We start from the raw sequence: 72,089 nt of genomic DNA, 5'->3' as shown, positions 1-72,089 counted from the left end.
ATTTCGACTAACAGGGTGAGTTCCAGATAGGTATTCATGACACCGATACAATGTGTGAACATGAAAGCGACACGTCTTACGGTTAAGGCTGCTAACTTCGTCAAAGTTTGGCGGAAGAATAATAATAATAATAATTAAACTGTCAATTGTTCTTGAACAATTGAGAGGTCTTTCCTTTTATAATGTAAAATACATGTTCTAATAGACGTAGAATGTATTGAAAAGGTCAAGGTCAACCGTACAAAGCTTGAAAACACACTAAAAATCCATTATATGAGGTTAAAAACACTAAATTCGCTATCAGGGACATGACCTTGACCTTTGACCTTTTGACCTTTTTCAAGGTCATTAGTCCCCAATGTCATTGCTGAAGACCCCATGGGTCTAGGACCTTTGGTTATATAGTAAAAGATGATTTTGTCTTTCCAGAAACCTAAAACAGGGGTTATGCCCCTTATTAAAAGGTCAAATCTCTTTGTTCAAAATGTAACAAAGTTGCGCCGTAATGACCCAAACATTTTCCACTATTTAAAACTTCTGTAAGTATAATGGTTTCTGAGATTATCCCATAACAAGGTGTTAGGTCAAAGGTCAAGGTCAAAATACAAATTTGACCTTGAGGTTTTTTTCAAAGATACATGAATTGATGATGATTGGTGAAGATCCTAGGTGTCTACAACTTACGGTTTCTGAGTTTTGGTGGCCAACCGACACCGGTTAATTTTCATAGGGGCATAACCCTACCAATGAGTCGTTGAATCTTTTCGATCCAAATGTAACGAAGAACCAGGGTCTGGTCCTGAACAAATTTCACCCTTTGTTTTTTTTCTACCTATTACGGTTACGGTGTTGGAACGATAACAAGGTTTTTGGGTTTCGGAGGGATTACTCCGAACCGACAAAATATTTCGACTCACAGGGTGAGTTCTGGATAGGTATTCATGACACCGATACAAAGTGTGAACATGAAAGCGACACGTCTTACGGTTACGGAGGCTAACTTCGTCAAAGTTTGGCGGAACAAAAAGAATAATAATTAAACTGTCAATTGTTCTTGAACAATTGAGAGGTCTTTCCTTTTTTAATGTAAAATACATGTTCCAACAGACGTAGAATGTATTGAAAAGGTCAAGGTCAACCTTAAAAAGCTCGAAAACACACTAAAAATCCTTTAAATAAGGTTAAAAACACTAAATTCGCTATCTGGGACATGACCTTGACCTTTGACCTTTTGATCTTTGTCAAGGTCATTGGTCCCCAATGCCATTACTGAAGACCTTAAGGGTCTAGGACCTTTGGTTATATAGTAAAAGCTGATTTTGTCTTTTCAAAAACCTAAAACAGGGGTTATGCCCCTTATAGAAAGGTCAAATCTCTTTGGTCAAAATGTAACAAAGTTGCGCCATAATGACCCAAACATTTTCCACCATTTAAAACTTCTGTAAGTATAATGGTTTCTGAGATTATCCCATAACAAGGTGTTAGGTCAAAGGTCAAGGTCAACATACAAATTTGACCTTGAGGTATTTTTTAAAGATACATGAAATGATGATGATTGGTGAAGATCCTATGTGTCTACGACTTACGGTTTCTGAGTTTTGGTGGCCAACCGACACCGGTTAATTTTCATAGGGGCATAACCCTACCAATGAGTCGTTGAATCTTTTCACTCCAAATGTAACGAAGAACCGGGGTCTGGTCCTGAACAAATTTCACCCTTCATTTTTTTTCTACCTATTACGGTTACGGTGTTGGAACGATAACAAGGTTTTTGGGTTTCGGAGGGATTACTCCGAACCGACAAAATATTTCGACTTACAGGGTGAGTTCCGGATAGGTATTCGTGACACCGATACAAAGTGTGAACATGAAAGCGACACGTCTTACGGTTACGGAGGGAAATTTTGTCAAAGTTTGGCGGAACAAGAAGAATAATAATAATAATCAGAAGAAATACAGTAAGGTCTTTCCCTTTAGTAAAAGGAAAGACCTTAATAATAATAATAAACAGAAGAAATACAGTAAGGTCTTTCCCTTTTGTAAAAGGAAAGACCTTAATAATCAGAAGAAATACAGTAAGGTCTTTCCCTTTAGTAAAAGGAAAGACCTTAATAATAATCAGAAGAAATACAGTAAGGTCTTTCCCTTTAGTAAAAGGAAAGACCTTAATAATAATAATAAACAGAAGAAATACAGTAAGGTCTTTCCCTTTTGTAAAAGGAAAGACCTTAATAATAATAATTAAAAACCAATTGTTCAAAGAACAATTGAAGGTCTTTCCACAAGTAAAGATCTATTTTATTATCAAAATATTAAAAAAATTATCTAAAATGTCAGTTCCTATGTCTTTATAATGTATAAATATGAATTTAAAGCAAAGGTCAAAATCTAGAACGTCCTATTAACCTTTGACCTTGACCTCAATTTCAAGGTCACCAACCAAGGACCTCAAATAAAAAGACCCTAGGTCTGTAATATGTATGGTTAATGAGTTATATCACTTTAGGCATGATTTTAAATATAAGATGAGCGAAAACTCTCATTTATTGTTTATGCACCCTTCCAACCAAAATTTATAAGTTACAACATGTCGCAACTCACAATTTAGTAAAAAGAATTTGTCAATATCTTTCACGGTTGTTGAAAATAAGAGAAAATAAGCCAAAATCAAAATTTAGAATATGACCTTGACCTTATTTTCATTTTTTTGGACCAAGGAACCAAAATTCAAAGACCCTAGGCCTATATCACTGATGGTTTACCAGTTAGAAACGCATATCACTTATATCAAATGCATAAGGGGAAATAACTCTCATATGGAGTCTCCTGATAGCTTCGGTCCAAATGAAAATCCTGATCCTGAAGAAGTAACGAGCAATTTGGTAAAATAAATTTGTCGTAATCTTCTACGGTTGCGAAGGAGTAGTGGCCACAAGAAAAACAGTGTTTGGGGAGATAACTCTTACAACGTAAAGTATTTTGTTACGTAGTTGTAAATTTTTAAAGCGTATAAACTATACAACATCTTTTTCCAAATATCTAAGCGACATCTTTTGAAATATCAATACTACGCAAGAAAAAAATTTAGGCGGAAGAAAAAAAAATAAAAAAATAATAATAATAATAATAATTAAAAACCAATTGTTCAGAGAACAATTGAAGGTCTTTCCACAAGTCAAGATCTATTTTTTTCTTCAAAATATTCAAAATCAATCTAAAATGTCAGTTCCTATGACTTTATAATGTATAAATATGAATTTAAACAAAGGTCAAAATCTAGAACGTCCAATTAACCTTTGACCTTGACCTCAATTTCAAGGTCACCAACCAAGGACCTCAAATAAAAAGATCCTAGGTCTGTAATATGTATGGTTAATGAGTTATATCACTTTAGGCATGATTTTAAATATAAGATGGGCGAAAACTCTCATTTATTGTTTACGCACCCTTCCAACCAAAATTTATAAGTTACAACATGTCGCAACTCACAATTTAGTTAAAATAATTTGTCAATATCTTTCACGGTTGTTGAAAATAGAGAAAATAGGCCAAAATCAAAATTTAGAATATGACCTTGACCTTTGACCTTGACCTTATTTTCATTTTTTTGAAACAAGGAACTTTAATCCAAAAACCCTAGGCCTATATCACTGATGGTTTACCAATTAGAAACGCATATCACTTATATCAAATGCATAAGGGGAAATAACTCTCATATGGAGTCTCTGGATAACTTCGGTCCAAATGAATGTCCTAATCCTGAAGTAGTAAAGAGCAATTTGGTAAAATAAATTTGTCGTAATCTTTTACGGTTGCGAAGGAGTAGTGGCCACAAGAAAAACAGTGTTTGGGAAGATAACTCTTACAACGTAAAGTATTTTGTGACGCAGTTGTAAATTTTTAAAGCGTATAAACTATACGACATCATATTCCAAATATCTAAGCGACATCTTTTGAAACATCAATACTACGCAAGAATAAAATTTAGGCGGAAGAAAAAAAAAAAAAAAAATAATAATAATTAAAAACCAATTGTTCAGAGAACAATTGTAGGTCTTTACACTAGTAAAGATCTATTTTGATATTGAAATATGAAAAATCAGTTTAAAATGTTAGTTCCTATGGCTTTATGATGTATTTATATGAATTTAAAGCAAAGGTCAAAATCTAGAACGTCCTATTAACCTATGACCTTGACCTCAATTTCAAGTTCACAAACCAAGGACCTTAAATCAAAAGACCCTAGGTCTTTTATATGTTTGGTTTATTAGTAATATCACTTTACGCGTAATTCTAAATGTAAGATGGGCAAAAACTCCAATTTATTGTCTGCGCACCCTTTCAACCAAAATATACAAGTAAGGACATTTCGCAACTAACAATTTATGAAAAATTATTTGCTGATATGTCATAAGATATTTGAAAATAAATGAAAATAAGCCAAAATCAAAATTTAGAATACGACCTTGACCTTTGACCTTGACCTCATTTTTATTTTTTTGGACCAAGGACCTCAAATCTAAAGACCCTATGTCTTTATCACTTATGGTTTACCATTTAGAAATGCATATCACTTAATTAAATGGAAAAGGGGGAATAACTCTCATATGGAGTCTCCGTAAAGCTTCTGTTCAAATGAATATCCTAATCCTGAAAATGTAACGAGCAATTTGGTAAAATAAATTTGTCGTAATCTTTTACAGTTGCAAAGAAGTAGTGGCCACAAGAAAAACAGTGTTCGGGGAGATAACTCTTACAACATAAAGTATTTTGTTACGCAGTTGTAAATTTTTAAAGCGTATAAACTATACGATACCATATTCCAAATATCTAAGCGACATCTTTGGAAACATCAATATTATGCAAGAAAAAAAATTAGGCGGAAGAAAAAAAAATAAAATTAAAAACCAATTGTTCAGAGAACAATTGTAGGTCTTTCCACTAGTAAAGATCTATTTTGATATTGAAATATGAAAAATCAGTTTAAAATGTTAGTTCCTATGGCTTTATGATGTATTTATATGAATTTAAAGCAAAGGTCAAAATCTAGAACGTCATATTAACCTATGACCTTGACCTCAATTTCAAGTTCACAAACCGAGGACCTTAAATCAAAAGACCCTAGGTCTTTAATATGTTTGGTTTATTAGTAATATCACTTTACGCGTAATTCTAAATGTAAGATTGGCAACAACTCCCATTTATTGTCTGCGCATCCTTTCACCCAAAATATACAAGTAAGGACATGTCGCAACTAACAATTTATGAAAAATTATTTGTCGATATGTCATAAGGTATTTGAAAATAAATTAAAATAAGCCAAAATCAAAATTTAGAATATGACCTTGACCTTTGACCTTGACCTCATTTTTATCATTTTGGACCAAGGACCTTAAATCTAAAGACCCTATGTCTTTATCACTTATGGTTTACCATTTAGAAATGCATATCACTTAATTAAATGGAAAAGGGGGAATAACTCTCATATGGAGTCTCCGTAAAGCTTCGGTCCAAATGAATATCCTGATCCTGAAGATGTAACGAGCAATTTGGTAAAATAAATTTGTCTTAATCTTTAACGGTTGCGAAGGAGTAGTGGCCACAAGAAAAACAGTGTTTGGGGAGATAACTCTAACAACGTAAAGTATTTTGTCACGCAGTTGTAAATTTTTAAAGCGTATAAACTATACGAGACCATGTTCCAAATATCTAAGCGACATCTTTTGAAACATCAATAATACGCAAGAAAAAAAATTAGGCGGAAGAAAAAAAAAAAAAATAATAATAATAATAATCAGAACAAATTCAATAGGTCTTTCCACGGAAAGGTGGAAAGACCTAATAATAATAATAATAATCAGAACAAATTCAATAGGTCTTTCCACGGAAAGGTGGAAAGACCTAATAATAATAATAATAATTAGAACAAATACAATAGGTCTTTCCACGGAAAGGTGGAAAGACCTAATAATTATCAGAACAAATTCAATAGGTCTTTCCACGGAAAGGTGGAAAGACCTAATTAAAAACCAATTGTTCAGAGAACAATTGTAGGTCTTTCCACTAGAAAAGATCTATTTTGATATTGAAATATTAAAAACCAGTTTAAAATGTTAGTTCCTATGGCTGTATGATGTATTTATATGAATTTAAAGCAAAAGTCAAAATCTAGAACGTCATATTAACCTATGACCTTGACCTCAATTTCAAGTTCACAAACCAAGGACCTTAAATCAAAAGACCCAAGGTCTTTAATATGTTTGGTTTATTAGTACTATCACTTTACACGTAATTCTAAATGTAAGATGGGCAAAAACTCCTATTTATTGTCTGCGCACCCTTTCAATCAAAATATACAAGTAAGGGCTTGTCGCAACTAACAATTTATGAAAAATTATTTGTCGATATGTCATAAGGTATTTTTAGAAAATAAATGAAAATAAGCCAAAATCAAAATTTAGAATATGACCTTGACCTTTGACCTTTGACCTCATTTTTATTATTTTCGACCAAGGACCACAAATCTAAAGACCCTATGTCTTTATCACTTATGGTTTACCATTTAGAAATGCATATCACTTAATTTAAGGGAAAAGGGGGAATAACTCTCATATGGAGTCTCCGTAAAGCTTCGCTCCAAATGAATATCCTAATCCTGAAGATGTAACGAGCAATTTGGTAAAATAAATTTGTCGTAATCTTTAACGGTTGAGAAGAAGTAGTGGCCACAAGAAAAACAGTGTTTGGGGAGATAACTCTTACAACGTAAAGTATTTTGTTACACAGTTGTAAATTTTTAAAGCGTATAAACTATACGATATCATATTCCAAATATCTAAGCGACAACTTATTAAACAACAAAACAACAATACTACGCAAGAAAAAAAAATAGGCGGAAGAAAAAAAAAAAATAATAATAATAATAATAATTAAAAACCAATTGTTCAAAGAACAATTGAAGGTCTTTCCACAAGTAAAGATCTATTTTATTATCAAAATATTAAAAAAATTATCTAAAATGTCAGTTCCTATGTCTTTATAATGTATAAATATGAATTTAAAGCAAAGGTCAAAATCTAGAACGCCCTATTAACCTTTGACCTTGACCTCAATTTTAAGGTCACCAACCAAGGACCTCAAACAAAAAGACCCTAGGTCTGTAATATGTATGGTTAATGAGTTATATCACTATAGGCATGATTTTAAATATAAGATGGGCGAAAACTCTCATATATTGTTTACGCACCCTTCCAACCAAAATTTATAAGTTACAACATGTTGCAACTCACAATTTAGTAAAAAGAATTTGTCAATATCTTTCACGGTTGTTGAAAATAAGAATAAATAAGCCAAAATCAAAATTTAGAATATGACCTTGACCTTTGACCTTGACCTTATTTTCATTTTTTTGGACCAAGGACCTCAAATCTAATGACCCTAGGCCTATATCACTGATGGTTTACCAGTTAAAAACGCATATCACTTATATCAAATGCATAAGGGGAAATAACCCTCATATGGAGTCTCCGGATAGCTTCCGTCCAAATAAAAATTCTAATCCTGAAGACGTAACGACCAATTTGGTAAAATAAATTTGTCGTAATCTTTTACGGTTGCGAAGGAGAAGTGGCCACAAGAATAACAGTGTTTGGGGAGATAACTCTTACAACGTAAAGTATTTTGTTACACAGTTGTAAATTTTTAAAGCGTATAAACTATACGACATCATATTCCAAATATCTAAGCGACATCTTTTGAAACATCAATATTACGCAAGAAAAAAATTTAGGCGGAAGAAAAAAATAAAAATAATAATAATAATAATTAAAAACCAATTGTTCAGAGAACAATTGAAGGTCTTTCCAATAGTAAAGTTCTATTTTGATATTGAAATATAAAAAAATCAGTTTAAAATGTTAGTTCCTATGGCTTTATGATGTATTAATATGAATTTAAAGCAAAGGTCAAAATCTAGAACGTCCTATTAACCTATGACCTTGACCTCAATTTCAAGGTCACAAACCAAGGACCTTAAATCAAAAGACCCTAGGTCTTTAATATGTTTGGTTAATGAGTAATATCACTTGATGCGTAATTCTAAATGTAAGATGAGCAAAAATTCCCATTTATTGCCTGCGCACCCTTTCAACCAAAATATACAAGTAAGGACATGTCGCAACTAACAATTTATGAAAAATTAGTTGTCGATATGTCATAAGGTATTTGAAAATAAGTGAAAATAAGCCAAAATCAAAATTTAGAATATGACCTTGACCTTTGACCTTGACCTCATTTTCATTTTTATGGACCAAGGACCTCAAATCTGAGGACCCTAGGTCTCTAACACTTATGGTTTACTAGTTAGAAATGCATATCACTTGAATCAAATGAAAAAGGGGGAATAACTCTCATATGGAGTCTCCGTAAAGCTTCGGTCCAAATGAATACCTTAATCGTTAAGAAGTAACGAGCATTTTGATAAAATAATTTTGTCGTAATCTTTTACGGTTGCGAAGGAGTAGTGGCCACAAGAAAAACAGTGTTTGGGGAGATAACTCTTACAACGTAAAGTATTTTGTTATGCCGTTGTCAGTTTTTAAAGCGTATAAAATACATGATATCATAATCCAAATATCTAAGCGACATCTTATGAAACAACAATACTACGCAAGAAAAAAAATTGGGCGGAAGAAAAAAAAAAAAAAAAATAATAATAATAATAATAATAATAATCAGAACAAATACAATAGGTCTTTCCACGGAAAGGTGGAAAGACCTAATAATCAGAACAAATTCAATAGGTCTTTCCACGGAAAGGTGGAAAGACCTAATAATCAGAACAAATTCAATAGGTCTTTCCACGGAAAGGTGGAAAGACCTAATAATCAGAACAAAAACAATAGGTCTTTCATCCGAAAGGTTGAAAGACCTAAATATATTACTTAGTCTCTTTCATATAAATACTGTAGATTTGTATTTGATCATCGATTGTTATCATAACGTCCAGTGAGAAATATTACATGTATTCGTACAAAGAACAAATTAACTTCTTTTATAATACAATTGAATGGTTATTTAAGGTTAATGATTTGCGACAGAATAAGTGAAACTTGGCTAGAAACTTACCTCTAAAATAAAGAAATATAAAAAAGGTAGAGTTATTTTTTAATTCTGTATTTTACTCATACATGGAATTAAGCACTTTTTACAGTAAAATAAAGCAGTTTTAACACAGACAGCAGGAATCACAAGCGACGATGGTTCCATAGATATCTTCAACGAATTTTTATATATCCCCGGCAGTTTTCGGTTTATATCAGACTCTGACATTGAGGAGAACAAATACCATGGATGTGTTGTCTTTTTTTAATACATTTAGATATATAACATGTACTTCATATCAAGCCTCATTTATAGAACATTCTTTATAATTTATTGTGTCAAGGAAATGTTTCGACCAGAGAAATGTTTGGCGGAGGAGAGAGAGAGATATAGAGAGCCTGACTTATATCGCGGTATTTGGTCTCATGTTATTCATGTCAAAATGTGATGGGAGGAAACGTTTCCCGTCCGTTTTATATATATTCCATAATGATATTAGTTACAGATTTAATCCAATCCAAACTAATAATTGTTTTGTTTTTATCCCGCATCTTTTCATATTAAATTATTTTAACTCAAAACTATAATAATTGAAATAACTTTCTGAAATAAAACCCTAACATACGTGTATAAAATGTATCAGACGCTTAACAAAACGATGTACCATACGATTGATGAAACGCTAAACGATATCACATATCATACGATAAACGAAACGCTAAACGCTAAACGATACCATTAACCATACGACAAATAAAACGATTAACGATACCATGAACCATACGTTATACAAAACCCTCAACGGTGACATTTACCATACGATGAACGAAAGATGAACGAACGATAACCGAAAGTTGTACGGACGCTATACGAATGATGTACGAACGATGACCGAACTCTATACGAACGATTACCGAACGCTGTACGTACGATTCCCGAACGAAAAAAGTGTTAACTTTTACGTTACAGGGACTGTAATAGCACACAAATATTAACTACCTTTTCATTCATTAACGGTTATGTAATAGATACTCATATAGCTTTCTCATAATAATTTCGTGAAATATCTAACTTGCCTAAAAAACACTTAACCCAGGTTTTTTTTCTTTATTGTCTATAATTGTTTGTGTTTCATTTGCATCATTACAATCTAGTATGGTATTATATGAACAAAACATTGCCCCTATGTTACAATGATTGCTGGTAAATAGATATAAAACTTATGAAACAAACGTGTAGTCATGTTATTAAAGATCCTTAATTAAATATTGATTCACTTATGTAGGGTTTTTGAATAGGAAATAAAAACATTAAATCAAAAACCAGTTGTTGGCATGCTACGGATTAGGTTATTCTTGTATATTTCATAAAGGAATGATACTAAACCCAAAACAGGAGGAACTGTCCATGATAAGAACACATTTTGTTAAGAGCAAACTGAAATCTGTCTCCGTGTACGGTATTTTCTAACTGAGTTGAAGATCCATTTGTGGCCTTAGTCTGGTTTCTGCTCTTTGATTGGGCTGTTGTCTCTTGAACGCATTTCCTGCTTCTTTTCTCAATGTTATTATAACTTCCTAGTGCATTGCCAGGGAGTTTAACACTGGACTGCATTGTTATCGAACGAATCGTTCATGCAGTATGTTTTTTGTCGAAAATAAAATTTAGATCAGCAAATATATTAACGTAATGTTAATTAATCGAAGAAGGCTCTGTATGGTAAAACACATACATGTAGCCATTGTGTTTTGGAACATATGACCGAGAGGTAATGACTGGTAATTTGTAAAATATCTTGTTACTATAAAATTAATCTTTAATAATCGTATTTCACGTGCAAAAAAATTGCCGCCACTTGCCGTAATGGAAAAGGAAAAACTACAACCAATCCTTACTTAAGGATTCTTTATTTGCTACATCAATCGTGGGAGACGTCCTTACATTGGTAGCATTAAACTAGCACATGTCTTGTTATATGTTTCTGAATAGCCTTTTTTTATAAGTATATCACAGACGACACAAAGATGAACAACCACATAAGATTTCATAACAATTGTATGAGTCCTATCAAATAATTAATAATGTACATTTCATTAGGAACTATCATTTGTTTTGTTTTCTTCATTTTCCTTTTACATGTACCTTCTGTTATGTTTTTTTCTCCCTACATATAAATACTTCTTAGTAACTCAGTCAACCATGTGCGTGAAAGTTTTATATAATTACTCGACAAAACGTAATACTAAAAATGAATTAAGGACTGAAAGTATGTATACATTATATTTATGTTATATGAATTTAAGGCGCAATTACTACATAAGTAAGCCGCCTAACAAAACCAATAACACCAACAACGTGCAAAAACCTTCTGATTTTTGTTCTGATTTTTATTTCTTTTTCATCACTCTAAGACTTTTTTGTATGCTTTTTTTTATATTAAATTTCGATACAAGATATGAAAGTGATTAGATTTCTCCATTGACCTAGCATGTGTTACACTTATTCTTCTTGGAGTTATATCCCCTTGTACTCTTGTTATCATACTTTATTTTTCAAAAACCTAAAAGATATCGACAAAAGAAAAATGTTCCACCTTGTTTGTTTGAGCTTTTTTAAGCTTGTAGCTTTTGTTTCTTAACAGGAAATTGAAAATAATATCAAGGCTTAAGGTCACATATTTAAAAAAAATAAAATTGAGAAAGGCAATGAGGAATGTGTCAAAGCGACAACAACCCGACCATAGAGCAGGCAACAGCCGAAGGCCACAAATGGGTCTTCAATGTAGCGAGAAACTCCCGCACCCGTAGGCGTTCTTCAGCTGGCCCCTTAAAAAATATGTATACTAGTACAGTGACAATGGACATCATACTAAACTCCGAATTATACACAAGAAACTAAAATTAAAAATCATACAAGACTAACAAATGCCAGAGGCTCCTGACTTGGGACAGGCGCAAATTTGTGGCGGGGTTAAACATGTTTATGAGATCTCAACCCTCCCCTACACCTCTAGCCAATGCTGAAGAGTAAATGCATAACAATACGCAAATTAAAATTCAGTTCAAGAGAAGTCCGAGTCCGGTGTCAGGTGATGAAACAAAAGAAAATAAATAAAATTATTATTTTCTCTTGTTCAATAAGGAAAATCACAAAAATACTGAATTCAGAGGAAAATTAAATCGGAAATTCCCTATTCACATGGCAAAATCAATGTAGAAAAAAGTGGATTAAACCTGTTTTATAGCGCTAAACCTCTCACTGTGTTTACAGTCTCATGAAAAATTATGTTATATTTATAATGATGCGTGAACAAAACAGATATAATGAATAAAATAGTCAAAATATGGATACAGCAGTCATCATCGTGTAACAATTTTAAAAGGAACAATTTAACAGAACACAAAAACATATATCTATAAACACATTCATTGCTTCGCGTGTTTGACGTCAGAAATTACTTTCAGTATATAATATCCCTTTTTGGCATACAGTGGAGATCACTTCTAACCTCTCATTAACTCTGTCAGAATCTGTCAGGATAACTGTTCTAGGACAGAACGTAGAACTGTCAGCATGACACCTTTTAGTCAGTTCTAGCTAGAACAGTTCTAACCTAGAACTGATTTGGTCAGTTCTACATAGAACTGATTTGGACAGTTCTTCCTAGAACTGATCCTGACAGTTCTACCCTAGAACAGTTTTAGACAGTTCTACCTAGAACTGACCAAATTTTTGGTCAGTTCTACTTCTAGAACAGTTCTACGGTTAGAATTGATTACAAATTCTACGCCTAGAATTGATTTATAAGTTCTACGGCTCAGTAAAATTGATTTATAAATTCTACGGCTAAAATTGATTTATAAATTCTACGACTAGAAGACTAGAATTGATTTATAAGTTTTGAGAACTCTTTGTCTAAATATAAAGGCTTCGGCAAAAAAGCGATTAATATTATATAGAGTTTTTGCTATTTTGCCGGTTTTATTTTAGATTTTTAATCGGCAAAAGAACATGTTTCACCCCGCCATATTCTGCATATATGTGCCTGTTCCAAGTCAGGAGACTGTAATTCAGTGATTATCTTTTGTTGATGTGTTACATAAATTATTTGTTTTGCTTTCATTTTGTGTACATATAAAATTAGGCCGTTAGTTTTATGATGTGTGTGTGTGGGGGGGGGGGGGCATTATTTTTTTAATTGTTTTACATTTGTCATTCCGGAAGTCAGGATGGCTCGTTTCACATAACAAATTTATCTAACCTTGTTAACCAAATGTAATAACTAGTTTCCAAATCCACTATAATTATCAATGATTATAAATAAATATGTTTTTAAATTAAACTTTAACTAACCATATTTGCTCTTCCTCATGTAAATCTATATACATTTAGCCGCACACTGCAGTAATCCAGTTATATTTTTAGGGAAGGATGTATAATACAACTGACAGCAATTATATTGGAAAACAATGACTTCAAAATTTTGTTTGTATTCAATTTATTGTACTAGCATGTCGTCTTTTTATTCAAAATATTGAATCGTAAACAAATGTGATACATCTGTGTACGTGTAGTTTTCATACCTCGGACAGACCTATTTAACAAAAAAAATTTTGACCGCATCAATCTAAACTGACATTATTTTTTTTAAATTGTTATTTGGATGGAGAGTTGTCTCATTGGCACTCACACCACATCTTCCTATATCTATTATTTGCATTTTCTTTCTGCAAATCTATATAGCTGCAAAGTAGTTCAGTTATAATTTTAGGTCAAGAGGGACTGTAATATACAAGTTACAGCAATATTGGAAAACGATGACCACCAAATTTTCTTCTCATCAATTTATAGTACCAGCATCTCCTTTTTTTATTCAAACTATTGAATCGTAAACAAATATCAGTAGTTTTCATACTTCAGACTGAGTCATGTAATAAAATATTTTACCGCATCAACCAAAACTGACCATATTTGCTTTTTTTTAGGTAAATCTATATAGCTGCACAGTAATTCAGTTATAATTTTAGGTCAAGAGGGACTGTAGTATATCAATAACTGCAATATTGGAAATCAATAACCACAATTTTTTTTTCGCATCAATTGAGAGTGCCAGCATTTCCTATTTTTCTTCAAAATAACGTATCAGAAACAAATATCGGTAGTTTTCATACCTCGAACTGACTCATGTAACAAAATTATTTGTCTGCATCAATCAAAACTGAACATATTTGACAGCATCAACCAAAACTGACCATATTTGACCGCATCAAACAAAACTGACCATATTTGCTCTTTTTTTATTTAACTCTTATAGTCACTAAGTAAATCTGTAATATTTTCATGTAAGGATGGATTGTATAATACAAATGATAGAAATATTGGAACGCAATGCTACCTAATTTCGTTTGCATCAATTTAGAGTGCCAGCATGTCCTCTTTTTAATCAAAATATTGCGTCATAAACAAATATCAGTAGTTTTCATACCTCAGACTGAGACTGGTATAACAAAATTATTTGTCCCCATCAACCAAAATTGACCATATTTGCACTTTATTATGTACATGATGTGAATCTTAATAGCCGCAAAGTAAATCACTTATATCTTTATATCAGGATGGATTGTTTAATATTAATGAAAGCAATATTGGAAAACAATGACTTCTTGTTTACTGAACAGAATTATGGTCGCATCAGTTTATATGTTTATAGTGCCAGCATGTCCTCTTTTTATTCAACATTTTGAATCATAAACTAATTTCAGTAGTTTTGATATCTCAGACTGACCAATATAACACAATTAGTTGTCCCCATCAACCAAAAGTGACCATATTTGACAGCATCAACCAAAACTGACCATATGTGACAGCATCAACCAAAACTGACCATATTTACACTTTATTATGTAAATCTTAATATACATGTATAAACATGTATATAGCCGCATAGTAAATCACTTACAGTTACATATCAAGACAGCAATATTCATTTGGAATACATTGACTACAAAAAAAAAAAATCCACATCAATTAAGAATGCCAGCATGTCCTCTTTTTATTCAAAATATTGAATCGTAAACAAATTTCTGTAGTTCTGATACATCATAAAATTGAGAATGGAAATGGGGAATGTGTCAAAGAGACAACAACCCGACCAAATAAAAAACAACAGCAGAAGGTCATCAGACTGAGTCGTTTTAACAAAATTATTTGACCGCATCAACCAAAACTGAACATATTTACACTTTATCATGTAAATGTATATGGCCTCATTGTAAACCAATAATATTTCTATGCCAGGATGGATCGTATGATAAAGATGACACCAACTTTGGAACACAATGTATACCATATCTAAAACATTTTGTCCACATCAATTTAGCGCGCCATTTATTTCCTCTCTGTATTCATTATAACGAACCGTCGTTCGTGATGTTTTTTTTTATAACAAAACTATGAAACGGCATGATCCAACACTCACATGACTGATTCGTATAATTTATTTTAAAATAAAAAGTACATGTATGAGAAGTTCTCTTTTTGGAATAGTATATATACTGTTAATATAATTTGAAGAAGGCAAAGAAAAATGATTGATTTTGTTTGTAGCCTAACGTCCAGTGGCAAATGTTTCATTCATGTTCAGATCGAGTATATTTTTCTGACGTTCCAGACTCCCAGATATATCATTCATAATCGTTATGGAAACATCTAAGTCTGGCTAAATTGACGAGATGGTGCAAATGTACGTTATACAATGTTATACAACACTTTTTTCATTAATATCCCATAATTCATCCACTGTACAATTTTCGTTTGAACATTTGTCAAAACAGAATCTTAAATCATGAATGTAAATCCAAGGCAAACAAGGTAAATTACGATTAAATTCCATTATTGCAGAGTTATTTTTAGGGAGAGACTGTTAAAAACGGGGAAAGAAGAAACGTAAACAATGATGTTTCATATGCAATCTTATAAAAATATTTCTCCGATGAGATGGATAACCTTCTATCCACTTCGATATTTGTACATGTAACGTTTGATCAGTAAAAAATATATATCTGCTATTATATAGTAAATTAATTGGAACTGATTTTTTCCTTCTAAATTCTAAAGTGCCACTCCTTACTGCAGTGACGTCATTTAGAACTGTTCTACAGTCCTGACTGATTTAGTCAGTTCTGCTGACAGTTCTACGGTTAGAACTGATTTGGAAAGTTCTACCTAGAACAGTTTTAGACAGTTCTACCCTAGAACTGATCCTGACAGTTCTACCTAGAATTGATTTAGTCAGTTCTACCTATAACATATTCTGACAGTTCTACTTAGAACAGTTCTAGGGTAGAACTGTTCTAGGTAGAACTGTTCTATGACAGGTTAGAACAGTTCTATAACAGATTATTCTGACAGTTCTAATGAGAGGTTAGAAGTTATCTCCACTGTAGGAAAGGCCTTCTAAAAAGTAAAAATTACAAAAATACTACATTAAGAGGAAAATGCAAAACGGAAAGTCCCTTTTGATTTTTCCATTTGATTAGGTACTTTCCGTTATGAATTTTCCTCGGAGTTCAAAATTTTTGTTCTTTTCCCTAATCAAATGGCAAAATCAAAAGATAAAACGCAACAAATGAATGGATAACAACTGCCATTTTCCCGACTAGTACAGGCATTTTCTTATAGTAGGCACTGGTGGATTAACCTATAACAAGTTCTTTCCAACTTTGTAACAAACGTCGCATAATTCGAACAGACTCATACAAATTCCTTATAGAGACTTAACCGAAACCGCTCGTTTAAAAACATAACCCGGAAAAAAATATTAAATAAGGCCTAGGGAAACCCCGTAAATGACATACTGGAACGCAAAACAAAATTGATGTATACGGTTAAATATATGATGATAATGACCTCGATAATGGATGACAACCAATGGCATTAGACGATAACATGTGAATATGATATAGGTATTAACCCTGGTTTGACTTGACTGACACTCTGATTCGTTTTTTGACGTCTTATAATTAGTTCACAATAAATTTGTTCGTAGCAAGAAAAAGTCAACTACCGTATTGTATATAAAACTTATGTGTTCTTGTAATAAATATTTATTTACTTTGGTTCTGATCAACTGTCTTTAAAACGTTTTATAACATGTGCATTTTTATCAGACAAGGATAAAACAAGAAAAAAAAGCAGTTGTTTTTTCGCTTCATTAGCACTGGTGTTAAACTGAGCATCGTTACTGCAGTTACGGTGATTCCATCATGGCGGAGCCCAAAACAGATAAAATCGTCTTTTTGTAATTTCTCCGTGTACACGCATGGTTTTAAACAATTACTCAGCCAATAGGTAAATATGTATGGTATTGTTGTATATGTGTATTCTTAATATCATATTTGACCTTGTTATCGAAGTAATAGCCATTGAAAATTTACAAAAGGTCATCGTAACTTTAGGAATTGTGTTTGTTATGATAGTGGTAACTTTATTATTACATAAAATTGAGAATGGAAATGGGTAACTAGTTCCTGATCATAGTAACTTGTCAGTGTTGATCGTAACTTTCTCGATATGCTGATTGGCGACTACATATAAATCGTGTTTGAATGTTTTTAAAATAACAAGTGAATAATATACTAATTTACTTTTTGCTTTGTATATATAGTCTTTATCATGTTTATGTTTCACAAGTCATAATTTGCGGTAGATGTTCATCATGAACAAGGAGAGGCAAACATTTTCCATGTTCACATATTATAAATGGAAACTTTCGTAATCAAGTGAAGATATGCTTTAGATCACGGTATCTCATTCTCCTGTGAATCTTGTTCCCTTTTCAAAAACTTTTGTTCGTAATCTGAATGTTACATTAGTTCCTTTGGTGTGGGTAATTAAGGTGTGCGTCAAAAATGCGCATGCACTAGACATAAAGAACAGATATAGCGCATATAACCTGAAAATGAAATTACTGAGAGTGTTAAATAAAGAAATTGTGGCGGAATCGTTTTTTTTTTATATTCAAAATTAAATGTAGGATGGCTTGTTTCTATTTCCAATTTAATTTCATCGTTTTTATTTGCTTACATTTTCGTATCCAGTCCAGGATAAACTTTAAAAAAAGTGTAGTTGATTTTATTGGTTAATCAGGAAGGACTCTCGGTTTCTTACATAAGACAAATGATTAAAAGCTGTTCTTTTCTTCTCGGTAGTAATCAATAGATGGTTATATTAAAGTATTTTCGAGTGCACCTTTATATACAAGTTTGTATCGAAGAACTCGGTTGATTAAAGTTATTTCTTTGCCTGCATTTATTTAGTATATGAGACAATATCTGAAACAGTCTATTTCTGTTTGAATAAAATTAATATTTATTCACTTATGTAGGGTTATATTATGAATAGGAAATAAAAACATTAAATCAAAAACCAGTTGTTGGCATGCTACGGATTCTGTTATTCTTGTATATTTCATAAAGGTATGATACTAAACCCAAAACAGGAGGAACTGTCCATGATAAGTACACATTTTTTTAAGAGCATACTGAAACCTGTCTCCGTATACGGCATTTTCTAACTGAGTTGAAGATTCATTTGTGGCCTTAGTCTAGTTTCTGGTCTTTGATTGGGCTGTTGTCTCTTTGACGCATTTCCTGCTTCTATTCTCAATGTTATTATAACTACTTAGTGCATGGCCAGGGAGTTAAACAGGGAGTTATCGAACGAATCGTTCATGTAGTATGTTTTTTGTCGAAAATAAAATTTAGATCAGCAAATATATTAACGTAATGTTAATTAATAGAAGAAGGCTCTGTATGGTAAAAGATAAGAACAAAAATGTCTTTAGACCCGGTATTTTAATAGCACAGATCAAAGAACACACATTGGGGATCTAGGAACTGTAATTCAAACAATTCTTAAAGTGGTAACAATGGCAATTTGAAAAATGGTACAAAACATCCAGGACTTTCCTGTTACCAAAGTGGATCAATTTTAAAAAGTTTCTAATGGGGATAAGCAATAAGTTTAAGAAACTATTTGTGGTTAACTAGTATATCCTGCAATAGTTTATCAAATGACAATTATTGATTTCAGCATGTGCAATACAAAAGGTTTAGAAATATACTAAAATATAATCAGATATATCGGTAACATGAAAGAATTTGGAGTAACAGGACAACGGTAACAGGACAGAGTTGGAAACAGAAAGGATCTTTTTCTAAAAAAAATGCTTTATTTTATAGTTTAAGAAAGGTCACAATTGGAAGATAATAGCAAACAATGTCATTTGTCCTTTGAAACTGTGTTTGCAAGATGAAAAATCTGCCTAGGTAATGAAAATTCTAAAATAAATTCCTGTCTGTTACTATCTACCATACTAGAATTGCACAATGTTCTCTGCTGCTATTAAAAGCAAAAAAAACCTATTTTTTCATTCAATATACTGTATATTATTTTGAAATTTATTGAATATGGTGATGATAACTTATATTAAATGAAATGGTTGGCATATAGTAGATACACTTTTTGATTCATCAGTAAAATTGTCTTGAACATCCTTCCTGTTACTGCTTATGGTTATGCTGTTACTTTTTATCAGGTAACATGACAGAACGTAACAGAAATGAATTACGCAGTACTTTTTGTTCATTTACTCGAATTGTGTAGAAGTGAAATTCCATCTACACATCAATTTGATAAGATACTATAAAAACACATGTACTGTTATAGTGCTGACAATGAAATATTCTCAGAAGGTACACAAAAAAGCTGTAACAGGAGAGAACAACAATTTTTTTTCTTCTCCAAATTCTGATCTTTGGGGAGTTCAGATTTTTCAAACTGGCTGCTATTCACCTAAACATATGGAGTCATACATCTAGGAAATAATGCTCTTAACGTTGCATAACAAGAAATACATTTTTGGTCTTTCAAACGTGTCCACAGTCGGAAAAAACCAAGCGGTAACAGGAGAGAAATTACCCCTGGGGACAACATTAAAAAGACCTTTAAAACTGCAAAATTTTCTTACATGCTTTAGTTATAACAAAATCAGACCAGTAATGGAGAATTTTTATATTTAATATATCATATTTGTAAAAATCGGAAAGCTGTTTACCTAATTTAAGTACTCTTTGAATGATATAATTTTCAAAAAATAACATGGGACAATATGATTATTTTTTTTAATTTTTTTTTTTTTTTGGGGGGGGGGGTAATAAGAAGAAATAATAAAAATAATGTTTAATTGGGTGCAGTTGGTGCATAATATACTCTAAAAAAAATCGAAAAAAGATGCCTGAATGAAACAAATAATTGCTGGTGAAAGATGGGACATGGAAATTATACTTTTTCAGATATTGTCTCATATAAAGTAGATAGTTTATTATTTCGGCCGCTTGATCGTATAATGCAAACGTCTGTTTACGACATAATCACCATTTTGGTTTGAATACAACCGTCGTTGTTTATTTATTTTATTAAGGGCTTACGGGTTAATTATATCCCGATGTCTGAATAAGACATCAGGGTGATTCTTCGTTACTTTATTTTGTCCTGTTTTATCTAAAGACCCCTCTAAATATAGAGTCTAATTCCACAGCGTGCTCTAGTAATAATTGATTTAGAGAGTTTTTGTTATTCGGGGTTTTGGATTTGATATCTAATGAAATTACGATAAAGTTAAATAGTTTAGGTCGTTTACGATATAATTCCGTTGGTTAAGAAGCCGTAAATATTCATCTTGCATTTTTTTTTACATTATCTTACGATGCAATATTTTGATAGACTTATTTGAGTGCTCTATTTTATGTGTACACTGTTGACTATGGTACTTCATATTGTTATTGCAATTTACATGTGTTGATATTCTGAGAGACTACATCAAATTATAATCAAAGAACTGAAGTACAGAGCATCGGATGACTACAAATTATAGTAGATGGTCGACAAGCACTTTTAACATTTTCTATCTCTATAGTCCTTAAAGTGAGGTTTATACCTGTCCAGATGTTTTTATTTTGGGACAATTCGTGTATGAATGACAAATTAATGACAGAGAATTTAACCTCATCGTTATGACTATTTTATTGTAGTGATACAAATCAGTATGCTCTGGTTTATTGGTATATATTATATAAATACTTGTATATTATAGTTACATGTATATATAATTGTTATGCATTTGTATACCATTCTTTGCTTCTATATTTATAATAGTGCAGTGCAAGTGCATGTCGGACCCTCTTCTGTAATAATTCGATTTTTCGAGCAGAAATAGAAGTAGGCACGTATTTTCCCGCAAAAAAATGTTTTAATCATAAATGCAAATTCGTTCCTTGAGATTGCAAACGTTCTTGAGAGATTCGTCAACATGCGTGTGCATAGATATCAATGTTTGTATCACTTATATGTATTTTTATACACATAACAAAACATTTTAATATTCAATGATTAATTTATCTTCTTTAAAAATTATTTGATATGTATTCATTGAAGAAATGAATTTAGAACCAGCGATAATGAATGTTAGTTTGAACTTGATGATGTCTATGTATTCATCAAGTTTAGAGATCGGTTAAAAATCCAAAATGAAAGTTAAGTAATAGGAATCTATGCGATAGCAATGCACCTGAATGCCCTCAGGGTCATCCGCTGTTAACATTTACTTATCTCAATACCTTCAGTCACCGAGACTCAGGGCCAAGTCATTAGAATCTTTATACGAGGTTATCAGACGGTTTGCTATTTAAAGTCGGAAATATCAAGTAGATTTGTGTTTCGGAAATTATTTATTTCCGAGCCATAAGATCAATTACGGAACAGTCTCCGGGACAAGTTTGCAATTCCGCTGAGTGCAAAAGTTGTCACCTTAATTTTTGGAGTTAAGTCAAAATGGTTGGTATTGGTTCTCTGATATTTGTCCTAAAATTTTTTGGCTCTAGCACCACTGTTGAAAAAGTTATGCCCCTTTTTTCAACAATTTCCTCAGAGGAAAAGTAGTTTTCCTCAAAAGAAATTGTTTTTTCCTCAAGGTAAAAAGATTTCCCTTAGGGAATTTGCTGCATAAATATTTCCTTTGAGGAAATTCTATTTCCTTAGAGGAAATTCTTTTTCCTTTGAAGAAATTATTTTTCCTTTGAGGAAATACTTTTTCCTGTGAGGAAATTTTTGACAAACACTTTTCCTTGGAGGAAAATGCAAGACAGCAAATTTCCTTTAAGGAAATCATTGTTTTTCAAATTTCCTCAAAGGAAATTTCTGAACATCAAATTTCCCTTAAGGAAATGTTTTCCCTTATTTTTACTTGTTAAACATTTCTTCACTATACCATGTATACAAACAGTATGAATATAATTATTACAAGACTGTATAATTGATGCAAATGATATTCAAAACGTTAATAAATGTTTGACTCAACATTTTAATGACATTGAAAATTAATACAGTCTGACTGTTTAGATCTAGGTATTGTTCATACTTTTATATAAATATAACTTTGATTTATAATTTTTTTTTGTCGCAAATGATTCTGTTTTCTTTGTAATTGTTTCAACGCAATACATTTATAGCAACCAATTTGAATGTCATATCATTTGTGGTGTTCTAAAGAATTTGTTTATATATTTGCAAATTAAATAATAAAATACACACTTTTCGTGTTATTTTAAATTAAAATTTTCTTCTGTTTCAGCTTGTCTACAGTTATTAAATCAACTACGTAAGAATTCAGTGAATACATTATTTCATTCACTAAACATTTTCCTTCAATTCTAAGAGAAAACATTTTGGCAAATTGTTCTTCAATGATCTTCTTCCGTATATTTGATATGAGGGTGCGATGTAAATGAGTGGATAAAACTGGTGTTCCTTTTTTCAACAACAAAATAGTATTTGTTCTGCATTCTCCTTTCTTTCAACTAATATATATAATATGTTGTTGCTTTTATACAATAGTGTTTTTGTGTATCTATGATAGAACTCCATTTTGTTTATGGTCATTATCATGTGATAATGATGAGATTTCCTATATCTTTTTTTGCAGGAAAGCACACATTCCAGTTCAAATTAATCCAATAATGCACTATGTAGATAAATTTCAACTTTAAGTTTCCTCTTCAGTAATGACCTATTGATCATGAAAACCAAGATGTCTGATCACCTATAAATACACAAAATAAATAAAATAAAATGTTATAAATGGAGAGAGAAACAGCAATACACGTTTATTTTGTCATGTTTATTTTTTTTCTTACTTGTTAATGCTTTTGTCTTTAGTTCTTATATTTGTTGATTTTGTGCATTTATCAATCTTTCAAGTTGAGGCAGTTTGTTCTTTATATATATATGTTGAGCTGTTAAACCACTGTCTAAAGGAAGGGGAGGGTTGAGTGCTCATAAACTTGTTTTTTATTACATGCATTAGTTTTTATGGATTTTGAACTTAAGCTGTCAGTTACTGTGAATGCTTAACTTTGTGCCTTTTCAATTAAGGGAAATTTATAAATTTCTTGCTTACTGTAAACCAACTTATTTTCGCCAGCCATTTATTTTCACAAGCAAATTATTTTCGCATTTAGAAATATAACATGCATATCATTTTCGCATTTAGAAATATAACATGCATATTATTTTCGCATTTAGAAATATAACATGCATATTATTTTCGCATTTAGAAATATAACATGCATCTAAATCGTCGCGAATGTTTTTCATATGTATCTTTCCTTATTAAAATACATTAAGTAAACTTGAACTCGTGAAAAATAAATAGCTGTACATGTACATGATGTATATTAATGTGTGTTTAATAAAAATCTGTACCATGAGTGCTTGATAAGCTTGTTGCCCTTATAGCTGGTCTTTATGCTTTAAATGAATTTTAATGATCAACTAGAAAAACTATGAGCACTGCGCAAATAAGACCCCCCCCTTTTCCAAAAAAAAAGGACATGTACACACAGTGGTATTCATTGACATAAAACATGTAGATAATTTGGCTCCATTTATAGATATCTCAAGTGACTATAAGTTTAAGGCTGTGATTATTTTAACAAATACATTTCTAAAACCTTCCAAAGTTTGAATAGGACAGATTTTAAATAACTTTCCAACAACTAAAGTTCCTTAACTCTGCAACTTATACAAAAATATACATAATAAATAGGGGATGATAATCCAGCTTGCATATTATTCAAAGTTTTAAAGGAACATAACTGAAGAACGGTTAAAGTTTTACTACCAAAATTTGAAATTGATCTGATTAAAATTGTGGTAAAAAGTATTGTTTTAAAGTTTAATAAAATTTTGTTGAGGTTAACTTAAGTTAGAAGGCGGAAACAAATTTTTCCATTTTAAAAGAACATAACTATAGAATAGTAAAAGAGACACTACCAAAATTCAAACCTTATCTGTATTTTGTGGTGATAAGCATTGTGTATAAGTTTCATAACATTTGGTTGAGACAAACTAAAGTTTAGAGAACAGGAAACCAAAAATTCAGCATTTTTTCCCTTTTCTAAAGGGCATAACTCTGATACTCTAGTACAGTAACACTGACATCACCAAATTCAAACTTGATCTGAGTATTGTGATAACAAGCTTTTGTAAAAGTTTAATTAAATTTGGTTGAGGCAAACTAAAGTACTGTAAGAGAACAAAAAATAACTTTGGGACACACGGACAGACGATCAAGTGTTAAACTTAATACCCCCTCCACTATGGGTCATGAACATGAAAAGGGAGTTTATGTAAAGATATAAAAACAATTCACAAAAGTTTCATAAAAATTGGTGAAAGCATTCGTGAGACTATCTAAATCCCAATAGTCATGATAGTACAATGACATAAATCAGAATTTTTTTAAATTGAAAGGAAAATTATCATGATTATGTTACACAAAAATAATTCACCAAGTTTCATGAAAATTGCTCAAAGCATTATTAATAGTATACGTAATGGAAAAATCCCCCCTTTTATGAATAAAATCCCTAACTTTAAATTTAGAATTTAAAATCCTTAAAAATTAAAACGGAGCTCAATTATCATGATTATATCAATAGATAATTCACCAAAGTATTATGAAAATTTTATGATTAATGTATTCTAATTCCAAGACTATCTAAGACATGGTTTGTTTGAATTAAAAAAGTTGGAATAAAGAATTCCTAGAATTTAGGAGAATTATACCAAATCAGGCTATCTTCTAGATTATCAGACAATTGACTGTAGAAAAGGAATTTTTTTTTTTCTTATTTAGCTATTTGTTATCTCTGTCCTTAATATCTACTGAACTAAGCCATTTTTTCACATATTTTTTTTGTCTTTTCTCTCTTGTTATTTAACATAACAAAAAAAAACAAAGATAATGAAAGAGAAACTGACAATGCCAAGGCAAAACATAAGATGCCAAAAAAAAAAAAACACTAAGTAACACCAACATCACCAAAAAACAAGTGTTGAGTTCATGTGCTCAGTCAGTCAGTGAGAGTTCGCAGATCCTGACCCACTATATTTATGCTTAAAAACCTAAAAATCATAGAGTACTAAACGTATTTTTTTAAATTTATACTTGATTAAAATGTTGTCATAAATGGCATAGACACCTCTTAGTTTTGAGAACCACATGTGTTAATTGTGCGAGTATAATCATTGATAATCATGCACACAAGATTGACTTTTAAAAGCCTATATATTGAAATTTTCTGAAAATATTACATGAATTTATTAATATGACCAATTTCAAGAAATGCACAAAGATGTGAGATGATTTATATAATTGCAATTTCAGGAATTTACAGTAAAGGCTTTTATCCTCACTGCATTTTGCACTTTTCCCAAGTCAGAAGCCAGAAGCCTTTGTGACCTTTGTATGATTTTATTTTAGTTTCTTTTTTTTATATTGAAGAGTTTAGTATGACGTCCATTATCACTCAACTAGTATACATTTTTGTTTAATGGCAAGCTAAAGCATGCCTCACAGGCACGGATCCAGGGGGGTCTGCGGGTTGGAACCCCCTTTCTTTATAGGACGATCAATGCATTTAAATGGGGACATGTAGTTGGACCCCATCCCCCAAATTGGTCCAAGGTTAGGAACCCCTCCTTAATATGGCTGGATCCAACCCAGCCTCAGGTTGTGGGATTTTCTCATTGGTCACCTTTGGCTGTTATCTGCTCTTTGGTCATGTTGTTATCTCTTTGATACATTTGTGACGAATATTATTCAGTTACCATAATTATGTTAAGAAATTCTAAGTTTATCTGTTAGGAAGTCGGCATATGTTTAAATCCTTTCACTTTCGTTACATAATGAAGTACGTTAAGTACGGTTGTATTACGGAAAACGATTTCCGAAGTTTTGGGACTGGTTCCGATCCTTTCCAGATGGAAAGTAAGTGTTTGATATTAAATTACTATAGGCGTTATATTAAAACGTAACAGTAATACGGAATATATTTAGTTTAGTGATTATATGCATTTTGGCTAGAGATTATTCTAGTATATAAGTAGAGTTTCTCGCAACGTTAATGAGTTCGATCGTCAGAGCTCCCAGAGTGAAGACTAAAGAAAAGGTAATTATAACTATTTATGAATAAGAAGTAGCTTACCAAGGACCTTTGGTTAAATTTTTTTAAGCAAGAACCAATTGTTCTATCTGAATAAGGTGGTGACATATTGTCCTGTGGTATATAATTAAGGTGACAACTGTCCCTGCTGACCAGTGACACCTTGGCCCTGAATAAGGACCAGGGGCGCACCGGAAACCATAATTCCATATAACCTTTGAATCAAAGAACTAAGGGACTGTAAGGCAAAAAGCTTTATAGTCATATATGAACTTTTGAAGTAAGGTTAAGTCACAGCTCCAATTAAGCGTCCCTTTTGTTATACTCCATTGTTAGGCTAAGGGTTTCATTTTGGATACTTACCGGAAGTAATCTTTTGTTAATTGTTATTAGGCTTTAATATCTAAGATTGAATTAGTTCAGGAAACACGTTACCATTTGTAAGGGTTAGCCAACGATACACAACAAGTCCAGGGAAGTAACCCTGGTACCGATCTACGGGTACACAAAGTACCATCTGGCGTGTAGGACCCCCTGCACGTTACAGAATTTGGTGGCAGCGTTGGGATTTGTTCGCTGTATAGTTGGTTAGTTGGATATATCAGTCAGTATAGTCGGACATCATATTGTTTGATAAATATGGATAAAGCCGAAAATTTATTTGCCCAATTGTCTAGGCTTGACAAAGATCTTCAGGACACCTTGTCAAGGAGTCGTCATTCACATTCTACACCAATTCCTGGGTTTACAAGTGACTCAGGGATTATTACTACACAACGTAATGACAAAACGTATGTTGACAAAACAACCCCGATTCGTAGTACCCCAGTTGGTCCACATCATATAGGCATTGGCGCAAGACCAAAGGTCTTCAAAGATATAGAAGTCTCAAATCAGTTGAAACCTCATGACATTCAAATTGTTAAGGAAAACCCCGTCAACTTGTCCGATAAGAAGTCACCAGGTAAAGCCCTAGGGACAAGCATGAGTAAGCGTAGAGATATTAAGGTTGGAACGTACGATGGGTCAGGTGATTGGAATGACTACCGGTCACATTTTGAGGCTTATTCCTCTATTAACGGTTGGGATAACCTAGAGAAAGGGTTGTACTTAGCAGCTTCCCTCAGAGGTCAAGCTCAAGGTGTTCTTGGGGATTTATCCGATGACAAGAAAAGTCATTTTGACCAGTTGGTTCGATCTCTAGAAGAGAGGTTTGCTCCCCCAAATCAGTCAGAGTTGTACCGGGTACAATTGAAAGAAAGGAATCAGAGGGCTTCAGAGACGCTTCCTGAGTTAGGACAAACGATACGTCGGCTTGTAAATAAGGCGTACCCCACTGCCCCATGAGAAGTCAAAGAAACATTGGCTATAGAACACTTTTTGGATGCATTGATTTATACGGAAATGCGAATAAAAATCAAACAATCACGGCCCCCTGACCTTAATTCCGCTATATGTTTAGCTGTAGAGTTAGAAACTTTTTACAAGGCAGAAAAGCAATTTGAAGTAGGGAAAGCCCATTTAAGAGTTGTAGACAATAATGAACAGGTGGTTAGAGAGTCTGAGTCTCATGATAGGTTGTCGGATAAAATAGAGGGCATGTTAGCAGCATTTAATGATCAATTGGCAAATATGCGTAAAGAGTTAGATGAATTTAAGAATAAAGCCAACATGTCTGGGCCAGTTGATAGGTCAAAATTTCTTTGCTAAAATTGTGGTAAACCCGGCCACATGGCTAGAAATTGTTATGAAATAGGAGACAGAACAACCAAGGATCACCAGGACCTTCGGTTAGGCGTACGAACAACCGTAAATCTTTGTACCTCGGCTCAAATACTCTTAACAATGAGGCAGGGCTCTATGTAGAGTTATTTATAAATGGAATCCCTGCCAAATTTCTTATTGATACAGGAGCTACAGTTAGTTTGGTGTCGGATACTCTATTTGAGAAATTGAAGTCCCGTGATAGGCCAAGTGTACGGCAGGTTACCCAGGAAATAATAGCAGCTAATGGTAAGGCACTGTTTTCTCTTAAGCTTGGTAGATTTCACACTGTCATTGAAGGTGTTATAGCAGGTTTGTCAGTGGAAAGTATTCTTGGACTAGATTTTCTGCATACAAACGGTTGTAAAGTTGATTTAGGCAATAAAGTAATGGAAAGGGATAATCAACATATACCTTTGTTACTACAGGGAAAGTTAGGCGTTTATCGGGTGGCAGTCAAAGATAAAGTTAGCATAGCCCCAAGGTCCGAGGTAGTAATCCAGGGCCCAGTTTCACGAAGCTGTCTTAGGACTAAGACATGTCTTAGGATGGTCTTACGACATATTTTAGTCCTAAGTGGGTTTCACAAAGTGGTCCTAAATTAGGACATCTCTTAAAGTTGGTCATAAAGTTAGGACACCACGAGAGGTGTCTTATGATGGTCTTAGGATAGTCATACGTTCATTTATATAAATTGCACTCATTTTTTAAATTAATTTTGCTTATTTATCTTATCATCATCTAATTATCTGTTCTCCGTTTCCTGTTTATAACGTAATCTTTACAGATTGACGGATAATCGTGATTTGTAAACAATGAAAAATTGATATCAAGAATGCATGATTTTATCCTTTAACCTTAAAAGTTTTATAACCAATAGAGTGGAAATTGAAATCAACTCACTTGTATCAAAAAAATGTCTTCAATTTATATTTATTTTTTTGTCAATTTTGTATTAACAATGTCATATGTATATTGGCGTATTATTTATAAATAATTTTATATAAATAACATTTATTTTTTATATTAATTTTGCTAATCATGTCATTATACAGTTAAACAATACATTTAGTATAATTTATTGGAAAGACATACTACATTTACATGAATTTTCCGTAAATCAATGTTTATGTTTGAAAATTTTAAGAACTTGCGACATGATTAGGATGTCTTAGCTAAGATCATCCTAAGACAGCTTCGAGACGAGGTCTGAGATATGTCCTAGGATAGTCCTAAGAGGATCATAAGACATGTCCTAAGATATATCTTATGACATGTCTTAGGATAGCTTCGTGAAACCGGCCCCAGGGTGAAGTACTGAACTATGATTCAGCTGTTCAGGTGACAGGCATTATTGAACCCAGTGAAGAATTTCTTGATCGAGGAAAGGCTCTTGTAGGGAAATCTGTTGTAATGTCTTATAAAACAGTTCCTTTTCGACTGTTGAATATAAAAAAAAAAAGTAAAATCACAAAAATACTGAACTCAGAGGAAAATCAATTTGGTAAAAGTCCATAATCACATGGCAAAATCAAAAAACAAAACGCATCAAAAACGAATGGACAAGAACTGTCATATTCCTGACTTGGTACAGGCATTGTGACAGTGTATAAGTGACAGTGTCCAAGTACTAAATGTCGGTACTGTGGTCGGAAATCTCAGTGGAGTGGAAGTGGTTAGTCAGATAGACAATCACAAGGATTATGCTCTTAATAATGAATTGGAAAAATTATTAGATAGGTCTAGTGAGAATCTTGGACATGGACAAAAAGACAAGGTCAGAGAGTTGTTATTGGAATTCAAGCATCAAATGACCGAAAAGGGTCGCGAATTTCTGTGAACAAATGAAAAGCTGAAAGGCAAATTAGTCAGTGCCCCAGTCCTCAGTTATCCCGACTTCTCCCAAACATTTATTCTTGATACTGATGCAAGTAACAGAGCGATAGGTGGTGTTTTACCACAGGTTATTGATGGTGAGGAACATGTTATTGCATATGGGAGTAGGACCCTTTCAAAAACAGCGCGCCGGTATTGTGTTACAAGGCAGGAACTGCTAGCCGTGGTCCATTTTGTTAAACTTTTTCGGCATTTCTTGTACGGTAGGCGGTTTATTATAAGGACAGATCACAGCTCATTACAATGGCTCATTAGATTCAAAAACCCAGAGGGTCAACTAGCCCGTTGGCTGGAAGTTATAAGTTCATACGATATGGTTATTAAACATAGACCAGGTACTCAACATCGCAATGCCGATGCTTTGAGTCGTATCCCTTGTAAGCAGTGTGGCTTTGTTGAGAACTGGGAAGCAGTTGGCTTAGTCAATATGGTACAATTTCAGGGGGGCCAGGACAGTGATCTTGAGCTAGATATAAGACAATTGTAAGAAACAGCAATTGGGACAACATCCCTAATGCGCCTTGAAATGAGGAACTCAAAAGTCACGTGTAAAGAAAAAATCTCTGTGTAGTGATATTGGACATGTTTCTATTTTTAGCAAATGACTGAACTTAATTATTTGTGGTGATTAGGAAAGTAGAGGAACATAGAATAAATGTGTAAAAACTATGGAGCTATTGAATGTGTTCAAATTTTCAAAGAACTTATTGTGTTAAAAAGGGGATATTTTACCACGAGGAGCCGCATCACAACAGGATGTTCGGGGTTTGCTAATTTACGGAAAAAGTAATCTCACTTCGTACCCCGAAAATTTAACCACATATGTGAAAATGTCACAGCTTCGAAACAAGCTATCATACATATCCAAGTTAACGATATGGACTGAGCTACAGGAAAAAACGTTACCATTACCGCCTATGTAAAAAAAATTAAAGATTTTGACCCAAATTAGAAGCTCAATTCCAGAGGTTGTCAGACTGATTTATGGATGATTTCACCTTGTACACCACTGAAAATGATGGTAAGTAGTTTTTTATTTATACCTAGATATTATAAATTGTTTAAGATAAATGTTATTGATAAAGATCAGCAAAAACTCAAGAAAATGTTCGCTTTTAAAATGCATTACTAGCACGGGGCTGAACACTTGTTTTAGGCACAATCATAAATTTGTTTACTTCCGACAGATCCGAACCGTGTTTACTACATTGAAAAGGCAAGAAATAACTTTTAAATATTATTAAATTGTAAGTAAACATGACACAATATAGTCTTTGTTATGTAATATCACTCTGGTCTACAGGAATACCTGATAATCAAGGGAGATAACACACTTCATACGAGTAATGTGAGATTCAATATCGCATGTGCCTTTATCCAATGATTTGACCCCTGGTAGGTAGATATCATATGCACAAAAACACAGACAAAAACAGTTACATGTTTTTAGAAAATCATGAATTATTATTTTAATGCACATGAGCAAAACAAAGGATATTGTCATTTCTCAGTGAAAAAAGGGGAGGGTCAAACCTTCTTGAAAACAATGTTTCTGCACCTATTCAACTATTACGCTAGTTAGCTACTACCCATGGTTCTAATACAAAAGGTTTAAATGAAGGTGGCTAAGCCACAAGGGAGAAGCATTTGTCTTTCTTTGTGATTAAACTTTCAAGAATAGATTTTTCTCTCTCAATAATACTTATGTATTTAAATCAAATGATAACACAGCCTGAGTATTTTTTTTGGTCTTATTTCAGTTCCGGACATACACAATGTATCATTATTTTTCAACCTGAGATGGCAAACTAGAGGTTTTAAAAAGTCCTGAATAACTGGTAAGCATTTTGTTTTATTAATCAAGCTCTAATTGTTTATTTCTGGTATTTATGCAATTGAAATTACAGTCGGAATGTTAAAAATATGCTTATATGAAAACTGTTGCTATGGTCTTGGTATTAAATGAAAAGGCGTAGTTACAGATCGTTTGGACTCAATATTTCGAGTTAAATCTTGCGGCAACTGTTTCTCACGTAACACTGCAAACTATATTTAGCGCTATTTTGATCTGTCGTTATTTAATGATGCCATAATACATGTGATGTCACAATGTTTCCGTTAAGACCTCATGTGGATTTCTCACTGATAAAAGGTTTTCACTGAAAAACATGTAAAAAACATTTTTTCTCAAATGGAATTATGTGAAAGGACAAGTTTTGAAAATTTGCACTATATTGCACTCTAATTATATGATAGGGATGACTTTCCCAGTAGTTTAGAGCGGTTTCAACAGTATTAAATACAAGATTACCACTAGTAAGAATAATTATTTTGGTGGTGTTTTTTTTTATAAAACCTTCAGTTTTGCATAATTTCTCTGTCAAAATGCACTTTAAGGCACAAGAAAATTTTATAGAATGCTTTATCAGGGTCTGTGTATTGTAATTAAAGGTTATAATCAGAAGTTTTGTCCTTGATTTGACTAGTGGAGGTAATCTGGAAGAAATTACTTATACATACTCATTGTATTCAAAATAAATGAATATAGCGACGAAAGTGTCATTGCCTTATAGTGCTAAAACAACTTTATTTTTTTTCAGAAATGGACAAAAATACAAAGATTTATTCAGAATATTATACCGATGAAGATCACATAAAAATATTTGGAAAAATCAGAAGTATGGATTACAATATGGGACAACATCCCTAATGCGCCTTGAAATGAGGAACTCAAAAGTCACGTGTAAAGAAAAAATCTCTGTGTAGTGATATTGGACATGTTTCTATTTTTAGCAAATGACTGAACTTAATTATTTGTGGTGATTAGGAAAGTAGAGGAACATAGAATAAATGTGTAAAAACTATGGAGCTATTGAATGTGTTCAAAGTATTAAATTTTCAAAGAACTTATTGTGTTAAAAAGGGGATATTTTACCACGAGGAGCCGCATCACAACATGATGTTCGGGGTTTGCTAATTTACGGAAAAAGTAATCTCACTTCGTACCCCGAAAATTTAACCACATATGTGAAAATGTCACAGCTTCGAAACAAGCTATCATACATATCCAAGTTAACGATATGGACTGAGCTACAGGAAAAAACGTTACCATTACCGCCTATGTAAAAACAATTAAAGATTTTGACCCAATTGACTTGCAGACTATCATAGGATGGTTGACTACTGGCTCAAAACCTTCATGTTCACAAACCGGCAAACACAGTTATGTTGTTAAGTCCCTTTGGTCCCAATGGAATGTTATGAAGGTTCAAGATGATAAACTTTAACGAAGTTTTAACCTCACCCCCAATCCTAGGATATCCTATAATTGGATCTTAATTTATACTTGACACTGATGCTAGTGATAAGGCATGAGGAGCAGAACTTTCCCAAGAGCAGGAAGGACAAGAAAGAGTTATTGCTTACATGAGCAAAGCCATGACCAAACCTGAGCAGAGCTACTGTGTCACTCGCAAAAAATTATTGGCTGTTGTTTGTGCCCTTCGCCACTTCCATTCCTATCTCTATGGACATCCCATTTTAATAAGGACTGATAATTCTGCTGTCAGCTGGATGAGGAACTTAACAGCACCAACTGGTCAAGTTGCAAGGTGGCTACAAGAACTTGGAACATATGATCTTACAGTTGTACACCGGCCTGGTCTAAAACACAGGAATGCAGACGCACTTTCCAGAAATCCGTGTGCTTCGTGTTCAAGACAAGAGAGTGTTAACAATGCCCACGACAGTTGTGATGAAGACTCTGAAGAAAAAGAACAATTATCAGTCAGAACAGTAACCCGTAGTAAAGCAGATACCAGTCCAACAAGGAACCAGTTTGTACTTTTAGGGTGGGATGTAAATACTATAAGACAACAGCAGTTACAAGACAAAATTATTGGTCAGTTATTCATAAAATTTGAAGACAAAGAGACTAAACCAGAATGGAACTCACTATCTGATGAGTCAACAGACTTAAAAACCTTATGGAACAAAATTTTCAAGGAAATGTGTGAATTTTTATGTATTGACAAAACCAGATCAACATCATTTCATCCACAGTCTAATGGGTGTGTTGAAAGGTTTAACCGTACTTTAACGAATATGTAGAGTATGTACTGTGCAACAGACCAAGCTATTTAGGATGAATATATTCCTCAAGTTTTACTTGCCTACAGATCATCAGTTCATTCAACTAATGGATTTACACCCAATTTCCTAACCTTTGGAAGGGAAGTAACTCTTCCACTACAAGCTGTAATTACAATGCTTTCCCCAGCCCAAGATTATTCTACATGCAAAGAAGACTTTGTTATAGACCTGCAAAATAGATTACAAACAGTTCATGAATTAGTCCGTAAGAATTTGAAAAACAAGGTCCAGTATCAAAAAAAATATTATGACGTTAAATCAAAGAAAAGGATGTTTACAGTAGGACAACTAGTGTGGCTGAACGACCCAACCCGAAAATTTGGCGTATGTTCAAAATTAAGTGCTAAATGGAAAGGGCCATACATTATTACTAGATGTATGGATGACACAACTTATATTGTCAAAAAGACTGATAAGCAGATGGCAAAGGCCTACCATGTAAATAGAATAATGTCATATGAGGGACAAAAGCTGCCTGTATGGATATAAGAAACTACAACATACCAAATGAGTCGGTGAATTATTTTATAAAATGAAGATGTATATTGTGAATATTTGACTATTGTGATAATATATTAAATAAATTGTTGAATTTATTTTATTGTTACTCATAAGTTGGTGCCTTAAAAATTTTATGCCTATGATGAGGTGTAAAAGGTAAGTAAGACCAACCAGGTGTGGACGTATTCAGTTTTCATTTTGGTTCTTCAATGGACGCATTGATGTTTTGATATATAACATGCGTGTTATTTGAACAATCTTGGTGATGGACGCATTGTCGAGAGGCGTTAAACACGTTTTCTCAACCCTACCCCTATACCTTTAGCAAATATGGAATAGAGGAAACACATATCAATACGCACAGTAAAACTCAGTTTAAGTCCGAGTAAGATATCAGAATAGCTAACAAAAGAAACTAAGCAGAATGCCAATACTTGATAAATTAACTAAAGACTACTAGCCAGCTCCATACCTCAACTAAACTGGATGAAAGATTCTGCCTTCATTCTATAAAAATACAATCCCTCCCGATAGGAGTTTAGTTTCATACCATCATAAATGTATGAGAAGAACATAAACCGTATCATGCCAACAACTGAATTAAGGATATTTGTGTTTATTTCCGATGCAAAGACCCTATGAGTGAGTCAATATTAATACCAAAATATGCAATTCTTAATGACCTGACAACAGTATCGTAACTGTATTCTTTCATAATAAGTATGCGTAGATGTTTGGTTACCGTTATTGGTGAATGCAGACATGTTTGTGCTTTGTAAGGAATATGACCATGAATTGTGGGTTTGAAATAACTGAACGTGTATAATGTCTACAAGTTGATTTATATTTACGAATGATGTTCTTGTATCGATGATTAAATTTACTGAATAATTGGACTAGTTTGTGATATCGAAAACCTTTCAAGTAATAAGTTTTTTGTAGTACAGAGATTTCTTTCGTTGAAATCAAATACGTTGTTACATACACGAGTATTACCAATGTTATTTCAACTGATCGGGCGGAGCTTACGTTTTAATTTGCATAAGGACAGTCTTTTTAAAGATGTGTGTGATAAGGATGATTACCGTTATAATTATAACTGATTTCTAATCACCTATCAGTGTCATCAAAGGAATTTACAATAGAATGACTGGACACTTCATTGATGAGTTTATTCTAAAACACCTATCTATAGATGGACTGGTTTATTATGAGCGAACCGGTTAAACTCCGCCCAGTCAAGTGAAATAAATTGAGTAATTAATCGGAATTATTGAGATATATAAACACCATTAGATGGTGACAGGGAACGTCACCATCTAAAAATGAATAATTTACAATAGGAAATGAAAATTGACCTCTTTTATCATACCTTATATAGGGTTATTTTCGCGGATGTGAAATTTCGCGATTTTCATTGAATAAGGTATACGAAATATTTTCTCTGTTATTATTTTGGCGCATTCAAAACTTTTAAAAATACCTTTGCATGTGCCATTTTAAATTGGCGGAATCTTTTTTGTCGATTTTGTTCATTTCGCGAAAATAAGCGAAAATTACCCGCTATACGTTAAATGTTGTTTTAAAGCTTATCGTTAAATATATAGATATCATGATCCAAGAAAGGGCAATGTTTATTGAGAGTATTAGCTTTATTTAATGTCAGTTTGGCAGGAAAAATCTATTTAGTGTACATACTGAATATCATCAATATTGAAAGCCAATATATTATTTAATTATTTAAAGTTTTATAGAATGTTTGAATCAGATATTGTTTCGATGGATATTCGCTGATTGTATCCCTAAATTGTTCCTCTAAACAATAAAGAAAAAGTTCCGCAATAAGGGGCACACACTTTGTTATCTAGGGAATTCCGATAACCTGGCAATATTCTTTATCTCCATAGCAAACAAAAATGCAAGGACAGTTCCAGTTTTAAAGCAAGGTTAATTTACAAAGTTCTTTTGTTTGTTGTTGCTAAACAATGAACTTGAAGAGTGTGAAAATATAAAGTCGCATTCCACCCTTTAAAATCCCCATTTGATCAGGGTTTGTTTGTAACAAGTATACTAGTAAGTATACTATATAGTTTAGTAATGAAACAATGGCTTGAGAACGAAATAAATCTATATTTGTAAGGGGTTTTGTGCAGCTTTGGAAGCCAGTACATAGTTTTTAACTTTTATTGTATTTAGTTCTGCTTGTAATAAATTGTTTTGTCTTGACTTTTAAAGAGGTAGCAAACAGTTTATAATTGTAACATATGTCATATTTCCGAAAATGAAGTCAGTTTGACTGTTGGTGAAATCGTAATTTCCATTTGAAGAACCTCACTGTAAACTTTACGTCAAACAATTATGATATTGAAAGCAGCCTTATCAACCACGACAAAACGGATTCCTTCGCGAGTTATTTTTAGGTAAGGTTTGATACGAGAAACTGGGCTATAATGGTTGCGGTTAGGAGTAAAATAATCTTAAAAATGTTGGAACGTTTATCCATGCAACAGCACAAGTAATCAATAAAATGGAGTAATTTCATAATTGGATAAACCTTTAATTTGTTCAAATAAAATGAAGTATGTAGGGTTTTCTTGCAGGTTGTTCCTTCTGGTCTATATAAAAAGAAATTTAGTTTATGAGTATTTAATAAAAGTGGTTACGAGTTCTTATGCTTTTTATTTATACTTTAAATTATAAATATCCTCATTATGAAGTTACGAATAGTAAAATGTGTTTAACATAATTCAACTTGACAAAGTTAAAACTTTTGATTTGGAAACGTCATCGTGAAGACTTATGATATGATTTAAATCACGGAACAACAAGCGTCTGACAAAACAACAAACTTTCTCAAATGGGCTCCAAAAGAACGGTGTGGGAAAATAAAGAAGTAACGTTTTAACTATTAATAAATGAATTTATTTTAATTTTATCGTATTGAATGATTAATCAGTGGTTGTACATTAGAAAACATGGGTTAAGAGGTGAACTTTGTTTTATATTTTGATTAATCAGATATCTGAAATAGATATTAGGCAAACAATGTGTTTATCAAGGGTTGTGTGCTTTTAAAAAAAAAGGATATGTCAGTATATAGGAAATATTTGTTTTCATTTTGCTGATGCTTTCAATATTTCTCTGGAGGGATAATTTGTTTTTATATGCATATTATAGTTAAATGTTGAACAAAATATTTGGGGTTGGTACAACAATATGGTTCATGAGAAAACTTTAACTCTTAATCCACATATGTGTCATTCAGTTGATTGGTTGTTGGCATTCGACAAGAATGAAGTCACTCAGTTAGGCTGTTGATTATTACGGATCTTCTATGCGTAATTGACAGTGAAATACATATATTTAAATTTGTGTGCACCCAACCACTTTGTTTTGTTAATAAGACAACCATCAACCAATGCACATTGTTTGTACATCTTTAGGTCACCATACAGTCTTCAAACATGAGACCACATTATGTCAATTAATGTCAATTAATATGAACAGACAATGATTTGAGATTTAATGGTTTCTGTCAAATGTTAAATTTAAGTTCTGGTATATAATAGTTTCTCAATTCCCAGAAGACTAATGTATCTTATTTCATTAATCTTTCTTCCAAATGATAATTAAAAGTAAATCTTAATTGTACTTAACTAACTGTTCGAGCTTGCTTACGATTGCAGATATGTTATTCTTCTTTTGTTGGAAAAATATCAACTTCAATATACCAGCCTAACATGAAATAATTTGGTCATCGCTTTAGTTCTTTTATTTTAAAGTTCATCAATTTTTTTCCGAGATGTTTTTGTTCTACTTTGGTGTGCTGGGGCAGTTATTGCATAAGGTTTCCTGCGGCAGAATGTTGCTAGGACGTTTATTGCCTTGAGAAGACACAAGCTCAGTTTTGCTACAGTTTATACAGTTAAATATTATATACAACACCCAGAAAGCACAGGATATATGAAACTTAAATTTGAGGTTGAAACACAGAAACCATTACCAATTTTGATAAAATGTTGAATATCACAAAGAACTTTAAAAAACTTGTTATCAATCTAAATGTTACCGGTTATTAATTAAAACAATCTTTATTCAACGTTGATTGTTTCACTAAATTTTTTATTCACCCTGAACTCAATCTGTATTCAAATTGAGTTAGTGATTGAAATGATGTTGAAGCAACCATTATCTAATAATATCCAAAGGTGAACACCAACGTTGATACCAGTTTGCAAAATATAGTAATAATTCAACATTGAGTAAAAATAGAAAATAAACATTGATTCAATGCATTATCACTGTTTGTGCCTGCCTGGATTGCATTTCAATCTCCAAGATCATCAATTGGTGATGTGATGATCACCAACTAAGTTAATTTGCGACACTTACATGTACGCGTTCCTTTCAAAGCTTCAATTATAGTATAAATTGATACCATGAAAATTTGTGACATTATCCAATTAAAAACAAATTAACAAATGATGTGGCATTACGTTTTTATTTTTCATTGATGCCTGTTTTGTATTGAATATAAATGTTCTAATACTATGTTTCAGTTCCAATTACACAAGTTTACATTACAACAAAGCTAATGGATGATAATCCACCAGGTATGATATTGAACAGAAGTAAAACCTTCACTTGTACAACAAACGCCGGTAGACCGTCATCAAGAATACAATGGTATAAATCTACAGACAACATTACTGGTTTAGCTATTCCTCAGCCCGATACTAATACCAGTAATGCTAAATTTATATCATCTAGTGAACTGACGTACACTGGATTCAAATCTGACGACGGGAAAGTAATATACTGTACAGCTGTCAATGGTCAAGGTCAAATTGTCAGATCAGAAAACATATCAGTTGATATCTGGTGTAAGTAGTATATCTTATTTACAGTACGCCTGAAACATCGTATTACCTTGGCTTACAGAATATTATGTACCTTCAATTAATCATGATTAATAAATCCAGAGAGTAATCCACACTGGCACAGACATAAATTATTCTTTATAGATAGATATAGGAAGATGTGGTGTGAGTGCCAATGAGACAACTCTCCATCCAAATAACAATTTAAAAATTAAACCATTATAGGTTAAAGTACGGCCTTCAACACGAAGCCTTGGCCTACACCGAACAACAAGCTATAAAGGGCCCCAAAATTACTAGTGTAAAACCATTCAAACGGGAAAACCAACGGTCTAATCTATATAAACAAAACGAGAAACGAGAAACACGTATATATTACATAAACAAACGACAACTACTGTACATCAGATTCCTGACTTAGGACAGGTGCAAACATTTGCAGTGGGATTAAACGTTTTAATGGATCCAAACCTTCTCCCTTTTTCCTGAAACAATAGCAGAACATCACAACACAGAAAAACATACGATAAAATATCAATTGGCAGACTTAACTCAATCAAAAAAACGTATGATTACACAATGAACGAATAAATTTGATCTGCGATATCTGAATACAAATGCACAGTTAATTAAATATTAGAGACAAACATTCATGACCAAAAGGCTAACAAACAAATTCAAACACACTGAGAAATATTTAACCAATCAATGTTCACTTTAGAAAAAAACCGTTTTTTTATAATCTTGAAGTATATGAATGAATTACTATTGTCCGAGTCATTCTTTACATTTATTTAACATAAATTAATATGTTGGAATCACGAGAATAAAGCAAAGGAAACGGAAACGGAACATGTGTAAAAGAGATAACAATCTGGCCAAAGATCAGAAAATGTCCAAAGACCATCAATCGGTCTTCAACGAACATAGAATATCCAATACCTTGCAGCTGGCATCGGCTGGCCATTTAACGAAATGCAATAATTGTCCGTTGAAAAGGTGAATATCCAAAATTGTCAATACTAGAAGGTTATTTGACTGAGGGTGCATCCCGAAATGAAATAACGTTTAAGGGTTGACAATTTTGGATATTCATCGCATCTTAGGGGTTGTTTTATGATACAGAATTAACAGTGGACGGACCTTTTGAAGCATTTATAAATTGCTGACCTTACTTCATCAAACACCAGTTTTAAACGTTCCAAATAAATTTTTGTCATAGAATTTCTCGTTTGTTCAATAAACTTTTTAAGGTAGAATCTTTCTGAAAATATTGATGGCCCTAAAAAAGACGGTTTATAAGAGATATCATAGAATTCTTTGTAATAAATGTACAATATATAATTAAAAAAAGTTCTATTTACGCCAAATAAACGCAACATTAAACTTCAAAACAACCAAATGAAGCAAAAATGCAATAAAAAACATATAACAAAACATACGCACAAGGTTAATAAAGATTTGAGGTTCCTGACTTAGGACAGTCGCAATAATGCGTCGGTTCAAACATGTAAAGTTTGATCTCAACTATCCTTTAATTATTTCTAAAATGAGCAGATGTGGTAATATAGCAATTGCGACAACTTTCACCCAAGGTTCAAATGAAGTGAATGTTAAATGCTGCAATTATAAAACACTGTTTGGCCTTCAACAAGGGGTAACATTTACTGTGTAATAGGTCGTTGAAAGGGCAGACATCACTTACAAAATTAGCTATCACCAGTCGTTCGAACTTGTATAATATGAGAATTTATCATTGATCTTGATTGGAGTAAATGGCAGACTTTTATTGCAGTACAAATGTGAATAGGGCTATAATGGTTTAATGTCATTGGAGTTGATTTTTTGATAAAACCACACCGACTAGCGTTGTTATTACAATACAAGGGTGTCCCTCCGTGTGAAGTAGTTTTATTTTGTTTGAAAAGTTAAGATTGTCTCTTCTGATTCCAATTAATATGTATGCATAGTCATATCTGAAAAACGAAGATCTTTGTTAATTTTTTAATAAAATTTGGGACAACAAAACATTATCTAAAACAAAGCAGCACAAAAACAGCTGACTGACACTCGTGTAAGTTGTGTATTCGATATCAGAATGCGAGTTATAAGTATTGCGATACTTATTCAGTTGCATTTGTCGTATTAATAGAAAAAAAACGGCAATTATTTCTGAATGTACAGTAATTGTGCCAGTACACATTCACAAAATATTTGATTTTTTTTTATTTATATTACAGGTAACTGATTAAAGGATAACAAATGAATGAAGAATTATTTCTTATAATATGCATAATATTATCTTTAATAAAGGAATGTAATCCTGTTTTAAATTGATAAGATATTAAGCTGGAGACAAACGTATGTTTTGTAAAAAGTGCTCAAACGCTTACCGAAAGATGTGGGTCACCATTTGCTTGTTTTGATTTCCTCTAATGTGAATTAAAAACAAAAACGTTCAATTCCATGTTATCTAACAACAGAGTTAGACAAAACGCCAAAACAAGTGATTATGAGCAGATACGATGCATTGCATTAATATTCACATTACTCATTTCAGACCCTCCAAACAACTTACCCAGTATACAACAAATACCAGCTGGAGGAATCTTCCGGGGAAATGAGATTAGATTGATATGTACAGTAACCGGAGGAAACCCACTAGCTATTTTAACATGGGACTGTGATGGAACCATTTCAAATGAAACAACAGGGAACATTGCATCATACAGTGTTTCGTTTGTTGTCAATAGGACATCAAATAATAAAATCTGCACATGTACAGCTTGGCATGTTGTGTTGTCGTACAAACCAAGTTTAAGTCATCAATTACTTGTATATTGTAAGTACAACATTTGTGAACAATATTAAGGCAAAAATGTAGAGTTCCGTAGAGGAAATCTAAAACAAAGTTATTAATCCCCGAACAGTGGTGCTCAATAAGATTAAGACTTATATAAGGAAAACAATCATATTAGTTCATAACATATTTGTTTCTGTCTCAAACTGTACGAACTCAACTTTTGCACGCAGCGGAATGACAAACTTGTATTTACAGGTTTCGCGAATATCTGCTTACCCTTCCGGATCACCTGAGATCACCCCTAGTTTTTGGTGGGGTTCGTGTTGTTAATTCTTTAGTTTTCTATGTTGTGTCATGTGTACTATTGTTTGTCTGTTTGTCTTTTTCATTTTTAGCCGGGACGTTGTCAGTTTATTTTCGATTTATGAATTTGACTGTCCCTTTGGTATCTTTCGTCCCTCTTTTACTATTTGTATAACCATTAATTATAGTTAACAAGTAGTCGTCCGGAAGTATGATTGCACAAAGTTATATTTTTTTTGCAGATTAACAATGCGATATACTTAGTGTAAAGGGAGGAAAGAAATAATCATAATTAAAAACAAAACAAGAGAAAAAAAAATTAAACGAAAGACAAGCAAACTACTACAAACCAATATATAATTAATATCATATTTTTCAAGAAGAATCTAATTAAAATCGTATGTGCACTCAGACTTCTGAACAGACGTACTTCTTATTGCTTTAGCGACGACTGTCTTTATGTTAATGTCTGTCAATCATTTTGTAATAAGACGATTATAGTGAATCTTTAAATTCATCGTAATCCGGGGGTTACCCAAATTATTTAATCAATAAATGTTAAACGATAGATTGTCTTGCAGTCATATTTCTACTTCAACAAAAATATCTCCACATTTCTAATTTCTTTTCAATTGTGAACTAGAAGCCATTGTTGTGATACCTTGCTGTCAATTTATATCTTGAAATCGATTTTATCCACAGAGCATCATTATCATTCTTACATTCTAACATACGCATCATGTAATTGTAACTATTTGCCTTTTGTCAACTTAAAACTATTGTCTGATTGGTTGTCAGTGTGAATTTTGAGTCGAATTAAATATGTCATGGATGGGCAGGCTATACATTTTCAGAGGTTGAAGATAAATAACCCTATATAGTGGAGTGACCACGCCAATAGTTTTCAACTTTAATGGACCCCCCTTCATGCAGGCCAAATTCTGACTTTTTGGAAAGAGAAATGTTTATTCTTTAAATGTTGCCTGGTCGTTGAATTGAAATATGGTGCAATTAGTTTTTGAATCAGGTCAAAGGTTAGTGATTGAGTTTTTCAATATTGTCAATTTATTTCACAAGAAGTTATAAAAAGTCTCCAATTAACATCTGAATTGTTACTAAACAAGAAATTTATAATGACATTAACTGTGAAACGTCATTTTCAACTTAATTTGAAAATATTGAAACCACCAAATGCACATTTTAAAGGGAATTCAGACTAGCAAAAATAAGAAAATAGAAGCATGTATTTCTAATGATATATTTCAGAATTTTACTGCTTTTTAAAAGAATCGAAATCAATTTGGTTTTTGCTTTGATGTATATTTATTGCCAGTCACAAATATTTCACAAGGCAATTAAATCAAATGAGTTTAATGATGGACTCAAGTTTCAGTGTATATTCTAGCTCAATTAACTTTTAGGTTGTATGAGCCTTTGGCCTTTGTCTTACAAAAGCACACAAGGATCCCCCTTATCGTTTTCATCGTCGTCTTCTTCCAATATTGATCGGTGAATTGAATAAGTATTACAATTATCAGACCCTACTCGTTAACAAATATTGGTACACGCGGATTTCTGTTGGTTGCACACACAGTTGTTATTCCCAGCTGTTGTTCCTTGCCCCTATACGTACAAGCAAGGTCTTGAGGGAAGCCTACTGACATATGTCCATCAATGACCGAGAGCAAACCGTTTTTACCCTCATGTCAACCAGAGTCTTTGGAAAGCAGTATGAGACCATCCAAACTGACGTTTGAAGCATTGCACGTGGAATGTGCTGTACAAAGCTGTTCACATTAGTGCATTTTCAGAAGACTGGCATCCTCTGAGGCGGCAAATTCAACCCTTAGCGTATTCAGATCATCATGAAGATACCTGAATTTTCCCTTTGAATAATACAATGAAGCGAAAAATGCACTTCAAATGTTAACGGCGATTCCTGATCTCCCGGCCCGTTTGAAAACTTATCGGAGGAGGGTACCACCAGCCTAGTATTCAGCTATTCGGTGTTGACATTAATATCAATTATATGGTCATTTGTATTATTTACTGTTTGCATTGCTTATTTAAAATACTAAGGATTTTCTTATACTAGGCATATATTGCTTCAGCCGTATTTGGCACAACTTTTTGAAAATTTGATTCTAAATGCTCTTCCACTTTACAAGGATTTTTTGTGCCTTAACGAAGTCACCTGATTCACACTTGAGTTCTGAGGTATTAGTTGTATCATCGCAAGTGGTGAAAGGATTCCTCGACATAGGGCTGTAGAGGACATGGGTTTCAGATTCATTAGAACAGCCATCCACAAAATATTTGACCATATGGTGGTTATGTTCAAGAGATTTAAGAAGAGAATCCTAAACAATCATTGAGGCTTTCATTTATGTAGAAATATTTATCAATGACTAAGGATGATCAACAACATTAAATGGATCTGTCATATTTTAATGCATATACCCTATCAAATCAGAAACATTCTTCTGGTCTCATGTCTTTGTCGTTTGCTTGTTTTCCTCGTGTTCAATTTCTGCCTCTGTGGCTAATCCCGATCTTAATCTCATTTCCGAACTAAAATGCGCAAGGAAGTGTCTTGTAAGCATCCATCGAAGTAAAGTGGTTTTTTTTTCTTTGCAGTCCTATGATGCCACTACAACCTTAAGAATATTTAATAATAGTTTATATGTAGCCATATCTCTCCAGATACTATTTACGGCGCCATGTTTATGTGTATTAACAATGGCAACATATGTTCTTTTAAATTACAAAAAAAGTGCTTTATAGTGTTTCAGCAAATGAACTGTACCGTCAAAAAACGTCTTCCATACATTTGGTTCAATATTCATTAAACGATTTTTCGTTTTTACACCACTTGAAGAATGCTTTTAAATAAACTCATCATAGATACCAGGACTAAATTTAGTATATACGCCAGACGCGCGTTTTGTCTACAAAAGACTCATCAGTGACGATTGAATCCAAAAAAGTTAAAAAGGCCAAATAAAGTACGAAGTTGAAGAGGATTGAGAACCAAAATTCCTAAAAGTTTTGCCTAATATAGCTTTTAAAGGTAATATATGCCTCAGGTAGAAAAGCCTTAGGATTTCAAAAAAATAAAAAAACATTAATTTAAACTAAAGAGCCACGAGAGCCTCATATTCTAAAGTTAATCCACGAACAAGTCTGGCATAGAACATTTTACATTTGGGCAATAGTATACAATTAATTGTCAAATGTTTGCACAGCGTATTGTTGACCAGCACGTTTTGACATATCTAAACATTGTTTTATATTTAATAATATTGACATGTCTCGAGGCTTGGCATCTATAATCGGAGCATAGGCTACAGACGAAATTTCAGATTGAGCCTTTTGTCAGAACCGGTTCAAAATGGAACATTTGTTCAGTGCTTTCTGCAGAAATTGGAAAGTTTTGTCTCGGAAGAAGTGGCAGAAATACCAAAGACAGGACATATACATCTCGGTTTTCCATGAAACAAGACACAATCCTCCCATAAACATCAGAATAATGAGGAGGTCCTTATCATTCTGTTGACTTGTAGAAGATAAACATGCACTTAGATTGGTATTCGAATCATTCAACTTCAAAGATATTTCTAGTCCCCGTTTAACTTTTATAGATCTTATGTGGGCGTTTGGTGGTTCGTTTTGATACTGAAATACAACTCTAGTCATAGAGTGAAATGTATTTTTACCATCGATTGTCTAAGCATTTAAGTCAATATTTTCTGCCCCCTTTTGTATAATACGATCACCTTTTCTACATAGAGCAATACCATAAGGTAAATAGGATATCTCATGGGTTCTGTCTATTTCCAAATTTGCAAAACTAGTCTGATATCTACGTGCTTCTGAAAAAGATGCACAAAAAACATGAGAGTTTGAATTTTCAATAAAAATTTAAGAGCCAAACTCATGATGTAATTGTAATACCAAAGCAAGATGAAATGGGGTTAACAAGTTTATGTTTCAAGCAAGTATGCATTCTGTTATTGGCAGGACTTTTCGCAGTTTGTGGACAGAATGATTAGAAACATTACTACAATCTTCCAATGAATATCAGAATAACGAGGCAGTCCATGTGATATTCATTGAACTATAGTGCAATGTTAAAAATCCTGTACAAGAAATACTGACTTAAAATGGCTCCAAAACTTTACATTAGGAAATTTAAAACATTTTTAATTCGGAAAATCATGAAAATATCAATGTAATCTAAATCTACAAATGTTGAAACCACTTCGTTAAAATAATACAGAGTGTGCTTTCGTTAAACTGAGTGAAAATAGACATTTTGTTTAAGGAATTATATATTTATATTTTGAATAAACAATGAATTTCTGTATTAAATTAAAAATCATATGTCAAAAGACAAAATAAAAAAAAAATCCAAACGTCTTTTTTCTTTCTATTTTATAAAAAAAAACCTGCACTGCAGAAAATTTCTAGGACCGGGCCAAAAAGTGAGCTTTAGGTATTGGCTGTGCAAAAAAAATCTTTTTTAGCCTGCAGGTATGCCGGTCCATTAAAGTCGTAAAATAGACACTTTTTTCTTAATCTGTCACTCCACTAATATAATAATAACAAAAAATAAGGATTTTCTTACGATAAGCATTTGTAAGATCAACTTGTTCAGTCTGTCGTCAAGTGCTTTTTGTTATTTTTATTGCAATCTTTTTTTATTTAGACATATCAATTCTGTTGTTAAGATTTATGACAGGTATTTCGCTAGACCCATACATCTATTTTTTGTTAGAGCTGTGAATTTCTAATATATTACATTTATATCAAAATGTAGCTTCAATATCATGAATATATAACAAATTTTAAATCTGAAGCGATATGGGGTATCAAATATTGTTGCTTCAACTATACTTTTGAATGAAAAGACCTCATTTTGTCTGCCGATTCTCTTTCTTCCTTCCTACATACATTAGTAATCTTGCATATGTGTCTTATAGGGACAATGTATCATGCATAATCGCATTCGTCATTCTTGCTTTAAGTTATTTTTGGGTAAAAAACAAAAATAAAGGCGTCAGGATATTGTTTGCGTTATCGGACGGACTTTTAATTTTTAAATTACAAATAGTTTTTTATAAGTCTTTGGGGACAGGACAATACTTTTTGCGTTTTTCTCTATATTATGATCATACATATACTATAAATAAAGTGTATTTGCTATTTATCATCAATTCGAAATTTATAGTATAAAGGAACGTTCTATATAATATATCAGTGACCGCTATGGATATTAATATAACTTAGAACTGAAAGTAAATACCAAATAGTATACAGAAAAAAACGCGAAAAACATTGAAATTAACAGAAAACAACAAACAACGGATTTTGGAAAAAAAGGCAAGGAGAGGGCATACACAAAAAATGACTTGTCCCAAGTATGACATTTGATGCTTTTCCTGAAAATATCCAGTCACAATATATTAAACAAAAAATCATCCTACATGTACAACAGTATTTTCAATCAAGCTATGATCATTCGAGATTTCGCTGGTGTGTCCTTGTACGTTTTAAAAACAAAAATGTCAACTCAAAAACGTACAAACATAAAAAGAGAGTTGGCAACTTTCTTTTTTCGACAAGATTATTTTCTTTTATTAGTTTTTTTTTCAAAACATCTGTTACCGGGATCAGAGATGCAAGTTGACGCTTTAAAAAGATATATCTTGTATCTTTCTGTTAGCTTTCTGTGTAGTTGTTTTGGTGGAATATATATATTGATGTACACAAAAACTCTACATGTTTTTGCACACACCATAATCGACTGTTTACTAGTAAAAATTAGTTTTTCATCTATAAGTTTACAAATGTCTAGAAGCTCAATACTCTAAATAAGAAAGGATTGTACATAATGACCCTCTGAAGGTTTACAATTTAAATTTGTATTCCAATTACGTCAAATACATAGGTTATTCATTATTCATAGTCTTTACTGTTTTTGATTTCAGACGAACCTATATTTTATCCGATTATAAATCAGACACCACCTGGACATATTATTTCCGGTTCAAATGTTATTTTAACGTGTGAAATATTAGGAGGAAACCCTCTGTCTATATTATCATGGAATTGCACAGGTTTGTCAAGAAACAACACGTCAGGGAACAAAGCATCATACAGTGTTGAGATAGTTGTGAACAGAACCTTCAACAACATACTATGTGCATGTTCAGCTACACACTATATTCCGTCATTCAGACCGACTGTATCACATATGTTAGATGTGTATTGTAAGTACGAATTATATAATACTGTGAAAGTACTTTAATTCGTGGGTATCAATTTTCGTGTTTTGAGCAATATTAACATGTTCGTGGGTTTTTAAATTCGTTGATTTTAGTTTTCTAAAAAAATAATTGAAAAATTAAAACCTCTAGAAACGAAGGTTACAAATTGTCTCGATTGAAGGAAATTGCAAAGTAAACATTGAATCGTGTAAATCGTAGTGACAACACTAATTAACCCAAGATAAAGGGATCAACAGATTAAGGACCATCAAATGTGTTAATTAGGCCATACACATGTCACGTATAGAAATCAGTATCATAAACACATGCTATAAACGTATCTTGAATTGTCAAATAATTCTTATCAAAATTAAGTCCAGCATTAAATTATTATTTCCAATATGTACGAGAACTATGAGGCTATAAAATGAACACTTTATCATACTAGCATATCAATACTGGAAATCTGACTTTCATCGATTTTTTTTTATAAGAATATCAAAAACAAAAAATTGTACAGTTTAGGTTATTAAAGATTAAATTGGTATAATCCTGCATGCAGTTGTAGTTCTGTGACTGCATTCTCAGATTCGAGGTTATTCAATATATTCTCTAGATCATATCAGTAGTCAAACCTTCATTGGGATCTTTCCATGTCTTGATCTGGACAATGGTTGTTTTATTTCGGTGGACACTTAAATTTGTGGATAAAGTCATCCACGAAAACCACGAAAATTGGTATCCCACGAATAAAAGTACTTTCACAGTATGTAATATAAATTTTGCGAATCTCTTCTACATTATCACTTAATATACACCAACACACATGCCTAACAATGTTATTTTAACACACTATTTAGAATGTAAACATTTAATGTTAAAAATATGTAAAATCCGATAAAGAATAAACTTTTGCAGCTCATTGTACCATGATTTCGAGTCTTGTAAAAAATCTAATTTTGATGAAACAGATCAAGATTATTTATATAAAAACGAAAGTTGTTGTCGAATTATACAACGTCCATTGGCCAATGTTATGAAAATGAAGGACGATGCTTTAAAATTAATGTTCTTTATTTTTTCTGTATCTTGTCTCGTCTTTTTCACTAAGGTCATCAAAGTTTAAAGTATAGAGCTGGTGGCTTCGAACGGTTCCTTTTCTCCTGCTCGCTACAGGCCTTAATGGAAATGGAGTGAAAGATTTACGAGACATCATAGGCACCTGACTTATATATTTTTTATATATACCTTGATATTAAGGTATATAAAAGAAGAAATTTTTAGATAAGTGCCTGTAGGAGAGATCAATAAAGAGTATTTATTTATACAGCATCATCAACTCTTTAGTTATTTCATAAACTTTCAATCAGAATAAAAATAATCATACTTTCTTCTTTTTGGTAGAGAATAAGTTACTGCAGATAACTAGTATAAGTATATAAGTTTAGTAGTGAATTTATATATGGAATATAGCTGCTGGTTAATTTTTCGTTATTACTATTTACCATAGCCCTAATCATACACATTTATTAAACGTAATAATTCACGTAAGAAACGACATCATTTTGTTTTTGTTTTAGTTAAACCTTTTCTAGACAACACCAAACCATATTCTCCTTCAAATATAAGTGCAACAGAAAACAAAATACTTCAGATTACACTTGCAATAAATGCTAATCCGAAACCAACTATACAATGGATATTCAAGGCGGGCACGGGCTGCAATTTCAGTCCAATAGTCTCCAACACAACAACCAATGGCTTTCTTACCTTGTCGTTCATATCAATTGACAGAGTACAAAGCATTGACTTCGGCGAATACACAATTACAGCAAATAATACAGTCGGGATATTTTTTCGCAGATTTAAGGTCATAAAAGAAGGTACGTTTATTTCCAAATCTAATAATGTTCTTTTATTTTAGATAACTGTTATTTTGCCTAATATGTCTTTACGTGTAGTAATTTTGGGAAATATTTTGCAGTAATGATAAACCTTGGGATTTGGCTCTATAAAAGGCTTGCTTACGAATCCATATATATGGAAAGTGAGCATAAACAATCTTTTTGATTGAATATTCAAAGCAAAACAGAAGATGTCAATCTTTTATGAAATTTGGATATAAACGACCATATAAGACTTTTCATGACTTGTTTGCCATGAAAACTGATTGTAAAATGTAGAAAATCATAGACTCAGCCATTTCTTCATTTTAAATCTGATCGTCATATTTCTTGCAATTTCCATAATAAGAATTTAGTGACACTTTACATGATTATTCAAATTATAAATGTCTGTTTTACTGTTACATGATCTTATAAAGAAATAATAATTTTTGGTTAATTTATCAGTAAATTGCAAAATTAAAGCTAAATGTATGGTTAAACAACTCAAAGACAGCACATATAAAACATGTTCTAGGTATTTTGTAAATGCATCTCTCTTGGTCTTCTCATATTCACCATACAATATAAAAATTCACATTCCATTCATCTTTACTAACAATAATTATTAATTGCATTGTTGGTACTGATAATTGAATCACAAGCAAAATCTATAATGGTTACGTTTCACCTCATTTGCCTAATTGTTGTTCAATTTGATGAAACTGCAACTTATTGCTATAAAGTAGTTTCCCCAGACTGCAAAAGAGGGCAGCAAGAGTAATTTTAGACATGTTAGACGAAAATAATATTATAGAAAACCTTCTAGCGAACAAATTCCCGAATCTGACATTGTGCCGGTTACAAACATGATACATTATCACAAATCATTACTAACGTATAAGGCAATCAAATGGTATAGCATAATATATGTCGAGTCTTATTGTTTTAGCTTCTTCAAACCAACAATACAATACGAGGTTTTCTTTAACTGATTATTGAAAAATTCGACAATAAAAAATAGAGCTGTAGTAGACAAGTCTAGTTTCTCGTTCATCCTGGCACAATTAAAAAAATCAAACACGCTATTAGTATTCAAGCACAACTACAGAAAATGAACTCTTAAGTTAACCATGATAGTTGTAATGTAATGCAATAGAATATTTTTATCGAAAATAATTTGTATTGCATATTTAAAATATGATTTGTTTTGTTAAGTTATTAATGTAATTTTTCTTGTATTACGTGAGCCCTATCTACAATTGGTATAATTCAAATGTGTTACTCTCTATAAACAATGTTAGTATTATTGCATGGTTTGTTAATATCATGATATGCATTGATAATGAATAGTAATATATATTGTAAGCATCTTCAATACAAGAGACGTGTGTACACACACAAGAAAATACTAGTATATTTGTTGTCGGAATAGTAACCTTGGCTGTTGGATTATTGAGCCTTACAGCATCGGTGATATTTATTGTCCGAAATAGTAAGTGTTTCTTATCTTAATTGCATAGATATAGGAAGATGTGGTGTGAGTGCCAATGAGACAACTCGCCATCCAAATAATAATTTATAAAAGTAAATCATTATAGGTCAATGTACGGCCTTCAACACGGAGCCTTGGCTCACACCGAACAAAAAGCTACAAAGGGCCCCAAAATTACTATTGTAAATCCATTCAAACGGGAAAACCAGCGGTCTAATCTATATATAAAAACGAGTAACGAGAAACACGTATAAACTACATAGACAAACGACAACTATTTGCATGTTCATACAAAGTCATAAGAAAAATCGAGATATTGATATACTTTAATAGATATATAAATGTCCTGTTCTAAAAGATACTAGATCTCAACATCTGTCTAATTTAAATTCTGAATTCAAAAGCATATAAAGGTCTCTGATGAAATGATATTTGTTTGGATTCCTTCATCTGCAGATTTGTTTGTTACTTCAAACTTAACTTATTCATTGCACTGAGTCTCTTTTTTTGAAGAACGAAAGAAAATCTTAGAAAAAAGCAATATTGTTTTAAAAAATAGAAGAAGAAAAAAATATATATGCTACAAAATCCGTCAGAATTTGTCTCCCATAGACAAAGGACTATCACAAATTATGTAATTTCCCCAGGTAACAGTGACACCCCAAATAAATTAATGTTTTGTCAATAGCATGGTTTATAATCAGGTTACTGAGTGTGAATGTGTATTCATGTTAACAAAACCTTTATCATTCTAATCATTTACTGAGTTTTATTTTGTAATTCATTTCATTGTATAGCTCAAAATTTGGGCACCATGCTTGATTAATAAAAATTATCTTATCTAATTAAACACACAAACAACCAAACGACATCTATCATGATCTTCATGTCGCCTTTTTAAGCGGCACAATTTTTATTTGCGATTGTCGTTTGTGTCCTGCTATCACGAACCGTCGACATTATTTTCAATTAAAAACATATTTTCTACATAAGACTTTTTTCATAACCGATGAGATCAAGGTTTTTTTCGTTTGTTGTATTGAATTAAGCTTTTATAATCATAGAAAAAAACAGACAAGTGTTGTAATGCTAAGTAATATTAACTTTTTCTATGAAACGTTAATGCGGTAGGTTACCGTCAAACTTTGTTAACAAATAGCACGAACAGAATAAAAAATGAAATAAGATGCAGACCATATGCTTCATCATTTGTCAACATAAAAATAATCGAAATAGTTGTCAGTAACATCATATTGTCATCAATCATAACCGCCTTATAAAAATTGCAATATTTTGTATATAAAGACGACAGTATGTTGTTAATATATTAGAATGACTTCATTACTATATTTCATTGGAATCTATTTTCTCACATTGATAGACAAATACATCGTATTCCATGTCACCAATATACCGTATCCGCTGCATAAAGGAAAGAAATCTGTAAGGCATAAAAAAAACGAAATAAATTATAAACAAATCAAATAATACAAAAATGAGATATGCAGATGTATATTTGAATTGTATCATATATTTATTTATATTTAAAGGTTACAAGAACAAGACCATTAAGTCTTCAAAGTATGTATTCAAAGACCTATTATACATGTTAACTGTCAATATCAAAATACACATAAGGTAGAATGTATATACAAGTTGGAGTGGCAAACAATGTAATGCATCGTTCTTTGTTTTAAAAGAGTTTCTATGAACAATTTCTAGAATGTTATTGCTTTGTTTTGTAAAAAAGAAAAGCCTAAGTAGATACAAGTATCTTGTCTAAGGGAGGTTTAAATCCTACTCTGTAAAAATCTACTTTGATTCAAACAAAAGATTCTCTAAAACTGACATTATCAAGATACTTGATTTCTTGATTTCAACAGATAAAGTAAAGTCTGCCTCATATCTTGACTTACATCTATAATTTAACAATAAGGGTAGGTTGAAAGCAAAACTTTACGACAAAAGAGATGATTTCAGCTTCCCAATTGTGAAATGTCCATTTATTAGACTGTTGGTTTTCCCGTTTGAATGGTTTAACACTAGTAATTTTTGAGCCCTTCATAACTTGTTGTTCGGTGTGAGCCTGTTTCTAATGTCGTTACAACAATCCCGTTCCCTTTCCACAAATGTGACCTACCGAATAAGACTATTTATCGGGTTTATAATACCATGAGCAACATGACGGGTGCCACATGTGGCGTACGATCTGCTTATCCTTTTAATTAAAACTTTAAATCCGTAATGTATTAAAATAAATGAATTCATTGGTATATTTGTAAAGATGGGTGTGACACCATTTCAGAACGGATGAATATACTGGTGTACAGAAAGGCAACCCGGCATTTATAGACGAATACACTACGATACAATCTGAAATCGGTATGTGCATTCAAAACACATTATAGCTACAATACGATTCTTCTACGAAAAGGGCGGTTCACGCGAAAACACAAAGGTTGTAAAAAAGCATATTGCAAATGGGACAACTATATCCACGACTAAAACAATTGGATGTAAAAACATTTAGACCACCATACAACCGTTGACATGGTGTAAAACCTATATTAAGCCGTTATAACCTACCGTGAAGGATGTTTGCTGCTCAGTTTCCATAACAGTAGTATATATTGATAGGGGATTAATTGAGGAATAAAAAAATAAAAAAGAATATAGGGGTAAATGTGCTTGTTTTCGAGATATAAGCTATTGGAATTTTGGCGGGAAATTGTTCTCTCTTGATTTTTCATAACATTTTCATTGACCAGTTAAAGTTCTCAAAAACTATTAAAAAATAAATAAGATTTTTTAAGACGTTTACAAATGGCTAATTATTACACATGCAAAATATTTAAAAAAAGAAAAATGGGAGTCCATGGGCAAATATTTGCAAGGCATTCAAATAGATAAAACCAGAGATTTTGAAAATCTTACAGAAATTCCAAAACATGACAAGCAAACATTCCTTAATGTTACACAAATTTAAACAAGAAAACAGACGGTCTCGTTTATGCAAAACACAAAATGCTTTGTACAGATTTTTGTACTTTTGGATAGTTTTCACTTTGACGGACTTTCCACATCTGTTTATAGTTACATATAAGTGTTGTCTGCAAACCATTAAAGTTGATAAAACTAAATCAACTAAAAGACAATAAAGTGATGCGACTAAATTTGCAATTCAGATGCAATGATAGTGAATAAACCTTGGTGACAAAACTATGTCGAATAAAGGATTGCCTTCCAAACTATTTAACATCTTATGATAGAGTGACTGCATCTTGATAATTTTAGATAATGACACATTTCCTGTTAACTAAAAAATCATATAATTCTCCAAATCTATGTCACAATCACCAATGAGAAATGTTTTGAATTTTTCTGCTTGACCGACTTATATGTTTGGAATTTCCTAATTTGATCATATGTAACACCAGAGATAATTTTTATAACAAAATATATTCTCAGTAGATTTGGTGTTAGAAAACAATCATGAGAGAGCACTACATGTAAAACTTACAGTCAACATTTTAACAGATATTTCACTTTGGTTACTGAATAACGTCAAAAATATAAAGACTCTACGTTTTCAAAATGTGCCAAACATATCTACATTAAGTTATCCATGACCCCATGTCATTATAACTAAAAACATCTTTGACGAATGCATATTCATGGTGTAATATCTGACCCTACTTGATACAACATAATTTATTAGATTTAAAAGTACAATATTTGCGACAAAATTGTTGTTGATGAATAATTAACATGATGTAATAACAAAGAGTACTAAATTATTTTTTAAAGTGTATACTTCTACAATATGAAATGAGACTCCCTTTATAGTATTATAACGACATGTTCATGTCCAATCATTTAAACTGCTGTATTGACATTTTTAGCAAAATATTTAAACTGTATGACAGTGGACCTGATATGGATGAATGACAACCGTTGAAAATGTATCCGTCTGCAAATGTTTCTTAGAAGATAATTCAAATGTTTTGATTTATTAGATTTAACACGAATTAACATCAGATTCTCTTTTTTTCTCGACGCAGAGAAGAACAAAATCTGACGAAAATGATACGCGGGAGAGTGTAGAAGAGAAAGAAATCGAGATTTGTAAATGTTCATATATATATTTTTTTGCAGAATCAAGACGACCTCAAGAGCAAAGGTATATGCTAAAATAAGTTAAGATTAATGACTCTTCCTGTAGGCCTGTGTATTACGACATTTTCAAAGTGCTACAATGTCGAAATAGTCAAAAAGAGAACACACATGGCGTGATATTAGTACATATTACACCAATACAAAACATTGCTCAAACAATACGGTTTAGTGGCGTCACAAGATATTGATGTTACTTTTAATAAAATGCTCCACCTGTTTGTTTAAAACATGTTTCAGTATGAACAAAACTGAAGACTTCAAAAGCCAAAAATCAGACTTTTCCCACAAATAAGATAACTGCACAACTCGTGTACGTATATATATCGCCTCCAACCTTACCACTCGTGACAGGAGCTACGAATAGCCATGGGAAAAGTCTGTTGTTTGGCTTTTGAAGTCTTTATCTGCAGAACTGGCGTGTCTTTCCCAACTAAGTTACTCAGATATTTACACCAATGTCAGTGTTGCGAGAAAAATTGTATCTAAGTTGTATGACCCAAAATGCAAATATAAGTTAAGTCACCAAGATTTGAACAATTTACGTTTTAGAATGAAACTAGCGAATCCTGCTTTTTTGTTGCCCCAAACCGAACGAATCGTCATTCAAACAACACTTTATAAGTGTCCGCAAACAAACAAACATATAGATGACATCAAATCATGCAAAGCTGCCAACCTTATGAATACGGATCGGAAAAAATAATGCAATGGCATCTTCGTGACTCTAAGGTTCCATGCGTTCTTCTGCTTTTCCGTAATGTAGACATTTGGTAAGGAAAGGAACACAACTGGTTACGTATGATCCTTAATTAATTCCCAGTTTCATTGGTATAAAAAAAAAAGACTGAAACTGAAACACCCCCTTGAAAATCTATTGTTTCAGTATTAATGTTAACTGTGTCTGTCCCTTCTTAAATGAGTTTAATTTCCAAGAGGAGGAGATGAACACATACCATGAAGAACATATGTTACATTTTCAATCTTGTCAATGGCATGCAAATTATTTGGTTCATTTCAATAAAAATTTACATTAAAGGCACTATTTTAGGTCAAAGTAGGGCTAATTTTACGTTCTAAATTGATTGTATTGAATTAGTAATCTGACACCTAATACAGCTAAAACAATGTGTAATTGATTAAGTATAAACTTTGAATGATGAAAAGATATGTTTTTGTTTTAAAACAAAATAAAATTAGCAAAAACAACTAATTGAAAGTGAAAATAAGGGGTAGGTTTTTTTAGAAAATACGAAATTGGGACAAAATGACTTTTTCTTTGAAAAAACACAACATTATATTGTATTGTATCGTTTGGTTATACTTAAATGTATAATACACCTTAAATAGTTATCAAAAGTACCAGGATTATAATTTTATACGCCAGACGCGTTAAACTTATACATTGTATTAAAAGATAAGGGAGGAAAAAGATATAAATTTTACAATGAAAAACATGTGGTACATTTTTATTTTAAAAATATTTCTTCACCTTAAATATTTTTTTACAAAAATTGCACTGTACGATTTTTTTACGACCGGGCGAAAATTGAAGTTCAGATATTCATCTATCAGCTGTGTTAGTTGGGTGCATTAAAGTGAAAAACTAAGCGTATTATTCGAGAAAATGTCACTCGCCTAATTCAGTTTTGTCGAAACAGCCACGGGGTATGCACAAAACAATGAAAGAAATCGTATCAATCGATTTTAATTTGGCATACACCGGTAAACAATTAAGCTGGTTATTGATATGTAACAGTTATACACCGAGGGATGGATGTGTCTGGGTAAGACACCCCGTCAGCTGGAGGTTTTTACATGAAACCCTACTTGTGACCTTACTTTGGCTGTCTTCGTTCAACTTTTTACAAGCGAGTAGATTTAACAAATGTCAAAGTTGCCGATTTGCATATGTTTTTCAAATAATTGTGCTTGTATGGATTAATAGGTCAAGGTTGATTGTTTTGCGTATTTCTATTATAAAAAATATGATGATCCTTGCATGTAGTTGTCAATATGGACGGGTATACGACGGACGATAGTTTGTGGCAAACGTTGGATTTGGTAGAAGAGTCTCAAGATCATTGCAATGTTATAACCCAAAGTAGCTATATAGATACCTGTATTATTATTTTTTTTAAATTGATAATCACTGTATTTTATATCTTACGATTTTATAAAAAAAAACGCCCCCTCCCACTTATCGATAATAAACGAACGTTCATATTTGGACGTACTGAGGGATAGGTGTGTCTGGATTAGAAACCCGACAATCAGACACGCTCGTCATACAAAGATACAGGTTGAATATTTAGGAATTCTTTTTTGGAGAGAAATCGGAGTCGGCTCCAGCCTTTCTAAAAGGGGGTTCCGAACCCATGGGGGAAAAGAGGGTCCACACACTCAAATGCATTGATCGTTTAAATAAAAGGGGGCAACCCCGGACCCCCTCCCCGTACCCTGGATCTGCCTCTTGACAATTTAGTGGGGCTCGGGAGTAGTCCCATTGATTCTTTATGACTGGGATATATATATGTAAAGGAGTAATTACAGGATTTTCTTTTTTATTCAAAATAGATGCTTCATATTTGTAAACGCTATTGGAATTTCCTAAAATGTTTTTTTTTTCGGTGTTGACATGAATATCAATAATGTAGTCATTTTTATAAATTTCCTGTTTACAAAATTTGAATTTTTCGAAAAACTTAGGATTTTCTTATCCCAGGCATAGATTACCTTAGCCGTATTTGGCACAACTTTTGGGAATTTTGAATCCTCAATGCTCTTCAACTTTGTACTAGTTTGGCTTTATAAATATTTTGATATGAGCGTCACTGATGAGTCTTATGTAGACGAAACGCGCGTCTGGTGTACTAAATTATAATCCTGGTACCTTTGATAACTAATTACACCACTTGGTCGATGCTACTGCTGGTGGACGTTTCGTCCCCGAGGGTATCACCAGCCCAGTAGTCAACACTTCGGTGTTGACATGAATATCAATAATGTGGTCATTTTTATAAATTTCCTGTTTACGAAACTTCGAATTTTTCGAAAAACTAAGGATTTTCTTATCCCAGGCATAGATTACCTTTGCCGTATTTGGCACAACTTTTTGGAATTTTGGATCCTCAATGGTCTTCAACTTTGTACTAGTTTGGCTTTATAAATATTTTGATATGAGCGTCACTGATGAGTCTTATGTAGACGAAACGCGCGTCTGGCGTACTAAATTATAATCCTGGTACCTTTGATAACTATTTACACCACTGGGTCGATGCCACTGCTGGTGGACGTTTCGTCCCCGAGGGTATCACCAGCCCAGTAGGCAACAGTTCGGTGTTAACATGAATATCAATAATGTGGTCATTTTTATAAATTTCCTGTTTACAAAACTTTGATTTTTTCGAAAAACTTAGGATTTTCGTATCCCAGGCATAGATTACCTTAGCCGTATTTGGCACAACTTTTTGGAATTTTGGATCCTCTATGCTCTTCAACTTTGTATTAGTTTGAAGTTAGGCTGTATACATATTTTGATATGAGCGTCACTGATGAGTCTTATGTAGACGAAACGCGCGTCTGGCGTACTAAATTATAATCCTGGTACCTTTGATAACTATTTGTAAAGACACTTCGTAGTAGTTTAGGTATCCAATACAGTGATGGAAGATCCAGTTCTTCATCTTTGGTTGAAATTCCAAAGAAACATAGCACAGACCTATGATTATCCAGTATTTCCTCTTTGTAAAGTGTCTTGAGGGTATATGTTGAGTTTCCAAGTAAATTGTCAAGACCTAAAAAAATTTGAAGTAGATTATGTAATGATATTTACACACAAAAAACGATGTTATTTAGGGCTTTATCGGCGGGGACAAAAACATATTTGTCATGGAGGTATGACAAGTGTTTTGCGACATTTGGGTCTTTAAAAATTGACGTAGCGAAGGTATTGATAGACGCATTTAGTTGTATCAACAACCTCGCAGCCTAAATCCATTCAGAAAGAGTATTTACGCCTTCTTTCTCGCGTTTAGCCCATTGCCTGGCATAATCGTGGACAGAGTCCATCAATATTTTGAAGTTGTATTTCTAATTGATGGATTCAGGCTCTCGATATTAAGAACCTTTGGTTAGAATATTTCGCAGGAACGCCTTATCGACAATGTTGAGGTCTCCGGTAATTACGTGGCCAGCTGGATTATATGTGAATTGGAAACTAGCACAGATGCGATCAGGAGGTTTAGACTTGAAGTCGTCAATGTTGAGATCCTGCAAAACGTGTTTGTAATTGAAAATTTTAGTTGCCATTGGTTTGGTATAGGTAGAGGAAATTATTGGTACAGACTTATCTTTGAAATAAGGAGGTATTTTCGACTGAACTTATTTATAATGAAGGATATTGCCTAAGTTGACGCCATCGAGACCGTTGTCGACAAAGGAAAGTTTATAAAGGATCTTTTCTCTTTTTCATCATTTCCAATGCGAACTGGTTTGTTATGTCTGTGAATTGCAATTTACGAAACGATAGTTGTAAGTTTTTATTGGTTTGAATGAGGTTTTGTAACAGTGGTACGGCAGTGGTACCAAACATAAATTGAACAGAGAATGAAGTTTTGAAAGGCGTAAGGATTAAAGTTTCGTGCGAATCTGATGAATACCTAACAGCTGTTGTATAAATGGCAGCAAGTCATTAATAGAGACATCACGCAAAGCAGGTGATGTATAATGACGAGGACCATGACTGGGTCTACGTCGAGGAGTAGAGTTGAAAATATTCATCACATTTACCGAGCTACAGAAGGGCTAGATATAATACCTTTACCATCAATTTTGTGATTGCAACCATATGGTGTCACAGTTCCCAACTGTCGAATCCAGTAGTCCTCTTTTTATCTGCGGAGAGGCGTTGCAAATTGAGAATTGTTATTCTTGTGGTATATCTTAACGATAATACGAACTGTCATAAAAACGATGGAGTGATCAGGCTGAATAAAATGCTGATACAGAATGTCGTGTGCATTGAATTTTATATCTAATCTATGGCCGCACATACATGTACGTGTGTTTAACCTTCTTTCGTTTCACCGATGTAAACCAATCCGCAAATGTTACTCTCTTATCCGTAGACGACATTTATAGATTTACAATTCAGACCATCGTAAATTCTAGTAAAATAAACATGTTTAGTTAAATTGCTAGTGAACTGAGTATCTGCTATTAAAAGGAGTAGGTCCGGTAAGGACCGATTTTGGCCTCAAATTTCAGGTTCATCTGACGAAAGATGTTGACCACTTTTTAAACACTTAAGTGTCTATTTCATTTGATTCAATTAATTTATCTGAAAGATTTTAACTAATTTAGTCATTAAAAACGATCCGATTCAAGCTCAAATATGAAAATCTACCAAATATGCCGAAAAATGTAACTTTTCAGATGTTTTTTGTCAAATTTGAAAGTGGCCGCATCCGTGTTCATCCTCAACCTTTATATATGTTATGTATTATCATTAAATACAAGTTACATTTCAATATTTTGGATGAACACGAATGCGGCCACTTTCGTTTTACACGGAAACCGTCTAAAATTTAACCCAAATGATAGAATTGTGAAGATTTCAGTTATTTAGCATGACTTAATGGTGCTAGTACCCGATATATGTACATTGTATTGTCAAAAACAGCCCATATTTATGTAGCAGAAGCATTCTACTGTCCAATAAGTAACTAAAAGTTTTTATTTTAACAATTTTGTAAAACTGCTATATTTTGGGGCCAAAAAGGGGTCTTACTGGACTTACTCCTTTCACATGTTTTGCAGCTATTTGTTCCTCATTTCGAAAGGAGACAGTGTTGTTTAGAGTCATAAAAATCTAAAATGTCTTTAAAGGAGAACTGAACATGGCTGTGTATGTGTAATATTGCTATTGTCACTAGTATGATGATCAACATAAGTCATGTTTGAGATTTTTGTCATATCTGGTGATGAGGACAAACCTGCCGTACCAGACGTCAACGTGTCCATGGTGACGTCTGTTTCGGACCTTTTTATACTGGGCGACGTCCGAGCCAGTATCCTGTTAGATCTTCGTAAATTCATACAATTTTCCTACTGAGCACATGATGTCCTCGGGGACAAAATGTCCACCAGCAGAGACATTGACCAAGTGGTTATAAAAGAGGGACGAAAGATAACAGAGGGACAGTTAAACTTAAAGATCGAAAACAACTGACAACGTCATGGCTAAAAACAAACAGACAAACAACAGCACATAACACCCAACATACAAAACTAAAAACTAAGCAACACGAACCCCACCAAAAACTGGGGATGATCTCAGGTGCTCCGGAAGGGTAAGCAGATCCTGCTCTACATGTGGCACCCGTCGTGTTGCTTATGATGTTACAAATCCGGTTAATAGTCTATTTGGTAGGTCACATTCGTGAAAAGGGAAAAGTATATTAGTAACGACATGATGATCATATCCGATATCATCTGTGAAACGGTTATAAATAGTCGCTTGTTCGAGTGGTTCATAAGTGTTTATCGTTTCTCGTTTTTTATATAGATTAGACCGTTGATTTTCCTGTTTGAATGGTTTTTACACTAGTAATTTTCAATACCCTTTATAGCTGGCTGTTCGGTGTGAGCCTAGGCACCGTGTTGAAGACCGTACCTTGACGTATAATGTTTAATTATTATAAATTGTGACTTGGATGGAAGGTTGTGTCATTGGCCCTCATACCACATCTTCCTATATCTGACCTTCAATTTATAAACTTTATTAAATATGCAATACCCAATACTTTGTTTTCACTACATTTCAATTATTATTTGGATGGAGAGTTATTTCATTGGCACTCATACCACCTTTTTCTATTTCAATTGTTTCAATTACGGAGAAAAAAAGTTTTAGTCATCCTGTTAAAATCGAAATGATCATATCATGCCATTTCTATGCTTGTTTTGAATTAGAACACTGTATGGGTGGTATTTCCTGGGCCCGAAAGATGATAATTGCCTTTTTAAAATGTTCGCTACTTTCTAAAACTGACCCAGAACATACATAATTAATTGAAGTATTTTTAATATTGAATTCAGAAATCCACTAAAATATGTATGAAGATCGTGTACTCTCTCTGTCGTATACATGTACTGCATTATTTCATATTTTTGTACATCCGATTCACCCCTTAGTCTGTATGGGTAGATGCATTAATTTAAGAAGGAAACACACAAGAGCAATCTAATTCTCTGAAATTAAATACTGTGCGACTTTTAATTATAATGATAAATCTCATATCTATCAATTTTAAAGAGAGAAAAGAGTATGTCATGGAACTTATTTCTGCTTATCATTCTGACTAAAAGTTTATACACGAAACCATTTGATTATCATCAAAACGAAAGTCCCTTTAACATATTCAAAAATGTATATAAGTATATGTTATTTCTGCATATGTTTCAATACTAACCGGTTATCAAGACTAAGAGTGTTAGGGGATTCTAACAGAGTAGTGTCCCTTGTTTAACGGCAATGGAAAGATTTCTCTGAAGAAACATCATTGACTAAACGAACAAAGCACCGTATATGTATGACTGTTTGTTTTAAGGTACGATAAATGTATGACATGCTGTTATTATTTTATGCGTAAGAGTTTGTGGTAGGGTGTTGTGTTGTTAAGTTTTACATTTTTTTATATTTAATGTTGATATCTGTATATGTTATACATGAGTACTAATGTAGATTTATATTATACTTATGCAACACTTATATTTCAACAATCAAATTCATATAGAAAGATGTGGTGTGAGTGCCAATGAGACGACTCTCCGTCCAAATAACCATTATAGGTCAATGTACGGCCTTCAACACGGAGCCTTGGCTCACACTGAATAACAAGCTATAAAGAAAGTTCCTTTTTTGATCGCATAATTAAGACTACGTTGCAACCTATTTGCACGTGCCTATTTGCCTTTTGACAGAAGAAATGCGTTTTGGTCTGTGTGCTTTTCACATATCAATTATAATGATGTACGCGTAGTGGTTGTAGTATTTATAACAACGTTATGTCAGGCCATTGTAGACTTGATTCCAAATTTATTAATACCAAAAACAGATTAATATTGAAAAATTATTTATAATATATGTATTAATAAATCGAATTTTTAATATCAAACTAGAACACACCCGCGAAATCGCAGGCATTTAGATCCAGCTTATTTGAAAGTATGTAAACTGTTGCAGGGAGCATTTTTGTAAAAGATTTCATGTCTGGAGAATTTCAGAAAAAAGGTATAAAAATTCATAGGTACTTGGAAATACAATCTAATTAAAAACCGATCTCTCATCGCTCCCGTTTTCTGATATGTCGCGTGGGAGATTTAACGAAACCCGCTTTGAGGTCACATGTGAGTGAACTGGAAGTTATGAATTTATAATGATATGCAAATGTTTTGACGACCTATTAATAAGCCAATCAAAAAAGTTTATGAATTAGTTGGACTGACGATTTCTTCGTAAATAAAATGAGTTACTTCCCTTTACCATACGATAAAATTTCAAGATCGTGGAAGACTCATTTGCATTGGTCAAAAAGACACACCTACGAGGTCACTCACATGTGACCTCAAAGCGGGTTTCGTTAGATCTTCCACGCGACATACCAGAACACGGGAGCGATGAGAGATCGGTTTTTAATTAGATTGTTGGAAATAGTTTAAGCCCTCTGCCTTACTTTCAAAGTCCGTTTTTATTTTTTTCTCGGTTAAATTCCATTATTTTCGCGTGACTGTATACTATGAACATACATATACTATAATTAAAGTGTCAAATTCAATTTTTTTTTTTCTCCTAGCCGATCACTGTTATATTATAAAGAGAGTATATATCAACGCGACTGATGATAATTATTGTCCTGTCCCCGAGTACTCTTATGAAATTTATGTGCAAGTTTAAAACCGGAAGTTTTGTTTGACTTAACAGCAAAATCGCGGGCATTTTGGGCTTGGTTAAAAGTAGGTTAACTATTTTAGGATGACTTTTTGTAACAAGATTTTATGTCTGGAGAATTTAAGAAATTATATCAAAAATGATATTAGACATGGAGACTAGACGATCTTTTTAAGCCCACTCTCTTTTTTTCAAAGTCCGTTATTATTTTGTTTTCTGTTATATTCCATTATTTTCGCATTTCTGTATAATATGAACATACGTATCTATATTATGAATATTAAATTGTATTTAATTTTCTATTAACTATAAATTCTAAGCTTCTTCTTCATGGCGATTACTGCTATATAATATAAAACAGTCTCTATATATTATAGTAGAGAAACTATATTAATCATAGGATACATGCAGACGCGAAAATAATTGTCCTGTCCCCATCTGAATACTTGTGAAAAGTTTGTGAAAATTTAAACTGAGGTATAATAGTAGTGGTTCTTACGATCTTAAAACCACGATATGGACAACGCCCTGATTGGCTTTTTTATTTTTCATTTTTTGTTATCTATCATACGATTGGTTCTCAATGTTAAAACCGGAAGTCATATCTGACATGAAAGTCGGTTTGAATACGGAATCAATATCCGGACGCCTTCATTTTCGTTTTTCTCCCAAAATAACCGAAACTGAATAGTCATAAGAATAGATGACAAATGCGACTATACATGGCATCTATAAGACACAGAGGCATGCTATTTAATTTATTGTGGGAGGAAGAGAAGCGACACACAAAATGAGGTCTTCTCGTTTAATAGTATAGATACTATTTTATAATATTAAAAGAGTCATTGATTGATATTAATACATATATTCTATTAATATTATAAATTCGATCTATTAATATCAATAAAGTTTGAATAACCTAATCAAATGGCAAAATCAAATAATAAAACACATCAAACGAATAGACAACAACTGTCATATTCCTGACTTGGTACAGACATTTTTAAATGTAGAAAATGGTGGATTGAACCTGGTTTTATAGCGCTTATTCTCTCACTTGCAAATATTGTATGACACTTGGGGCCGATACTTTAACATTCGCATTAAAAAGCGCTTAACCTCTTACTTGCAAAACATTTATGACACTTGAGGCCGATACTTTAACATTCGCATAAATAAATATAAGATATATGATATGAGAGGATAGCAATCTTGTAATTCTTAGTCTTTTGTCGAATGGGAGTTAAAACGTGGCCAAATTGTTGCGTCCGTTTGACGGTGCAGAATATACAAATGTACGCGGCCAGGTTCGATCAGAATGGAAATGTTTGATCCGCGTTTTATGTGACGAAAAGTCCACACGTATTGCAAGTAATGAACTCTTGCAAAAACAAGTTAAAGGATCCATAAGTGGTTTGTTGAAAAGCACTTTTCTTTTCTATATCCATTATAACCACATTTTCCATGACAGGACATACTTTTTGCAGTACGATCTTACCATAAGACTTTTTAGCGCATTTATCATTAAAGTTTGATGACCTCTAGTTGTTTCTCGTTTCTTTTTCTATTTCTTTATGAGTGAATGTTCTATATTGAACTTTAAAGTAAACGGAATTGTAGGTGCGTAAATGCTCCTTAACTTAATTCTCTATTTATTTGTGTCATTCAATCGTTATTGATCAGTCTTCTGTAGACCAAACATGTGTCATGTGTACACAATTTAAATCATGGTCCTACATGACTGTATGCATAGTTATTCATTTTTTACCTTAACAAAACATAACTGTTTAAATAGTTGGTTCTATTGCAATCATTTCCAAATATTCATGAAAATTTGCAAAATAAGAAATAAGTCAACTGTAAGAGTTTTTTTCCTGTGAAAATTTTAAATTAATCTACGTAACTGAGGAAAACATTGAAATTGAGATGTTCAAGTAGACCAAAATAATCAGCTGGTGTGTTATTCTGAAGAACAAAATACGAAACACACTTATTAGTTGTAAGGCGCATAATTATAGTTCACATGAACAATATTGCACTTTTAATTTCTATTTATCACCTCTCTATATCATGAATACAGATAGCTTCAATAAAAAGTATTTAAATAATTGAATGCAACGAACATGTAGATCTGAGAGATAGAATAAATGCAGCCAGATGATAAAGCAAACTAAATGCTGAAATTTAAATAGGTATATGTTTTGACAACCTGTTTGTAGAAACTGGGAATTGAAATAGGATAACTAAACTTGTATATTAAATACGCAGAAAAAAATATCAACAGTCATGATCATCAGTAAAACATAAAATAGACAGCATTGGACGGCGAATTCGAATCAATGGTAGTTATGTGCACTTTTCATAACTTAAATTTTTAATTTACTTTGCAAGAACCTATACACAATATAATGTTAAAACAAAACATCATCATATATCCGTTTTCTTCTCACAGTCATTTATTTCAATTTAAATGCAAACAAATCAGCAACATCGTTTATGTGATCAGTTAGTGGTTATTCTTTTTAATAAAGTAAGTTATTTGTTTTGATTACAATTATTTATATTTGATACATTTTATATATTCCTATACAGTGCTCACACTTATGAGGAATGTGATAGAAAAACTGAAGCAAACCCATACAGAAACGTGAACGCATTAGGATCCGGTGAGTACATATATTGTTAGGGGTCAGTCTCATTGGTCTATGGGGACATGCAATGCTCTCTGCAACCCTGATTTTATGTTTTATATATCGCTTAGGCGATAGCAGACACTAATATTATATGGTTAGCTTGTATTTTCATTAGTTTAATTATCCTTTTTTAGTTGAACTTTCCACTTCATAAGTCATGCAAATGCACTTTTTTTTTACACGTAAATGTATAATATAAAAGTGTTTACACAGCGCAAAAAGCTCGTAATCGGACTAATAACAAGCTTTACACACATACTGTACAACTCTTGTCCTGATAACTAGAAAATCAACCATTACATAATTAGCAAATGATATTGTTTTCTTTGCTAAAATAAGTGAATATACATGGTATAAAGGTAATTTTGCTCTAAGATCTCAACTCTTGCCATCAAATATTTATAAGTAGAATCATAAAATATAAACAACGGAACGCACAATCAAATCCAGTAAATACCACACTTTTTTTTCAGAAGCAAAACATCTGCAGAATCATGCCGTTGGGTAAATATGATAAAGATTTATTTTCTTAAATATTTGCAAATAATTTAAATTAATATTATTATTTAATGTGACATGTAGTCTTTGCGAAATACAAATTTTAATAGATATCTATATAGACATAAATTACTACTCTAAATATAACCGATGTAAAATCTATAAATTTGCTGAAGAAAATATTTGTTCTACTCTTGCCGGTATTCGCACTCATTCCTTTTGGGATAAAGAGACAACCAAGCATGTGCTGTGTGCATCGCACTAGACCACTCTGCCACCTAGACTGAACTAACAATTCAGCTGTCGGTGGCCACGTGTTACCTTTCCCGTCGGTAGAATTAAGAGTCGTTACACAGTACATAATAATAAGGCAATATCTATTATATATATACGAGTCTAAATTGATAACTACGTTCAAACCTATGATTGTGTCGGATAAAAACCGCAATTTTTAAACGTGTGCATATAAAACAAATTTCGCTGTAGAAGGGTCTAAAAACAGCACAAACAACATTTTCTAAAAGACCAAAAAAGTGAAAAAGTATACTTAAACAAAACGCATTTGACGAACAGGTCGAATACCTGATGTTCTTTAATCCTGCTGACTGCCATTGGCGATTGCCAAATAAAATTGATCACAAGATGTAACAAAATAGATCTTAATATAAATTTAATACTAAACAGAAGAAAAAATACTTGTGGCCACGATGTTATGCCACAAACATAAGGTGTCAATTTCCTTAGTACACTAGATCTGGATTTCAACAATAAATGTCTCTTCAGTGATGTTAGGGATCGAAACGGTTAATTATATATATATATACATATATAAATATATATAAGTGTCTAAGAATGTAACTTTAACACACTAATGAGTGTTATAAAATTAGGTGTTATATTTTATATATTATTCACGCAATATTTCGCTAAACAAATTAGCTTCATCGGGCGTGTGCATCTATCAAGGTGAAATCGGATGTATGACAAAAAATATCTTTGTAGCTTGAGCTACACAAAAGTTTAACATATTGATTAATGATCTGTATAAAATAATTTTTTGCCGTTTATTGTACATAAACAATTTTTAAAAAAATTAAAACAAATAGTTGATTTAGTTAAATAGAAGTAAAATTGATGAGTTATTCCTTTGCTTTCGGGTAGAACTGTTTTTCATCCCTCTCATTAAGTCCATCAGGTTCAAGAGTACGTAGCTGATGCATCCAGAACCTTTCTCTCTTTTTTCTCATTTCTGAGTCCCAATTTTGGTTTACCTCAATTATTTGAAAGGTGATATTTTCAAAAGTATGTCCTGTTCTTAAGAGGTGTCTCGTAATTGGACAGTTTCTTCCTTTTGTATAAAACGACCGATGATTGTTTAGTCTGATATTAAATGTGGTTTCTGTTTCACCAACACACTGCAGCTTGCAAGTTCCACAAGTAAGAATATAAATACTATTTTCCGTTTTGCAATTAGATGTAACATAGATGTTGTATCGCTGCTTTGTTACTGTGCTGCTGAAAGAGTGGTCAGTGTTGGCGGCTTTACAGCACTTACAGTTCCTTCTACCGCATTGTTTGTAACACCCAAATTTTGAAGTTTCTTGTTTCTATACTTTTGATGTCACAAGTATGTCTTTGAGATTTTTGGGTCTGCGATAGGCAATAAGAGGAGGTGATGGAAAAATTTCTTTTAAGGACGAGTCATTTTCGATTAGACGCCAGTGCTTTCGGATAGAAGATGAAATATTTGTCAAATCGGGATGGAATGTTACAACAAACGGAATTCTATCTGCACGGGTCGCCTTATTTTTGTATTCCATGAGGCTAGCTCGATCTTTTTCTTTAGCTTTATCAAAAGCGTCTGTGATGTTTTTGGTTTTATATCCTCTTGATTTCAGCTGTGTTTTTAGTTGTCCCAAACGATAGTAAAGTTTGGATTCAGAGGAGCAAATTCGCTTTAGTCTGATGGCTTGACTGTAAGGTATACTCCTGGAGCAGTGTTTCGGATGACAACTTTTTGGAGAAAGGAACTGGTGTTTATCAGTTTTCTTTGTGTGGAGGTCAGTTGTCATGATCCCGTTTTTTACAAATGTGGTGGTGTCGAGAAAAGCAATTTTCTCGCTTGAAAATTCAGATGTAAATTTAATTGAGTGATGGAACTGATTACAATGATCTAAGAAATCTTGCAAATGTTCTGCAGTATCGTTCCATTTCATGTCAATATCATCAATAAAACGGAGCCATGACAAAGGTTTGTATGGCACACTCAAAAGGATGCGTTCTTCGAGATCCCCCATAAAAATGTTGGCAAAAGAAGGTGCCATTTTTGTTCCCATACTAGTTCCGTCAATCTGTAAAAAGTGCTTGTCGTTGAAAATAAAGTTGTTATTTTCAAGAACTAGCTTGAGCAATTGAACTAGACAGTCAGTTTGGGGATGTTTATCCTTTCGAGTATTCCATACTTTTTCACACGCGGCTATTCCTTCATCTTTTGGAATATTTGTGTATAAAGAACACACATTGTGTTGTTGGGTAAAGGACTTAAGGAATTCATTTTCTTCAAATAGTCAGTCGTATCTTGAATATGAGATGGTAGTTGTTGAACATGTGGTTTGAGATGGTAATCAACAAATTCAGAATTTTTTTCGGTGGGATGGCCATTAGCTGATAATATAGGTCTCCCTGGAATCCCTTCTTTGTGAAGTTTTGGAAGTAAGTAGAATCGACCGGCTGTGCACGTTTCGTCTGGGCGTAGATAATCGTACGTATCGTCATCAATTTGTTTATCTTTATTCATTTCTGAGAGGGCGTCATTAATTTTTTTGTTGATTTCTTTTGTTGGATCACATGTTAGTTCTTTATAAAATTTAGCGTTTGGGAGTTGACGATTTCCTTCTTCGATGTAGTCTGCCTTGTTCATCACTACAACGGCACTTCCTTTGTCAGCTTGTTTGATAACAATTTCGTCACGGTCTTTTAAGTTAATCATGGCTTGACTTTCTGACTTTGAAATATTTCTGACTTGTTTACCACTGATTGAAGATCTGACCTCAGCTTTGAGTGATGTAATGAATGATTCCAAATTGTCGTTTTTGCTTTTAGGGGGATTCCATGTACTTTTCTTTTTAAATTTTGGGATGCATATGTCTCCTTCATTAAT

The 72,089-nt window shown here is 32.7% G+C and overlaps 1 long non-coding RNA gene across 2 annotated transcripts; it reads left to right on the top strand.

Annotated features, from left to right (window-relative positions):
* Positions 1-31,074: 31,074 nt before the first annotated feature.
* Positions 31,075-33,232, top strand: LOC134723230 (uncharacterized). Of its 2 annotated transcripts, none has more exons than XR_010108021.1 (3): positions 31,075-31,347; positions 32,087-32,164; positions 32,927-33,232. It is a non-coding gene; the product is annotated as an uncharacterized LOC134723230 (long non-coding RNA). The 2 variants fall into 2 exon arrangements; XR_010108022.1 differs by lacking the exon at positions 31,075-31,347 and adding an exon at positions 31,398-31,573.
* Positions 33,233-72,089: the final 38,857 nt, after the last annotated feature.

This window comes from Mytilus trossulus, chromosome 6 (genome assembly GCF_036588685.1).
Source record: "Mytilus trossulus isolate FHL-02 chromosome 6, PNRI_Mtr1.1.1.hap1, whole genome shotgun sequence".
NCBI classification, from domain to species: domain Eukaryota; kingdom Metazoa; phylum Mollusca; class Bivalvia; order Mytilida; family Mytilidae; genus Mytilus; species Mytilus trossulus.
Note: the sequence above shows the minus strand (reverse complement) of the source record. Positions and strands in the feature narration are given on the sequence as shown.